The 71,933-nt window shown below is 43.3% G+C and overlaps 1 protein-coding gene and 2 long non-coding RNA genes across 5 annotated transcripts; 1 reads left to right on the forward strand and 2 right to left on the reverse strand.

The window, feature by feature from the left end:
• Positions 1–23,971: 23,971 nt before the first annotated feature.
• LOC128781854 (uncharacterized) lies at positions 23,972–43,427 on the reverse strand. Of its 3 annotated transcripts, none has more exons than XR_008428531.1 (5): positions 43,338–43,427; positions 36,635–36,691; positions 31,812–31,957; positions 29,192–29,310; positions 23,972–24,724 (listed from the first exon to the last, which is right to left on the reverse strand). It is a non-coding gene; the product is annotated as an uncharacterized LOC128781854 (long non-coding RNA). The 3 variants fall into 3 exon arrangements; XR_008428533.1 differs by lacking the exon at positions 43,338–43,427 and adding an exon at positions 39,220–39,339; XR_008428532.1 differs by lacking the exon at positions 23,972–24,724 and adding an exon at positions 25,696–26,840.
• A 43-nt stretch (positions 43,428–43,470) lies between these two features.
• LOC128782360 (uncharacterized) lies at positions 43,471–48,223 on the forward strand. The gene is made up of 3 exons (XR_008428747.1): positions 43,471–43,583; positions 47,425–47,619; positions 48,125–48,223. It is a non-coding gene; the product is annotated as an uncharacterized LOC128782360 (long non-coding RNA).
• Positions 48,224–67,301: 19,078 nt separating this feature from the next.
• Positions 67,302–68,996, reverse strand: GADD45G (growth arrest and DNA damage inducible gamma). Its single transcript, XM_053931713.1, has 4 exons — positions 68,873–68,996; positions 68,657–68,758; positions 68,338–68,551; positions 67,302–67,974 (listed from the first exon to the last, which is right to left on the reverse strand). The coding sequence occupies exons 1-4, from the start codon at positions 68,923–68,925 to the stop codon at positions 67,864–67,866; spliced, it is 480 nt and encodes a 159-aa protein (XP_053787688.1). The 5' UTR covers positions 68,926–68,996; the 3' UTR covers positions 67,302–67,863.
• Between the last annotated feature and the right edge of the window lie 2,937 nt (positions 68,997–71,933).

Raw genomic sequence — 71,933 nt, forward strand, 5'->3', positions numbered from 1 at the left:
AAGCACTGTTTTACCTGTTCGGACATGTAACAGAACCAATAGATAGAGAGAGGAGAATGCAGAGGTTTGTTTTTGTTTCATCCACAATTACTGTTTAACAAAAGCACATCTGAGACAAAGGTTACCCTGTACAGAGGGCATGACAGCCACTTTTCTATCAGGTGTTTGGATAACCTGTGAGGACACTGCAAAGCTTTCATACTGTCAGTTGTGCCCCACTCCCCTAAAAAAAAATACCATTTTCTCTGGATTACAAGCCCAGACTTCTGCAGGCTTTGATTCCATCCTGACAAAAGAAATAAGCTACATATTTCCCACTAGTGCTAACACTGATGTAACACTGATGCAACTTTCTGACATCAACCAAGGCACAAGCCATTGTTCTTGTAGGCATTCAGCTTTTTGCAATGCCACATCAATTAGATCTGCCACTTGCACCCTCCAAGCTCCAGCATCCCAGCTGTTCTCCTTTGTCTCATACAAGCAGCAAGCTCCTTCTGTGATATTTGCCGTAACCCCCTCCTTCTCATCTTGGTAGGGAAAAAGATTTGTTGTGGTGGGTTTTCCACATATATTACCAAAAAGATTCCCTCCAAACAACAGCAGACCTCCCCTCCCCAAATGCAGGCAATCTAATACACAGCAGATCCTGAAACTAACACTTAAAAACTGACCTGCAAGGGGGCAACCTTGGAAAATACTTAGCTTTTTTTGTATGATTCCTGGATCATTTATCTCAATCTTGTCCATTCCTTGACAATTCAGAAAATATCTTCTACTTAGTTGTGTTTTAAAACTATTATTTAAGAAGATAATCAGACCAAGTATTATAACAAATAAGGATAAAGGGAAAATTACAAAGAGGTAAAGAGAAACATTTGCAATAAAGCAAAATAAGCTAAGTAGAAAGAACATAAGGAGGAGGGGATGTTATTTTTTTTCCCTAAAAGATGCTGTAATATGTGAAGTTCCCATACATTTCCGCAAACAAATATGTCATCAATTTTTGTTGCCTTTCAGACAATTTGTCTGGTTGCATTACTAGGCATTTGTGCAACTCCTTTAAAAAGTTAGCTGCAGTAGGGTAGCCAACTAAGTTCTCAGCAGAGCAAAGGAAGGAATTTTAGCTAATTCAGCTGCAAAATACCTGGTGAAGACCCATTCAAGGTGACAAAGTGGCACTGGCTTCTTCTACTGATTAGAGCAATCCCTAGTTTCAATCCAGGGAAGCAAGGTCGTATCCTTATGGGATTTTTTTTTTTGCAAGATCTACAGCTGCTGTCTCTCTCTCATACCTGGGATAAAACCTCTGACAGTCCCTAAAATACAAACCCCAGCACTAGCAGTGTTTCTCCCAGGGAGGATGCTAGGCTTGCAGGGTGAGCAGAGGCTGCCCAGAGGATGCTGCTGCCAGCAGACCCTCCCTTCCCAGGGGCAGACCCTCATCTTCAAAATATTTGCCATCACTCACAGCACCTGCACCTGTGGTCTGGTTATAGTTCTTTCTACCACCAGACACTTCTAAGGAAGCAGAGGGGATGTTGTGGTATATTGACTTCAACAATTTTGGTGATTAGAAAGCTTTTCATAGGCCCTCACTATACCCGTCAAGGCCAGTACACAACTCAGCTCTAAGGACTCTTTTTCTTCATCTTATGCCCAAAATCACTTGTGTGGGTGGATGAGGAGGGCAATGTTCTCTGTCCTGGTTTCTTGCATACATCAGGTCTGTCCTTGTTCTGTCAAGTTTAAGATATAACTGGACTAGAAGGTAATACACTGACCCCAGCCTAACAGCTGAACAAACTTTGCAGCCATAAATTATGAAAACACACAAAGAGAAAGGTCAGGAGGAAGTGTTTCCTCATCATGGCCAAGTGACAAGTTCTCACTCTCAATGTGAGCGCTGCTCATATGAGCAGCATTGGCTGGGTGGTTAAAGAAAAGCAGGTGGGAGAGAGAGAGGATGTGGTTACTGCTTAGGGGACTTAGAAATCAAATAAGGTATTTTTTCTTTTTATTTATTTCCCTCCCCCCCCTTTTTTTTTTCGTGTTTCCTTCAAAGCCTCTTCTAGCCCATAAAACATGTGTCCTGTGTGTTGCTATCTCTTCTGGCAAGAGCTGTTACCACGGAGACTTACCTTTTTGTCTCCAGTTTGTGGTTTGTTGGTTTGGAGGGCTATTTTCCTTATATTTGCCCCATATCCTGTTTGAGGTTTTATTATCACAACACCTGGAGCAGAGTTTTTTAGGGTCTTATCATGCCCTCTTGCTTATCCACTCCTGAAGTAGTTATAAATGGCTCCAAACCTGCACTCTGAGATAAAATGCTCTCTTTCACCATCTTCTGCTCAAGGGTAAGTGCACTAGTCCTTAGAGCACTCACTGCTCTCCTGTTTAGACTGGAAATTGGTGAGACAAAAACTCAACTTCACAGTGCCTCTTCCATCTGCATGGAGCACCCTAAACTGGGACACCAGTCTGCATATCACAATGCTTGGAACACAGCAAGAGGGACTGTACCTTGAGTGGCCACCCCTAGCAGTGCTTCTCCACAAACTATGTGTGATGGTCTCTCAAGTATGGTAAAGGCATAATGTTAAGGGTAGCTCTCAGATAAACTGCTGCACTGTGGAGAGGAAAGAAAGAGAGAGGGAAAAATATTACCAAGAAAAATGTCACATAAGAATTCTGAAAAGTCATTAGTAGCTTAGTACAGTTTCTCCCTAAAAGCTTTTAGCAATTTATTAATAAATACCCTCTTGAAGAGCAGTCTAATATATTTACCTTATTTTTCAAAAGCCTTCAGTTTTGCTTAGGATGTACCAGTCAACAACCAAATAAAAGCATGTTTATTTTAAGAAAAAAAAAATGAACAAAACAAAAACATGCAATTTTTTTGAAACTGAGCACCATCAGTGAGCTTTCTGCTGGTCCCTATCCTTGATTATAGTATTTTGATGGCCAGTGAAGGCATACAGTACTGTATCTGGATTCCCAAAAGAGACAGATAGGTTAACTCTCTAGCTGCACTACATCACCTCAAAAGCTCAATACTCTCAATACTACAAAGACTAAACCATAAGTGGGTACACCCTGAACCAGTGCTTGGATGATTTTTTATCAATGTTTCTGCAGCATGTATACTCTCAATGAAGGGTTTCCCACATTTAGGGAGGCTGCTTGATACTGGGAACTCAGGACAATGAAATGAACCAAGTGGAGAAAAAAAAAAACCCAAACAAAACAAACCACTACAAAACAAACAAACAAACAAACAAAATACTGCCTTCTGTAGCCCCTATACCAGTTATATCTGCAAGACAACCATTGAAAACTAGAGTTCAGTGCTGGGGCTGGAAAAAACACAGATGAAAGAACAAGTTTTTTTCATTCAATATTGCCTGAAGAATGGAAAAGAGAAAAGGGGGAGGAAAAGAGAATAGAAACAATAAGTTACATCCAAGAAATCCTCTTATAAAAAGTCAGACTGTAATAAACCAGTGAGTTGAAACATAGCCTCTTTTAATCCATATAGGACAAGATCCATAATCCTATCCTTCCCATGACAGAATCTGTTCACAGGCTATTTTTTTCTAGCAGATTTGTATTTCTAATGTATTTCTAACTTGCAGGAGACTGACTGTTTCTATAGGTAGAAAAATTCAGGTAAGTGTGACAAAGCAGAAAAAAACAGTCATCCACTAGGGAAAGCCTATTAACATATTTGGTATAGTTTTTTAACAGATAGGGTTTTTAAATCAGGTTCTCTCAAAAGTTATTGATGATTTACCCCATTTCTAAGCACTGTGAAATTCTATTGCAACAGTAAGTAACCAATTAATTATGATGAAAGTGTTGAAAGAACAGTATGTTCCAGGAACAAAACATTACAGAAAACCAAGATTTTACACTTATATTGAAGTGTAATAAGATAAAAATTCATGTGTTAAATATACACTTCTAACTATAGTAAGATTTATGCACTGGGGGAACAAACAGCTGACAACAGCAAGAGCTTTGCAACTTAAACCATTACTCATATTTATAAACATTACAAAAGCAAAATTAACTCATGGTGGGTTTTTTTCCTGTCATTTATTGGCAGTTTCATACATAGCTATGACATTGCCAAAAGTATTTGATTTAAATAGCTCAGCTTCCAAAGAGTTCAACTGGTCTTCTGTGGCATCTCATAGAAAAACCTCTTTATTTTTGCAGGTATTTTTGTTTGTTTGTTTTGGGTAGGAAGTGAGAAGCCTGCTTACTTTCCAAGTTGTACTGGAATACCAAAAGCAGCCTTCTGTTTCTTTTTTTCATGCCTCTCAAACAAAATACAAACACTGCAAATTGAATTCTAACCACAAGGCATACCATTCACTGCCACATTACTCTTGATGTTGCTCTTTTCATTATTACACTAGGAATACTATCCATCATGGACAGGGCACAAATAAAGCCCATCCAAACCAAAGACCATTTGTTTGGATGGGCCTTGTTTATTTGGGCTGTACCACTTAGTTCTTCAGCACTTTTATGTATTCATCCTGTATTTATGTACAATGTACCTGTACAATGAACTTCTCCAAGGCAAAGGGTTTTCACCAGTGGTCATATTTCATTTGGAACTGAGGAAAATTCTCATGCATGCATAGATCTTCCCTCCCTTGCCTAGCAAGAGAAAACCCAAAAGAAAGCCATTTCACCAGGGGAAACAGGTTGATAAACATGTTCTGAAGAGGACAAAGGAAGATGGTCTGCAGCTATATTCGTTAAAGCAGATGGACTGACTGTAACCTCATTGTGTACTACACTCATCAGAGATCACTGTCAACAAAACAGCCCTGGAAAAGAGGAGGAAAGACAGCTGGTTTGCCCAGATACAGGAAGTCAGGTAGCACACTCACAGGAAATGGTGCTGATGGCAGTGACATCATTAAAACTCTCTGATATTCCCATTTCCCCTGCAGGATGTCCAGCGCAGCCAAATTCTGCTCCAAAGCAGTGATCCTGCCTGCCTTACCCCTGCGCCTGTGCACTGCCTGTGCTCTCGAAGGGCTGCCACGGGCACCCCTTGGCCAGGTCCCACCACAGCACCGCCCTGCACAGAGAGTCCACGGGGCTCACCCTCTGCAGGGCCCTGCCCTGTGTCTGCCTGGGGTCTGCTGTGTCCCACCACACCCTGTGGCAATGGCTGTTGTATCTAAAAGGCAACAGACACTTCCCTATCCCTGCCTGATTTTTATTTTTGATTTTAGGAGGAAGTCAAACTGCTTTTCCTTAATCTCCCTAACTAATTAAAAAGCTGTGGTGCGTGCATTCCTGCCAAGGAACATGCTATGGGAGGACATCTCAGATGTCCTGACATTTTGCCACCGGTATTGGGCCTGCCTGTTCATCAGCAAAATGCAAAAGACAGTAGCTGCAGCTACTTGACTAAATCAAGCATGTGAATGGCCATTCTTTGGCAGGGAGTAACCTGGGTCCCTACTATTAAATCTCTCTTCTTTCAGGAGAGGGTGGCTGGATGTAAATGGCATGCTGGATGTGGGCCATGGCCCACACTAAATTTCAAGTAAGTGCCTGGTAATTTTCTAGGAGAGTTCTCTCTGGCAGGGGTTGAAACTCCAAGTGTTTTAGCAGTTTAAGAGATTGCCAGGTTCCAGCACCTGGGAACATTCCTTACACTGTATAGCTTACAAATACAGACACAGCCATCACACATAGCTATGCACTGCCCTCACCCCCACAGGAGCACAGCTTGGCAGCCACAGGAGGGGATAGCTGGGGCATTGGGCTGCACTCTGCAAGGCACAGGGCATCACAGCTGAATCACAGCCTTCGAGGCTGACTCAGTGCTGACCTTAATTATACACATTTGATTTTGAACTGCCTGCTCCAAAAGCTAATAACTATATTTTTCCCTAATACAGAACTGGAGAACAATATGACCATAGGTCACCTGCTGTTCTGCTCAAGTGGGAAGTAGAAACAAATCAGTTTTAACTTCAGGATCATCAGGACATAATCTAGCCTATGTATTGAAGAGTATGCAGGTATTTCTGGAAGAGACTTGAAATAAAACATACAGGAAGAAGAGATATCTTGATGAATCAGTGTAAAAAGAAGAGAATAAAGACTGGAAATGTGATCATGATAAATAGTAGATTGCATACCATAAAGAACACTAGAAACCATACAGTGGCATGTACAAGATTATAAAGACACAAGTATAAAGAGTCACAAGCATACAAGCAAGTTATTTCTTGAAAAAGCAGGAAACAAACAACTACCATAAGATTTTTTTGTTATATTAAAAGAGAAAAATTAAAAGGCTTGTGAATATTTTTATAATTACTATTGTTGTTGTTGCGGTGTTGTTTTTTCTGAAGTTTCCCTTCTCCTTTCCCCTTATCAAGATGTCTCAGCAATAAAACAGCACTAGGAAAACAAGAGCCCCCTACCCACATCAGAGGGCTGCATACAAGAGGGAGAGGAATAATTTCCTGCACAGGAGAAGCTCCAGCAAGGGCCACAGACCCCCTTCACTCTTTCTGCAGGGAAGGGAGAAAATCCCCCAGAGTCAAAACCAGCTTGCAGCTACCCTCCTCCCAAGCAGCGTAGCTCCCAGGAATGAAAGCTATCAAATACTGACAGTCAGGACAGAAATGGTCCACAGGAAAATAACCTATTTGTCTTTGTTCTTGCAGAGAGAGAGAGACTTTTAATCAACCTCTTATTAGAGAATATATCTTATAGTGAACTCCATGTCAGGGTTCAGAAAACAAAGGAGGCAGCAGGAAACTACTTGGAATAGGTATTTTTTTTTTAAATGCTAGGATTACAAATGTCCTGAGACCAGGACATTAATTTCCTACATTTAAGTTCATCACCTCTACCCAGTGAGCAGCAGGATTCAACTGATGGCTAAAAGCAAATGGATTACATTTCAGGAGTTACAAAAAACCTTTACATTCTAATGTTGCCCTGAGCACATTCTCATTTTTAAATAAAGCAGGTGTGAACAGTTACCTTCAAAGCAGAAGCAGACAGAGAATCTCATATGCAGTGTCATCTCCAAGGGGAAGATTTTAATCAATCTGTAAGTGTTCAGCTAGATGCAATACACAAAAGAAAACCTCTCTCCACCATTTTTTACCTTTCAGGAAAGTGCCTGTAAAATGTGTGTGAATTATCTTAGGTTTGCTATCTCTGATGTAGCAGTGGGCTGGGAAATCCAGTATCCCAGATATTTTCTGAGAAAATTGAACTTTTCATATTCAAAGCAGGTTTCAGGTATAGTTTATATTGAAAAATAGTTTATATTGGAAAACATTTTATATTGAAAAATAACAAAACACAGAATCATAGCATCATATAATATTTTCAGTTGGAAGGGATTTCTTAAGGTCATCCACCCCCTTGAAATGAGAAGGGACACCTTCAACTTGCTCAAAGCCCCATGCAATCTGACCTGAAATGTTCCCAGGCATGTGGCATCTGCCACCACTTTAGGCCACCTGTTCCAGTGTTTTACCACTCTCACAGTTAAAATTTCTTCCCTATAACTTATACAAATCTACCCTCTTTTAGTTTAAAACCATTACCCCTTGGCCTACTGCTACAAGTCCTGTTGAAAAGCTTCACCCCATAAGTACCCCTTAAAGTACTGAAAGTCCACAACAAGGTCTCCCCAGAGCCTTCTCTCCTCCAGGCTGAACAATGCCAACTCTCTCAGCCTTTCCTCATAGTGAAGGTGCTTCAGACCTCTGATCATTTCTGTGGCCCTTCCTCTGAACCTGCTGCAACACGTCCACATCCTTCTAATGTTGGGGGCCCCAGAGCTGCACACAGCATTCTAGGTAGGGGCACAGGGGAGCAGAGGTGTGGAATCCCCTCCCTCCCCTGCTGCCCACGCTGCTTTGGATACAGCCCAGGACACGTTTGACTCCCATGGGCTGGGAGTGCCCATGGCTGGGTCATGTCCAGCCTCTCACCCACCAGCACCCCTAAGTCCTTCTCCCAAGGGCTGCTCTCCATCTGCTCACCCCCAGCCTGACCAGGGGTCTTCACAGCCCTGTTGCAATACTTTATACTCGGTCCTGTTAAGCCTTATGAGATTCTCATGGACCCACTTCTCAACCTTATCCAGCTCCCTCTGGATGGCATCCCGTCTTTCAGGTGTGTCATCCTTCAGCTTGGTGTAATCTAAAAATTTGCTGAGGGTGCATTCGATCCCTCTGTCCATGTCACTGATGGAGAGATAAAATAACACTGGTCCCCATACAGACTCCTTAAGACACCACTTGTCACTAATCTCCACTGGGACTCTGACCACTACCCTCTGGATGTGACTGTCCAATTAATTTCTCATCCACTGAACAGTCCCCCCATCAAATCAATCTCTCTCCACTTCTCCAGTTTAGAGAGAAGGATATTAAGGGGGAATGTGTCAAAGTCTTTACAGAAGTCCAGATAAATGACATCTGTGGCCCTTTCCTTGGCCACGGATGGAGCCACTCCATCACAGAAGGCCACTGAGTTGGTCAGGCAGGACTTGCTCTTGGTGAAGCCATGCTGGGAGCCTTGAATCACCTCCCTGTCCTCCATGTGCCTTAGCACAGCCTACAGAGGATTTCTTCCATGGTCTTCCCAGGAACAGAGGTGAGGCATCCCCATTTAACATTTGCTTTCTTCCGTGGCATGACCTCACCAGTAAGGATTCCCTAAGAAAATTGTATTATCTGTACTGTGGGAATCACACAGCACAGCAGTACTTACACCCTAGATTTATCTATGCTGTACAGAACAAATTAATTAAATATTCTTTTCCTCAACATAAAGCTTCATACAGCAGGTGGGACAAGGGACTACAGTTGTCATTTAACCACTTAAGAATAATTAATTGCCTTTATCTGACAGCTGGATCCAGTAAAACCAGTAGGCATCTGACAGCTGCCAGAGCTGGAGTCTGACAGTCTTCAATGAGATATGAGCTGATCTGGTGCTTCACACAGAGAGCAGGCAAGTGTAAAAAATGCTGGATGCAAAAAAGGCTGCACACCAAAACTTTTGCCAGTGCCATTGTGTTAGTAAGGGGAGCGACTTGTGATAATAACCATGTAACAGGAAAACATCTGGTTTATTGTACAGTTAGATATGCCAGAAAAGTGCTTCCACCCTGTAGGTGTTTCCCCATTTAAGCTATAAAAGGAATGCATCTTTAAAGATATACTGAAATAAGACAAGCCTGTAAATACAGCTATCCAAACAAATCTTACCAATATAGATCACAACAAAATAAAACAAGCCACACTTTCAGCTACTCCTTGAATGTTAATCCATATATCTTCAGTAAATGCAAGTCAACACCAGTCCAGTGACTTTCGTGCAACTGCAGTTAATACCACTGAGAAATTGCATTTTCCAGATGGGAAGACAAAAGCTAAAATTGTCAAAGAGGACAATTGTCAAAGAGGACAAATGAAAAAATTCTAGGTTTCATTTGGAATGCCACATCTAAGTAGACATTAATTCCCAGAAAACATTTGCTCTAATATCTTGAAACAGCTGAAAAATTATGTATCTTTAGAGTTTGGGGCACAAGATATTTTCTGACAAGTTCTGAAACTCACATCTTTGTGCCACAAGAGGAATCTCTTCTCTTCTTCTTCCTTCTTTTGATTTAAAAGACATGTCAAGCAGAATAGAAGGGGTCACATTAAGAAGGAAATTCATTCCCTGGAAAATTGGGCCTGAAGCAACGTGTATCATTTGGGATGTACTTAGCCCAGATCCCAGGCTGCTGCTGGGAAAATAATGCTGTTCCTAAGGCACAGATGCCATCTCTGCTTGGCCATCCTCAGTGGGAGGAGGTGGTTTGCAGAGTCCAAATACACACAAGTCTGACACTGGCATTGTAACTCTGGGCAAACACTTCCTTCATCATCACAATTTCTTCTGCTGCAATATCATTGCCTGCCAGGACAAGAGGATTTGCTAATCATGGTTTATAAAACTTTAGGATAGTTAAGGAAATCAATTAAAATTGAGACAGCCCCCTAGAAATGCCCCTAGGAAAGAAATGATCACAGAAAACAACAATCTTCAAATTGTGTCACAGCAGTAGGTCTTGCTTTCCAGTCTCAGGGACTTTGTCCCACAGCTCTGCAGGGCAGGATGCCAGGCTCCTCACCGAGCAGGGCAGTTGGCTGGCACAGCACCAGCACGGGAGGGAGCAGTGCATGCTCCCAGACACACTGCTGGCTGTGCCACCTGGACCCTGATCCTGCCACTGCTAAGGTAAAGAGTCCACAGCACCCACCCACACAGAAAGACAGCACCTGAGCATGGTGTCCCTCCTGTTTAAGGGTGTCACTCCCTGGACTCTGGAGATGGTGTGGCAATATGTGCTCAACAGGTAACGGGGGTCTGGATGTGCTTTGAGCAGTCCCACCACCCCTCAACCCCCAAAACCTCAATGCCCCCCCTCCCCTGGTCTGCAGGAAGCAGTTTGGGGGCCTGCTAGCCCGGAATCAGCTGGTGCAGAAGAAGCTGGCAGACATAGTGATGGAGATCACGCTGGGGCTCCACGCCTGTCTGCACCTCGGCTGCCTCAAGAACAAGGGCAGGTGGGTGGCACTGTCCCCAGGGTTATCTGGAGGGTCCTGGAGGGGGTCAGTGTGTCCCTGTCCATGTCCCCACAGGGCTGCCCCCAAGATAGTGTCAACGCTGAAGCAGAACTCGTGCAGGAAGGTACTGTACATGGCGAAGGATGCACAGAACATGCTAGGGGACAACAGGATCTGCAACAAGTTCCACATGATCCAGCATTTTGTGAATCTTGAGGCTGTCAACACCCATGAGGGTATGGTGGGGAGGGGGACTGGGGGTTCACCAGGGCGTCCTGGGGGAGTCCTGGGGTACAGACTGAGGTGTGGTGATCCCCCCAGGAACCCCTGACATCCACACGCCATCACCAGCATCCAGACCTTTGCCCCGGCAAAGGGGATATAGTGGGGACACATCAGTACAGGCACGGCAGGGACACAGTGGCACCAGTGGCACTGGTGGGGACCAGGTCTGCTCCTCATGGGAAGAGATGTGAGGAGATGGTGGCACTGACCAGACCCAGTGTCACCAACCAGACCCAGGTATCCCCAGAAGGGATCCAGTGTCACTGACAGGACCCAGTGTCGCTGATGGCACTTCGTGTCACCTGTCAAACCTCATGTCACCAATGGGACTCAGTGTCACCCCAACCAAATCTTGTGTCACTCATGGGACCCAGTGTTACCAAGTATGTCTTGTGTCATTGATGGGACCCAGTGTCACCAACCAAACCTCCTGTCACCAATGGGACTCAGTGTCATCGACAGGACACTGTGTCACTCAGGGGACCCCAGTGGTGCTGAGCCATGTGTCTGGTGCCATCCTGGTGCCTTCGCCATCCCCATGGCCAATAAACAGTGGGACAGCCCCTTCCATGCCAGCCCTGCTTGTCAGCATTAATTAACCTGCCAGGACCCAGCTCTTCCCTCGGGGAGGGTCCCAGCACAGCCCCCCCTACATCCAGCTTTTGGGTTGACTTCAGCCCTTTATTTGTTCCAACCACCAACAGCAATAGAAAAGCCCTTTGGGGCCCAGATTCCCCTTTGTCCTGGCACAGCCCTGCAGTCCCATGGGTTTCGAGGGGTCTGTGGCCTAGGGTGAGTTCTGCTCAGGTTTGGATGCACTGGTGGGTGACAAGTTTGGAGTTTTGCTTGAAACTCTTCCCACAGTGGGGGCAGCAGAAGGGCCTCTCCTCTGTGTGAAACCAGTGGTGCAGGAGGAGACTGGAGTGCTCCGAAACCTCTTTCCACATTCAGGACACTCGTAGGGCCTCTCCCCGGTGTGGATCATTGGTGGACAATCAGCTGGGAGCTGCCTCTGCAGCCCTTCACACACTCCCCACACTCTCAGGGCCTCTCTCCAGTGTGGATGCGTTGGTGGCGGATCAGGTTGTTGCTCTGGCTGGAGCTCTTCCCACACTCCAAGCACTTGTAGGGCTTTTCCCTATCATGAAGCTGCTCATGGACCACCAGGTCCAAGCTCTGCCTTGATCTTTGGTCGCCTTCCCTGCATAGGGCGGGTCTTTCCTCCTCAGAGCACTCTGGGCTGGGTGCTTCTGTGGGAGTACCCTTCTGTGGGATCTCTGAGGCTTTTCCTCCCCACTGGATTCCTGAGCTGTGGAGTCACTCAAAATGGCCTCTTCCACAAGGTTCTGCCCAGGGGAATTTGTCCTCCCTGGACACTGTTTATTAACTCAGCAATCCCCCAAAACCTCTCCCCAAGTACACTGTCTACAGTGTGATGTCTATCAAATGTCACTGTGATGAGGGAGAAAGAAAGCCACTTAAGATACAGCACAAGAAAAGGTATTTGAAAATGTTCTCAATACAAAGTTAGTATTTTAACTGATGAGTAAAGCACTATCCAAATACATTTTTTAAAATGTAAATATCAACAATTCAGTCACATGCTAAATATGCATCCACAAAACCTACTCTAAATATACAGAGGTCTACAATCAAACATTTAAACATTTCATCTGCAAGTGCAAGTGCATATTAATGAATGCCAAAGGCACAGTATATCCTGAAAGGAGACAGTCTTCAGAGTAAGCAGGACTCTTGCAGGACTCTTATATTTTGAAGATGTCATTAAAGTAACCACACTACATCCTTGCTGAAGACTAAATCCAAATATTACTTGAACTATATTCTACCAGGGATTGTTAGTAATTTTGCAAAAACTACTTCTTTCCAGAATCAAAGAGTTATGTAAATTTTTGCCTCAAACTAGAAAAGGTTCAGGAGAGAATCTGAGGGAAAAAAGGGTTGCTCTCTTTATCTACACAGTGCAGCAGGTTATATTGAAAGGAAACCTATTTGAGAAAAACAAATGTAGATGCACATTAGTTATGAGTAAAGACAAGCATGATAACTATGCATGTAATGAAGAAGATGAAAAAGAAGACAGTGTACTAAAATGATTTGTGTGTTCTATAATCTTTAATTTTTTCTGAGGAACTTAGTCTTGTTTTGCTCACTTGTACACAAAAAAAAAAAAAAAAAAAAAAAAAAAAAAGAAGGGAAAGACACCTGTTCCTGTTTTTTCTGCCCTTCAGACAAGATCTCAGTGTCTATAACAAATTTTTACTTGAATGTGCAAATGAAAATGTTGCTTCATTTGTTTAACTGATGAACACCACTGCCCAGCTACTCTACTATGATTAGACTATAATTGTTTGGCATGTCCTGAGTGATTTTGTAACCTTCACTCCAGTGCTTGTGTCTGGAATAACAAACAATAAAAGAAAAAAATGGAATGGACAAGATGTTCATTTATCACTGTGTTTGTCTACAATTGTTGGGCTTGTTCTATTTAGTTGAGCTAAGCCTCACGTATGACACAAACAGATACTATCAATCTAAACTGAATCATTTAAGGTCTGCAGAAATTTTGTATAGGAGATCATGTCTGGTTTGGATTTTAAGTCTCTGTGTCCCAAACAACATATTTGAAGTTTTTGCTTTCGTTGGGACTGTGCCATGTCCCTGATTTTTATGGAGCAAGTCTGGGTGAATGGCAGTGTTACTAAGAAAGGAACCAACCAAACAAACATAAAATCTATTCCAAATGAGTTGTATTGAGAGACTGTGCAATGCTCCATGCTAGAGTTTTAAAAACTGCCTGTTAGTAAAGTCCATACTGCAAGACAGCGTGAAACTACAAACCCATTTGGTCCCGTTCTCCAGGGATGATGGGTCTATGCAGGAAAGCCACTTCTGGAAAGCTTGCATCTTTACTTCTCTCTTCTTCCCCCTCCACAGCATTCACTGTCAATAAACCACTGCTTTGAATGCCTGTTTCCTGCCTTGCTGGTTTATTCAAGCAAACCACTAAATCCATGCCAAAGAGGGCCTGCCTAACAACTGTGAACACACAAGCCAACAGAATTAATTTTTACGGATCAGAGAAATCTGAGAAAGTTTACACAACCCTAATATAACCACAACTATTTTTAGCTTGGGGGAAAAAAAAAAGAAAATCCCCTGGCAAAATGCACTTCACAAGTCAGTAACTAACACAAAACACAACTTTCTACCTGATCTGTATAAATTATTCCCAGCATGGAAACAACTCCAGTGCACAGCATGATTCATTGGAGTAGTAGTACTGAGATTGCACCAGCTCCCAGACCCAGCAAGCAGCCCCTGAGAAATTTTACACACCTCTTTCACATTCAGGCAATGCTAATAAACATAGCACAACTCTCCTCTTCACAGAGGAGCTCTCCCAGGCCCACAGAAAGAGTAAATTGAAGCATGCAGACACTACAGAGATGAGAGCAGCATTAGTGCCCTAGTTCCACTCAGAGAACATATGCAGAGAACTCAGCATAACACTGAACGCGCCTCCCCAGGCACTCTACTCTTGCGCTGTTATCACTCATCAAATTTCTAGTAACAGTGCTTCCGGCTCTTCACAGCCATCACATCTGAGGTTTTCTCATTTCATGAATTTCCTTTCTTGTGGGAGACCAGTGCTTACATAAGGGCAAAGTTCAGAAGTGGGGAAACTTAAATCCCTCTTTCCTGGAACAGATACCCAAGGCGGCCTGCAACTTCAGGTACCAGTGTATGCTTCACACACTCATTGTACAATTCAGTCCCAGCACTATTTTTACCCTCAGTCTCGTCAGTGACACTTGCCCATTTTTTGTTATGAAAAATAAACAGAGAGGGAGAGAAAAGCAACTTGTTTGGGAAGAAAATGCTAAGCAACCTCTTCAGCCAACATCAAACAACAGTTCATCTGAGTTGTGTTGAGGGAATTGTGTTGAGAGTTGGAGGGAATTGTGTTGAGAGTTGGAGTCTCCTTTTTGTGCTACAAGAAATCCAAAGTTGCTTATGAGTTTTTTTCAGGCAGATCTCAAAGGCTGATTACAGAGGAATTTGAAAGATTAGAGAAAGAAGTTGAAGTTTGGCAGGTGGCTGGCAAAATGTCTCAGCAGTAAAGCCTAATCAAGGAAGGCATGGAGGAAAAGTCACTTGCTGGGTTAAGCAAGCAGGAACCTTGGCAAAGACAGAAACAGAAGTCACTTGGGCCTGTGTCTCTGCTAAGGGTTATGTACATCAACTGTTGAAGCAAATCTCACCCAGACCTCCTACAGCAAGAGACTGCCAAAATTGCTTGTAGCAATTGCGGCTGGAAGTCCCTTCCAGTGGACAAGTCCTGGAGGGGCACCCTTGTCCTGGTCTATCCAATGCCTCCAGGAAGAGGTAGGTTGTCATCTGCAGCCCTACTCTACTGTTGCCTCTGCTCACTGTGGGTTCAGATGCCTCTGTGCTCCATCCCCCAACAATCTCCCAGACTAACCTTTAAAACTTCTTATAACAGCAAAGCAAAGGACAAGAACATCTGTCCCCACCATCACAGGTCTTAATGCTGAAGTGGGGTACAGTGTGGATTTGTTGATGTTACTTCTTTGGCTCTCTTACACCAAAACTAAATATACCACAATTCAGCATGCCCTAGGGGAGGAGCTGAGCATGTTCACTTCTGCAAGATCACTCACTTCTCCTATTTAAGTTCAATCACCAGCAAGTAAACTATTCACAGATGGACCACTCCATCTGTGGATGAGTGGAGAGGAGAGGAAATAGGCATGACCAAACTGTCTACTCGATGGACCTAGGTGATGAACTTCCTATTTTCTCATTAGAGTTACTTATAATTTCTAATGAACATCAAGAGTTGATTTTTTTTCCTCCCCTACCCTTGTAGACACTATTTTTAAATTCTTCTCTTCTTTCTTCCCTTTAATGATTGGAAGCCTTTGCTCTTCATATAAGATCTTGTAATATTTCCCTTTAGTGAAGTCCAAGTTAAAACTGTTATCCTTTTGACCTTTGACAATATTATACTTAAGGAATGGGAGATGTCATCAGGTTCTCTCATAGTATGACTTGTACACTGAAAGTAACAGGAACCCTCAGCAGTCACCAGCAATCACAGGTACTTCTTTTCTTCATGTCATGAAAAAAAAAAATAATGTGCTAAGCAAGGCTCCATGTTTCAGGCTCTGAAGATCTCATCCCAGGGCAAACATTTCCAGCCATATACACCAGAAGTTGGTTTTCCAAGCAGGCAGGAACTCTTTTGCAACAAGCAAGAATAAAAAAAGTGCTTGGGAAGATACTGCTTTTAAAGGTCTTCTCTTTTGCAGGTACCCTGGCTGCCAGTAGTGCACTGCTGCTTTTCACATCATCTTCTCCTCTGCCTGACCAGGAGACTGAGGGTCATAGCAAAGCATCCTAGCACCTGAGCATTCCAAGGATCATGAGCCCCACCACTGCAACACCTCCTATGCTTAGCCAGGGAGACTGTGTGGGGGACACAAACGTGCTTCTGGCATTCTGGGGGTCCTAAAAATGACCCATCTATTTTGTGCTTAATACACTTAAAAATTAAGCCATGCATATTGCATAAATTTTCTTACATGAAGAAAAAAGTCACAAAGGACTTTTCATTCTGGTGATTATTTAGCATTTTTCCCTATTTCTTGAAATCAATGTAGAAATAGGCTGCAAGTAACTAAGAAAGACCAACCTCTACACTTTAAGCTCCAAGGGAAAAACTTAATGCAAAGGAAGTGGAAACCCATAAAAAGTGAGCAGTGCTGGAACACAGCAGTTTCTCTGCTGATCATTCTGGAGCAACACAGATGAACTAACAGGAAAGAGCAGACAATTCCTCAAAAATAAAATGAGATTTTACAGGGGTGCTGAGTGGCTAACATATTTAGTCCCCATGCCTCTCCTCAGCAGTGTGAAATGTCAAGCCTGGAAAAACATTTATATAACTGTGAGTGAGGGAATCACATATATGTACAACAGAGTATATCAGGATTTTAACTGGGCATTGAGAAGAGCAAAAAAGCGCACTGCTCCAGAAGCAGATCCTGATAACCAGGAGAGTTCACCTGGAGTTCTGCCAGTAAAGTACACTGCCTCTGACACAACTCCACAACAGCGGTGGTGAGAAACTATGACTCTCTTTGTAACTAGATGTGAGATCAAGAGCACTGCTGCTGATACAATAGCAGATTAGATCCTGATGACAAAGTTAGTTAGATCTTCATTTGTACCATTATGTACCAAATCACCTGTCAGGAGGTCTCTGGGCATTTAACCTGTCAATGTTGCAGCCCAAATCTGAATGCAAAGGTGGAGTTTAATCACAAAGGTTGGTATTTTTGCTTTATGAACTAACACCTTGATGACAAACTATTGTAATCTAATGATTGTATTAGAACCATTATGGTGCATTTAGTTGAAAACAATTATGTTTTCAAACAAAACGATTGTTGGGGCATTTGTGACATATTTGTGAATAAGATGGGAAAAGAGTCATGGAATAGCTTCCCAGGCAACTCCAGCAATATTCTTGTACCATATTATTGAGGCATTGAAACAGAGTAGAATAAGGCCAAGTAGCACAGGTACCATTGTTCAAAGCCTATAAAAAAAAAAAAAAAAAAAAAAAAGGCATGACATGGAGAAATATGTGAGTTGAGAAGACAATAAAAAGCTTTCATGCACCACTCTGCTTTGAGCTTGACCTAGATCAGGATTTTCTGCATTTTAGTAATAATAACATACTTACAACCAAGATCCGTACATTACAAGAGATTTTTAAAACCCAACCGAAAACAAACAAACCAAAAAAAACCACAAAAACAAAACAACAACAAACCAAACCAAACCAAAAAACAAAAACAAAAACAAAAACAAAAACAAAAACAAACAAAAAAAACACACACAAAAAAAAAAAAAAAAAAAAAAAAAACCACAAATGTGGTTAGTACCTCTGCCTTTTTTCCACTTTTTTCCTCCAAAGGTATTTTTTCCCAAACCGGCTGGGGGAGAGGCCAATTGAATCTGCTTTCCTGAAAAAATTCACTTTTATGTTAAACCACGACAACTCCTCTGTTACAGATTTTAGAATATTTTTGCTGAAGAGAGGCTGATGCCTTTGTTGGCCAAAACAAATGCACACATGGATTTTAGTTCCATGTATCTGCACATTCCTAAGGCCTGCAGAAAGCACATTCACTGAAAAAACACTGGTTATATCTTCTGATAAACAACATATTCCACTTGAAAGCTAAACTTTAACTTAAATAAAGCTGCTTCTTCAGTCTCTAGACTATATAGACAGAATTAAGGAAAGAAGAGGGAGCAAATCAATACTGCAATTAATGCTAGGTCTGTAAACAACCTTAAAAAGAGCTTGAGAGATGTGTACTCCTATGATTCACCTCAATAAATTCTTACCTCAAACCATTAGCAGGTGATAAAAGAAAGGAAATGGAGGATCTCTTATTGGTATGTTTGAGCTTTCTCTTGAAATGTAGAATTTAATACATCATGCCAGGATATGCTTGGTAGTTTCTGAGATCATTTCAAACAAATATGTATTATATTTTATTTATTACAAATTCAATCTCAGTACTACCACATAGAATCTTCCTCTTTTTTTAATGGATGATGACTGTAGTTTCCACAGAATAATGGTGTCCATGATTCTACATTGATAGGCTGCTGCTCTATCACTGTGTGGGAAAAAAATATGTCATTCTAAAAAAATATTAATCAACTTCTTCAAATTCTTACTCAGCTGGCATCCTAGGAATTTTTATTGGCTTTGCTCTGAGTTTTAGTTAAGCCCCTGAAGTTATTAGGGTATATTTTAAAGTGATTTGAATCTCAAACAAAGCAGCTCAAAATGATGTTTAGTACATCTGCAATATTTTGTATCACTGAACCAAGCACCCTTTAATCCTGAAGACAATACCCCAGTGTTATCTAGTGTGGCTAAAAGCTTAGTCTTCAGCTGGAACCCATAGTTTCCTCTTATTAAAGTAATTATATAAGAAACTGTGTCCTAAAGTCCGTTCTTTGGTGGACATTTCTTAGCCCTGAACATTCATATCACTCTTAAATGTTTCATCAAAACATCTCTTGCATAAGAGTAGAAGCTTATGTGTCATTCTAAGTCTGTAGTGACTTTGTAAAACATTGGCTGCAGTCAGGCATACCAAGCAGCATTTGTCTATTTTTACAGCTTTATTATATGGAAACAAGGAGGATGAAGTCATACTAATTCTGAAAAAGGTAGGTACCTATTGATGGAAAATAATATTTCATCCAAGTATTCTGAAGAAAATTACAGTGCTTTTTAGAATTTGAGCACAAGGACTCTAATTTATTATTAAATTGGTAGTGTTTCCAACTATAACTAATAGTACTTCAGGGTAAACCCTGGTGATGAATGCCTGGCTGATGAAAATATGACTCATACTGGCATTTTGATTTAAAAATGTCCTTGACATTCTGGGGCTCAAAGCAGAGGAGGCTTCCTGCTTTATTAATGTTCTCCTCAGCTCATACCAGTGCTGGTAAATTCATAAGATGAGGATGTGACCAAACTGAGGCCACTCCTTGCCAAACACACTCTCCTTCTTGAGGATAATTTATAATTAATATACCAACTAATGAGGGCTGTACCTGACACTTTAGTCATTCTTCTGCTTTGAAGCACATGACATTTGGCAAAACAATTAATATACAAGAGATTAAAAAAGTTTGTCCTTATCTGCTTTTACAAATAAATGTACCATTGCATTACTTCATGAACAACCATCAACTACAGAAAACTTCAAAAAGTTTCTGCTGCTGGGGAAGCTGGTTTCAGCAACTCTGAAAATAGTCTATTACCTTATCCCATACACAACCTTCCTCTCACTGTTTTATTTCCACAGGAGTTTGCAGAGCTGGAGGCTGGCATGGAGAACACCTGAGGTTATCAAACTGCCATGCTGGTGTAAAGCAGTTCTTTCTCCAAAGGATCAGCTGGAAACTACAACACATGACAATGAGTTGCCTGATAGAATTATAATTAAAAAAAAAACTAAAACCAAAAAAAAAACAAAAAAAAAAAAAAAAAAAAAAAGCAAACAAAAACACACCCCACAAAAAAAAACACAAACCAAAGACCAAAAACCAAAACAAAGAAAAAAAGGAAAAAAAGAAAGAGAAAGAGAAAGAGAAAGAGAAAGAGAAAGAGAAAGAGAAAGAGAAAGAGAAAGAGAAAGAGAAAGAGAAAGAGAAAGAGAAAGAGAAAGAGAAAGAGAAAGAGAAAGAGAAAGAGAAAGAGAAAGAGAAAGAGAAAGAGAAAGAGAAAGAGAAAGAGAAAGAGAAAGAGAAAGAGAAAGAGAAAGAGAAAGAAAAAGGGGAGGGGAGGGCAGGGCAGGGCAGGGGAGGGGAGGGGAGGGGAGGGGAGGGGAGGGGAGGGGAGGGGAGGGGAGGGAAGGGAAGGGAAGGGAAGGGAAGGGAAGGGAAGGGAAGGGAAGGGAAGGGAAGGGAAGGGAAGGGAAGGGAAGGGAAGGGAAGGGAAGGGAAGGGAAGGGAAGGGAAGGGAAGGGAAGGGAAGGGAAGGGAAGGGAAGGGAAGGGAAGGGAAGGGAAGGGAAGGGAAGGGAAGGGAAGGGAAGGGAAGGGAAGGGAAGGGAAGGGAAGGGAAGGGAAGGGAAGGGAAGGGAAGGGAAGGGAAGGGAAGGGAAGGGAAGGGAAGGGAAGGGAAGGGAAGGGAAGGGAAGGGAAGGGAAGGGAAGGGAAGGGAAGGGAAGGGAAGGGAAGGGAAGGGAAGGGAAGGGAAGGGAAGGGAAGGGAAGGGAAGGGAAGGGAAGGGAAGGGAAGGGAAGGGAAGGGAAGGGAAGGGAAGGAAGGGAAGGGAAGGGAAGGGAAGGAAGGAAAGGAAAGGAAAGGAAAGGAAAGGAAAGGAAAGGAAAGGAAAGGAAAGGAAAGGAAAGGAAAGGAAAGGAAAGGAAAGGAAAGGAAAGGAAAGGAAAGGAAAGGAAAGGAAAGGAAAGGAAAGGAAAGGAAAGGAAAGGAAAGGAAAGGAAAGGAAAGGAAAGGAAAGGAAAGGAAAGGAAAGGAAAGGAAAGGAAAGGAAAGGAAAGGAAAGGAAAGGAAAGGAAAGGAAAGGAAAGGAAAGGAAAGGAAAGGAAAGGAAAGGAAAGGAAAGGAAAGGAAAGGAAAGGAAAGGAAAGGAAAGGAAAGGAAAGGAAAGGAAAGGAAAGGAAAGGAAAGGAAAGGAAAGGAAAGGAAAGGAAAGGAAAGGAAAGGAAAGGAAAGGAAAGGAAAGGAAAGGAAAGGAAAGGAAAGGAAAGGAAAGGAAAGGAGGCATTCTGGTGTTTCTACAAGAAAGAAAGAAAGAAAAGAAAAAAAGAAAGAAAGAAATGCCAACATGCCTGTATTCTGATATATGAAGTACAGGGCAGATGCTGGGGGGGTTTTCTTTCTGGGCCCCAGTCCCAGCCCCTCCCTCCCCAGTACATTGCACCTACACTGCATATTCAACTTCTTCACACTCTGAAAGTAAGCACGGGGTGCTGTGGGGACAGACAGATCATCAGGGGGCATTCTCCAGGAGGGAAGTCAAAAGACATCTTGGCACTGACTCCCCAGGCAGTGGTAGCTCCATCCAGGAGGGGAAATGCTACATTCATGGCAAATGCTGTCTGTGTGGGTCTAGGCAAGTTCTGCTGTCATCTACCATTTCATTGTCCTGCCTCACCTTTCCTCTCCAAACCTCTCTCTAATGTCTTCCTGGAGGGGTCTGGCCATTGCTCTAACATTAAGAGGTAAATGCAAGGACTTCTCCAATGCTTTGCTGTGAAGCCTGTCACTCAGACCCCTCTTCTTCCTGTCTACATCATGGACTTCTCTGGCTGCTCTTGATTTCCATATCCCCTACGCTCCACTCTATGGAAGAAGACAGATGCTGTGATCATTTTTCTTACCCACCACATAACATCATGGCACTCTTCTGTTTTGTGCAGCTCCTTTTATCCTTCCATGACCTCCACTTTTCTACTAATAAAGTTCAAATTTTGTGGGTTTTTTTCCCAGAGGCTGAGAATATCTCTGCCCTTCCCCATCTCCTCTGTGAACCGTCTCATGGGGACAGTACTGCTCACCACCCACACACTGGTTTTGAGTTGACTGCAGACAGGGAAGGCTCAGGAGTACTAAACAGGTCAGCAAAAGGAGGGAGATTTCTATGATGCCAAGATGATTTTTTTTGCTGTTTCTTTTATATAACTTTTATGTAGACTCAGTATTCTTAGCATGCATACTTGTAACTCCTTAAGTCTGAAAACTTAGCATAGTCCTAGTATTTGGTTAGGCCAGGAGACCAAACATCCTAAAGGCCTCGTAGTAGGAGGCTAGAAAACCCTACACTATCTTGGGAACCAGGGTCCTCTCTAGAACATAACCTGTAAACCAGAGATTTGGCCCATCCAAGGGAGAATTCCATGGATAGGGGACTATTACACCATTCATCTAGGCCCCCCATTGGGGTACCCCTGTTAGATATGCTAATTTGTAAGGTCTATAAATTGTATATGCAATTTATCGTGTGTGTGCATTGCACTGCATCCCACCTTGACAAAACAGTGCACCAATAAGGATCCTTATTAAAATACTGAAGTAAAAAACCCTTATCCCCTAACGGTGTCTAGCTCTCAATTTTTTAAGACCAGGGAAAAGGCATCATCTACTTTGCTCAAATTAGACATGGAAAGGTCTCCTTGTTTGTGTATGTCCATTGTTGCTCCACTAGTACTGCATGCATTTGCTTTTCAACCAATATACCTGCCTTTGCCACTGTCCTGACACAGGTAAAGCCACCATGTCTCACTAATACTCAAGCTGCCATGCCCCCCACCTGGGGCAGATATTCATTCATCCTAGGGCTCAGCCTTTGGCCAGAAAAAGATCAATGGCATTTCAGTTTCACTGCAATTGGTCCTTCCCTTCAGTGAAGCAGAAGCATGGCTAAAAATTCTTTTCCCTACCTGAGGCAGGATTCAGCTCCATTTGTCAGTAAATCTGAGTGCACGCAAGATCCTGACAGCAAGGATTGCACTGCTTCAAGGATGACTCATACGCTTTGACACAGCCAGAGAGGAGCTCCAGCCACAAGGGTTTGGTCCAAGCATGAACCTTTACCTACTTTCAATCCTGTCTTCTGAAAGTGACTAAGAAAAACAGTGCACTAACAGGTCTTCCCCTACCCACCCCAGAACATGGCACTCCTACGGAAAGCATTAACACTAATCTGGAAACCTCAGCATGGCCTGGTGAGGATTTGTGTTACTCACGTTGAAAGAGGGCTAAAGTAAAAAAAAAAAAAAAAAAAAAAAAAAAAAAAAGCAGCAGATCTAAAAAGTAGCAGAACTTTCAGTTGTAGAAAACAAGTGGGAAGAAAAACATCAATTTGCTGACTACCAACAACAAGCAGGCTTGAACCCACAGTCTAGTAAGAGCAGAGACATAAATTTCTGATGTGCACATGTTAGTGTGACTTTGTTTATGACCCCAGTAACACAGAAAGTGCTGCGGCGTCAGAAGCTGCTGTCCAAGGGCGCCAAGCTTTGCCTGTCCCCACTGGATTAGACAGGGTGCGGCGTGCTACAAACACAGCTAATGCAACCCCTGCTGGAGAGCACCACCCAACAAACCTCTACCACTCAGAGGCCTGAGGCTCTGCAGAGCTGCCCTGCTCAACCAGACAGAGCAATTACCGAGCAGGACTTTCAAGTTCATGGAAAAGTACTTGGGGCAAGTGAAGGAAGGACAAGCTGAGCTGCTGAAGGAAATGTAGGGACAGCTCTGGAGAAAAAAGGGAATTCCCAGATATGTAGAGTCACTCATTCCTAAAACAAGGATTGCTGGCATTAGGTCAAAGTTGGCTAAATGGTCTGTAATGATAATTAAGTCATTGCTCATGTTGTTTTAGGGCATACTGTATTTATGTGGCTGTATTCAGATAATATTGCAATTTCTGTACTTGACATTCCCTGAGTTTTACCAAATATATGCTTGCATATGGGAGCATGCAAACTTCCTTCCCCATCACCAGTTTTTCCACTTTTTTTTCTCCCACTTTTCCAGGGTGTACACAGCCATCATGACACCACCTCAGAGTATGCTTCCCCCCTCTCATCTCAACAGCTTGTGCTACCCTTCCTTCCTCCTGTGCTCCAGCTTTGACTGCCAGCAGAGCCCCAGGGCTGGAGGCTGAAGCATTCCTGCAGAGCAGAGGTGTAAGCTACCACACACTGGAGGCAAAGGGCATTCACGAGAGCTCTGCTGGATCCGAGCCACAGAAGCAGTGCAGCAGCACAGCAGGATTCTTGAGGGTCAGAGGAGTGCCCATAACCACTTTCATCCGTCCTTCCTCTGCTCAGTTGCAGGCACCACCTCACTTAATGCGCACGCACTCCACCTGCACACAGACACACACACACACACACACACACACACTGGGAACACCAAAGCTAGCACTGATAGTCACACTGCACCAGGGTGACACATGAGATGAGGGAAGGGATAAAACCCTTGCTGGCCCACAAACTGAAATGCAGCCAACACACTTGGTCGCCAGGCCTGCTGCAAACATCAGGATGACCAGGGGCAAATCCAAATTGTCCAAAACAGAGTTTGTGTCTTTTCTTCTGCACGTTCCTCATCTTCACTTTTCCCCTCCTTCACTTAACCCACAGTTCATACAGTAGTGAACAGTTTCTCACAGCTGTGCTTAAGCTTCTGCAGGAAAAAAAAAACATGAGAAGAAGCAAAAAACATTGCAGCAGGTTTGGAACAATGGACAGAGAAGTTTTTTCTTCTGACAAAACCAGAAAGGAGAGAAATTTTATTCCAAGCATTGAGTAAGTTGAGAGTGTTCTGTACTTTTTTTTTCTTTTTTTTTTTTCTCTCTGGATTTTGGAGAGATGAGCAAAATTTCAGAAAGAAAACACTCAATTTTATGCTTACAAAGACATTGTCAATATTTCCTTTCAGAAAGTGTTGAAATTAACCTGGGGCAGGGATTGAGGGAAGAGATCAGGATATGCACATTGCATGTACTTATTACGTCATGCACTCATGGAAAATGAAGTCAGAAAATTCTGGGCAAGCCCCTAGCCTGGCAGTACCCAGGCAGGGGATTTTGTTTTCCCACACAAAGTCCTTTGAGCCCATGTCAAGTGTTCAGGCTCACCTAAGGAGTCATATTTAACTCAGGATAGAGTAAGGATTTTTCCAGCAGCTGTGTGTGGAGACAACTGAGCTGTCTGACACAGCACATGCAATTCACGTGAGGCCTCATCTTCTTCAGACTCACAAGAGTAAGGATCTCAATGCCTTTCAGAGGATGCAGGGAATGTCAGCCACACCATCTCCCTTTCCCAGCATGAGGGTGTGATGAAAACCAGTTGTTCGGTGTTTCCCAGTACATTTGGTCCACATTTGAGAGCTGGGAATTACACACTTTTTTCCCTTATCACAACTGTAAACTTCTTTATTCTCACCTGCTCTTCTCTTCCTTCCTTATTCAAAAATTAATTAATACCAGTGCAGCCCACTGGTAGGTCTCACATACAATGTTTTAGATATGTAAAAGTCAACACAAGGTTCTGGTAAATACATCTAGGGGGAAACTTGTTATTTGAGTCACAATTAGAGTTTTGTCACCAAAGAAAGGTTTATTAAATCAGATCATAGAGCCACCACATTACTCTGCTGTAATACAGTAAGCTGAGGACACAACACTGCTGCACTCTAGATACAGGATGACAGGTCTTATTTTCACAGTGCCATAAAACACATAAACTGGTGTTGTGACCCAGAAGTAGAAAATTCACTTCTTTAGACCTTAGTATTGAATATGGGTTGGTTTCCCCCCCGCCCCCCACCATGGTCATATAGCAACTGTGGGGTTTCTTGCGGGGAAACTCACGGAAACCTCAAAGCATGCCTCACCAGAGATGATTTATCACTTCCACGCACAGTAGCTCTGCATATGTTATAACTGGCATCTGTTTTTTACAGGATGAGTACTGGGTTTGCTCTCTGAAGGATCTTTCTTCCTTATCCATGATTGAGTAGAGGTGGGTATTTGTACCCGTAGCAAGTTCAAGCAGGTACTATACTCATAAAGATGCTTATCATAGTTGCAACAGTTAGTTAGTTTCCGCTGAAACTGAGTCATCAGAGCTCCTCCAGACTCACTGAAAAAGTATTACGGACAGTGGGTGTTCAAAGCACAGAATATGGTACTACACAACCAGAAGTGCTTGAGTGAGTGTGCAGTTTACACTGCAGCAGCATGGCAGTGGGTGGGCAGGCACAGAACCGGGTCTGTCCTGGGCTGGCCCACAGTCTGTGCCTTCCGCTGCCCTGGGATACCAAATCCCAGTGGGCAGCACCATGCTCTCCAGGCTAGTTTGTTTTGGTCACAGACAAAATTCTGGCTTTTGGACATTTAAAGAAAGAAACTACCGGTGTGAAAATGGTGTCAGATAACACATGTCAGATAACACATGTTCTCAGCATCCAGTAGACTCAGCATGAATGGAATGTGTTCACCTGGTCCCAGAGTCCCCACTCATCTTTCCACAGAAGAATTGAAGAATGGGAAGTAATCTGCACTCGCTCCTGTTGTCTGTGCTGGAAATGTAGCATCAATCTAGATTTGCTGTAAAGTTGGTATTTTCTGTTTTGAATGTTCACTACTCTCTTGTCCTGAGGACAACCACTGCTGTACAACAAGCTATCCCAAACACATACAAATCCAGCTGGAAAACAGAATAATCTTCACCGCCAAAACCACACATGTTTCAACTTGCTTTCCTCCTTTCTGACTTTTCGTGTTCTTCCCAAGCTGAAAAGAACAAAGTTAGCATGCAAGGAGCTTCACACATGAGGCCATTGTAGCTACCCACATAGCACCAGGCAAAGTCCACATAACAATGCACTCTGTCACATTATGTGACATATATTGAGAGCAAAAAAGCCAGGGAAGACCACACATTAAGCAATTTTCACTGCCTTGGCAGCCACCACTGGAAGGTTATAGTGTCTATGGCCCTAGCCGTAACAAATGCTCAATCCACGGCTGCAAATATTTTCAAGTATGAGTAATGTGAAACACTGAGACATCCCTGAAGTTCTGTACATGGGTGTGCAACTGCTTTTCACAGCTCTCCAGAGCCTGTAGCTAAGATGTAGGTGAATTCCCTTTAGGCAATGCTTGCCCAAATCAGCAAGACAAACAAGTGCATTGCTCCTCAGCTCACTGAACAGTGCCTCCCAGAAGGCCAGCTTGGCGATTGAGCAGATTGAGCCAGCTGATATTCACCCCCAAACGAGACAGCAAGAGACAGAGGGAAAAACAAATGGGACCCCATCGCTGAACTGATGTTATCTGCAGGCAGCTGTGCCTTTTGTGCAAAGAGCACACAGTGCCACAATTTGCAAATGTCCCTGATGAATTGCTGCTGTCTCTGCAGCGCATTGTAAAGAACTGTCTGTTCTCAATTACCAGGACTGCTTTTAGGCAGTAATGCAGTAATGTCATCTACTAAGGAGTTAACCTAGTCCACAGGAAAATTAACATCGCGTTAAACAAAGCCTTCTCTACATTTTTCATGTAGTAGCATATGGAGGAAATATTGCGTGGTGATCACAGTTTTTACCTCAGACTCCTTAAATCTAAGGCTGGTATGTGTGGTGTGTGAGTATCATTAGAAAGGGGAAAGTAAAAGTATGGACATACAGTATGTTTGAACACATCAGAACAGAGGTTCTGTTGCCGATCATCATAGATTAATGGGTAGCCCTGGAAACAAAGCAAAGAAGTGACCTGGGGACTTGAGACTCGTACTTCAAAGGGAGTTAAGTAGCTGAAAACACTTCTGGAGACAAGACACAAAAACCTAGCTGTGTACAATGTGTACATGAGTTCCAGTCTCCAGCTTGAACACTCTCATCTTGACACAGTTCTACTAAAAAGAACACTTAATAGTAATATTAAAGCATTAATTAATTTGTTACAATTTTTCACTTCTCACCTTCTTCTCTGGCTGAACATGGACTGCTGGTACTGAGTGTTTAACTTGATCTATTGTATAGAGACAGCGATCAGCACAGTGAGACCCCCCCTCATTCCTTTTTCAAAAACTAATTGTTCCAAAGGTTTCAGTTTTGGGCTTGCATTTCATTCCCCCTCACATTGTGCAAGGTGAACAGTTTCCAGTTATGCTTTATGAACCATACACTGTCATAAAATCCAGTAAGCAAGCAATTAAAAGATGCTGCCTTGTGAGGTGGCATTACCACTTACTTTTGTTTAGAAACAGTTGTATTACCACTTTTTTTCTCTCTAAATGGCAAAAGATAGTCCTCATAAATACCAGCAATGTTTTTTTGTTCTCCATATTTTTCTCAGTGAATTCTTCATTTAGGTTGGTTTTAGATTGGGTTTTTTGGGGGTTTTCTTTGTGGGTTGTGTGGTGTGGGTGATTATTGTTGTAGCCAAGTAAGAGTGATGTGACTGCTACACAAGATCCCAGACAGAAGTCCCTTGCTAGATAAGAGCGTGGCATTAGGCCAACTGCATTTTTTACACTTACCACTAAATCAGATAATTTTCACAAGGCACCATATTCTAAATCCCCTGTCCTTTCTGCAGCTTTTGTTATGAAGCAGGTCTTTTTCTCTTTCTAATGTTTTGCAGAAGACTGGCCCCTGCTTTAACTTTTGAGAAGTTGCCTGTGCATACTTGGAGCGGGACAGAACACGAACACTGTGCAGGCACCAGGGATGGCAGAGTACAGCCCTTGCTAGCTAGGCAGGACATTAGGACAACTAGTATTTCCCCAGGCTAACTTCAAGAAGATTAACCTCTTAATTCTTGAACTATTTTCTTTGCTTGTTTGAAATGATAGATTATATCCCCTATGACAAAAATCTGACACAGCTGTGCTTCTGGCAAGCTGCCAAGGATTAGCTTGACACCTGTGTTGTATGCACAAGAGTGATTCAGGTTTTACTGCACAGTGACTATGGCCCAGACTATCATCTTACACCTGTTTTACATTGGGTTGTTTCCACTGCCATCACTGCTGTCTCACCAGCTGTAATTTTTTGGCTAAAGAAAAGCCTGTGCTATATAATTATCAAAGGATATTCTTCCATTTCTAGTTCAAACAAGAACAAAATGTATATCCTTACATTACAGAGTTTCCCTGTGCATTATTTTTCCATCCTTTGCACGTTTTTTCTGTACTTTATATTCCATTTTTTTCAGACATGGTCCCATGTTTTTCTATCATCTAAACTTCTGTCCTGTTCTGGGGAAAAGAGTATAATAATTAGGTAGAATATGGTTTCTCTGATGTTTTAGCACCAATCCCACTTTTTAAACTTTGAACAAGTGGAAATTTTCTCAGGGAAAAAAAAAAAAAAAGGCATAATCCAAGTAAAAAAATGTACATGTTTTTACTGGGTTAACCTATATTGAATCTTTTTACAGAAAACTGGGAAAAGTCTAAAGTGCAACTGGAGGGCTTGAATATATGCTGTAAATAAAATAATTGCTTCTATTTGATAACAAAAAGGTAATCCCATGAAACAATTTTTTTTTTTCCTGATATGTTGGATTTGTCAACAAGATATATGGAATTCTTACACTTACGCCAGGACTTTCTATACATTCCAAGCAGGACTGTAATCCTGTTCTACACAGTGACTACAAAAATGTCTGCCCTGAAGGTGTCACACTATATCACACCAATGACAATCCAACATCTGCTGTTAAAAGGAGCCTTTTATATCAGTGTGATCTAACCAGTTCAAACCAGCTATATTTTTCCCAGTGTTCTCCTCCCTCCCCCCAAAAAAAAGACAGAAAATTAGTTTTGGGGAAGAGTCGGCTGTTCAATGAGACACACCTTTCTTTGTGCATGGAGTAAAACAGAGCCAAGGAGCTGTCTCTGTCAGCAACCAAACCATGAACAGTGCAACCACAAACTGGCATCCCACTCTGTTTCAGCCACTCTTCTGTATTCAAAGCGCCACAGATTTCAAGTAAATTACCTTAGCTATCTGGAGGTGTGTTAATGACTAAAGGGCCATCATCAGCCAGCTGTCTTTTTATCTTTTGCTTTTGTCAATTGCAAAGTCATCTTTAAAGTATAAAGCGGTCACAAATTCCCTACCATTTTTGTTCTTTTGCTGCCTGGTCCATATTCTTCAAATTACCATTTCGAATGTACAGCATTATCTCCTTCAGTTACTTCCTTCTTTGACCATAACATGATCCATCACAAAGTCAACCACATAACAACTTGCCACTGAATTGTGCAAAGGCTGCTGACTCTATTGCAGAAAGCTTTAGTGCCACTGAAGAGGCTGACCTTAAAAACCTGCACCACTGTCCCCATAAATTCAGTAAACACATACTCACAGATTTCATAGTGATATTCAAGCACCACACTGCCAAAAAGCCACATGGGGAAGGAGGGCAATGGTAAACCTCACTGCACCTGCCAACTTTACTGACTAGCTGGAAGTGTCTGGAAAAGGACTACACTAATATTTATTTGTCATTTATCGAAGTTAATATCTAGCACAGAGAGTCCACACCCTGACCTTGGGAAGCAATAAGGATGATCCTCTGAGAGGCCTTTCTTGTGTGAACTTATTTCTACTCCCCGTGCGAGGGCTTGTTTTGTTTTCGTCCAACACAGAAGTATTAATAAAGTTATGAGAAGCCACTCCTGGCAGGAATTTTCACAGTAGTATCTGAGGCAGTGATTGGACAGGGAGGAAAATCAGTACCATGCTCAGTGCGGCTCTGCTGTCTTCTGATGTGAGTGGTCCTGTCATTTCTCAAGCAGGTGCAGGTCATAGTAATTTCAAACAAACTGCTCCAACCGCACCAACAAACTAGATTCCAGCTCAAGGCCAGCAATGTGGCAAAATGCCACAGTTGATATATACACAGTCGTGTACATACGTGAATGCTTTCCTCCATAATGCTTATTGTGGAGCATAGCTGTTGCATAAACTTTTAATAGCAGGGCAGGGATTTACTTCCCATTCTGGTCTGTGGCACACTTTTCTGCTGTTCTGTGGTGTACTTTGACTAATCATTTCTTAGTCGTCTAGATGCAGACCTTTAAAAACACTAGGAGCTCTCAGTCCCCCTTTTCAATTGCAAACGATTCACTTTTGGTGAAGTGTGGCCTCCCTATTCTTCTGCCAGCCGTTGTGTTTGTGAAAGGACCGTCTCAAATTTCTTGTGTGGGAGCAGCTGTTGCTGGACCAAGGCAGCCTTTTCAGAGCCCTGCCGCAGCCGCTTTTCACTTCTCCTCCTCCTCTCCTTCCTCCCTCCTTTTGTCTCCTGCAAAGCAAGAGCCCCTCTGACCCTTCGCCTCCCTCCAGCCTCTCTCCTTTGTCGGCCGTTGCAGACAAGTTCCACCCTAAATCAAGCATTGTCTCCATCTCCAGAAGCCAGCACGTGCCCACATCCCCCTAATCTTTTAATTTCCCCCCAGGAAAAGGCAGCTGTTAGCGATACACGCAATGCACAGCTGTCAGCTGGGGCCTGCCGCCTGCCTGCACTGAACAATGAGGAAGACAGCGCCGGGGCCGAGGAGAAGTAATATCTACATATATGTGCCTTTGGCAACAGTTGGCAGCACGTGCTCTGAAATGCGGCTTTGTCAGAAAACCCACCCCTGCCTTCCCCCACCGCTGCTCCGCACACGTATGAGCTTGAACTTTGGCTGATATCAGAACAAAACACCCGACTTCAAAGGGCAGGACTCCCCGGATAGCTGCATTATACCTTCGCTGCTGAAACAATCCCCTGCAAAATTACAGGGTATGAAAAGGACAGGCCTCCAGTAGCCTGGCACGTGGTTCGCCCATTCTCCTCTTTTACACACCAGTCGTTTGAGAGTTTTGTCCTGGAGAGAGAGCAGCGTAAACAATCTGGAGGGGCAGAAAAGACCGATACATCACGATTTTACCTTTTTCCCTGTGTGGTGAGGAAGGCCTACGTTTCTAAGGAAAGCAGGGACATACGCATATAAAGTGCATTAAAGTATATGTGTCTGGGCCGGTGATCTTGCTACCTTAATGTGCAAGGGACACTTCAGATCAAGATGAAAAGGGTGGTGCTTTAGTACCATAGAAAGGCAAGGCATAGTTGCGTCTGCACAAACGTAAGTGCAGTTGCATGCCGAATTTCTGCCTGCAATGACAGCAAATATGCACACAAATGATAAATTGCACACTGCAGTGCAGTTGCCACAAGTAAGCTCGCAAACATAGTAGTTACAAATCCCAATTGGTCCTGTAAAATATGCTTACCTCTTCCCATGTACCATGGTGTATGTAACTTTACAAAAATCATATCTCTGTGCTTCACTTTAGCTCCTGACAAAACACAGAGATTCTTAAGGAAATTCATTTTGCAAATGTATGTGTTGTGGAGAGGATATATGAAAACCTCAAACCCTTAAAACTGTTTCATTTCTTTTTCCCATGTAGATTGCTTTAAAGTATACATGTATTCCTCTCGCCAGCCTTCTGGCTAATCATTAAATGGGAATTTGATTGATTTCTACACGCAGTGGTTCCCAAAGTCTGAATGCTTAAAAAGAAACTGTCTCACCTGTTGCTTTTGCAGAGATCTCTTGCATAGTTTCCTCTCTAAGCAAAGGAGCAAACAAGCCTCACTCCCAAACCTTTCACCTCCATAAGCTTTTTGAGGTCAAGTGGACAATCCTGGGTTGACTTCACCACTCTCAAATGATAAGGAATAACTTCTGTGTTACTGGTGCATATTCCCCAGCCTGCTCTGTACACGCGTTTTTACTTAATTTATCTCACCTGGCCTCTAATTTAAAGAACTTAAAAGATACACTGTTGTAAGCAGACCATATGGCATATGGTACACCTGACCCACGCTTAGCACCTGCTGAGCACACTGTGAGCGTCACAGGCTGTTTGATGCAGCACTCCTGGCCAGAGGGCAAAAACATATCCATGCATTTGCATGCTGGACAGAGGCCACGGTGATCTGACACAGTATCCTGACAGTTCTTCCAAGATTAGCAAATCTGTAGAAAGCAATAGGCTTAACCAACAAAGGAGGCACTGCATCGCAGAGACCTACACACATACAGACACCTCGGGGATCCTAATAGCCTTGCTCTGGTGAACAGGGATCTTCAACAAATGCAAACGTGCTTTGTGTGGGGAATGTCAGCATTAATCATTGGGATGCAGTCAGGGTATTCCTAAAGTACTCAGAGAAAGCGCAAAGAGATGTGTTTTGATATCACTTGGGCAAATATAAGTGCCATCCTGACTACCCCCATGAAGAACCAATAAGTGCAGGAAGCAACATGCAGTCAAAAACAGATGTCTCAAAATAGTAGGCATCAAGTAGAAAGATGCCTTGAAATTTTAATGCTTATAAGGGTTTAGCAAGCATGAGCCTGAAGAATGGCCTGCAAGATCCATTCTTTCGTTGCTGATTCTGTTGGCCCATGACTCACTTTTTCTATATACAAACCAGTCCATTAAGCCTCTGTATTTTTAGTGCAAAGTTCTGAGAGATTTATAGAGCAGGAATAGCATGCAGAAGTATCAGGAGATGTAATTTGCACTAGGTAATTTGCATAGCAAAATCTCACAGCAGCAACAGCAGCCTTTGTCAAAGCAGACCAGGTATCCAGCAAAGGCAGAAGACATTTGATTTGTCCATGTGGGAGTTGTAGCCTCTAACACTGGGCAGCTGGACAAACACAAAGAATGGAGCAGCCAAAAGGATTTGTCTCTCTAACGCTGCTCAGGGAGAAAAATTTATCATGCATGTGATCAGCAAGGGGACATTTGTTGCAGACACGGTGGCAGAACCCTGGCTGTGTCCTCAGCAGTGGCTGGCAGGCTATAGAGGAGCTCAGTCTTGCACCAATGGCAAAACTAGACTTTGTGCAGAGTTAGTGCTAGCTGCAATGCTGTGGACATCAGTGGGGACATTGAAGGGTTTCTCTTTTCCAGTAATTCTCTAACATAGACTTTGGAATTGCCCAGTTTAGAAGATTTCCATTTTACACTGTGCTGCCTCTCAACAATATGCCTTGATCAATCTATTTGAAATAAATTTGGCAGTAATCTTTCTGTCTTCACACTGGAATGTTTTCAAACAAAAAATAGAGCTATTCTCTTCTTTCATTTGTAGCTCTCTCGCCTGTTACTGGAATAAAAATTCTCTGGCTTGAAGAGGTTGTCAGGCTAGAACTGCCTTTATGTTCAAGGCTAGAAGAATTTTATGATTGCATAGGCATGGGGATTCTGACGACCCTCTAATGGGCATATGTTTTTCCTTACTTATCTGCAAACCTACCCTTCACAGCAGAGGAAAACCTCACTCTCACAGGACAGGCTCTTTCTTCCTTCACAGCACCCCTGAGGCTCACTTGTCAGGGGTTTCTAATCAGGCCACAGAACAGATTCTGTCGGGATCTGCCCGTGCGTGGGGCTGGGATACAGGTGGGCTGCCCTGCCCGGTGCAGGGAGCCCAGCTGGGAGGTCCTTCTCCTGCCTTGCTGCTCCGTATGGTAAATCTGTGGCGAATTGAGCCATAAGTGAGTGCTCCAGGCTCCAGTCTAGCCTCGAACTACCCCGGCTCCATCTGTCACCTTATCTGGGGCATCTTTGCTGCATGATTGGCACAGGGCTTGAAAAGGCAGCACAAGACAGGCCATGTGGCAACCCTGCTGATGGGGAGGGGGCAGCGGGGGAGCAGGATGAAATATTGTGACAGGACACTTCAAGCCCCAGCTAATCACAGCTGCTGAGGGCTGAAGAGTGCTATACATCCCCTCGTATCAGGCAGTGCATTCCTGGCAACATTATTAATTCAGAGGAGTCCCTTTAATTTGAAGCAGAGATTAAGACTTTCCCCGGTTGGCCTCACTGCGGCTGTAAAGGCAACAGGCAGGGCTATTGTAAGGCCATTAGGGAAGAACAATAGGACGCTGAAAGGGGGATGCGGTTGAATAGGGGAGCGAGGGCTGGCTTGTGCCAGAGGCCGGCTCGCCTCATTACGGGAGCGGCAGATGGAGCGTGGCCGGGTTGCTGGGCAGAGTCGGGGCTGGCAGCTGGCGGCGGCTCCCCCGCACTGCAGCGCATCCCCAGCGCACCCCGCCGCGGCCTGCGCTCGGCCACGGCACAACAGGTGGATGGAGGCTGACGCCCTTACCAGCAAATCCCAACATTTAAAAAAAAAAAAAAAAAAAAAAAAGCTTCCTTTTTTTCGTTTCTGCCTCTCCCTCCTGCGTTTGTCCCGACATTTCCGAACCCTACCAAACAGACTTCAGGATGGTACGGAAAGCGCACTCTCTTGTCCTATTCGTGGTCCTGCCAGGCATTGCTTCTTTCTCAAGATAATGACGGCAGAAACCTGGTGGCTGTGCACGAGATGGTGTTATGCATCCAGGTCATTAGACACGGTCAGGCACCAACTGATTCATCTAACCTGTCACTGGATTTTTAAAAGCGCCCATTGGCTTTACTGGCTTCAGAGGAAATTCCCTACCTTATGCTAACTAAGGTTTTTATTTGCCTTGATGTGCTTGAGCTCATAGGCATGTCACACCTGAGAGGAGCGGGTAGGACGCTGATGGAAGTCCAGCCTTGCAATCTACCAGGTGCTGTGGCATGTGCCAACCCCCAGCAAACCAACCTCTGCAGCTCCCTGACAGCCCCTGCCACCAAGCCCCTGCAGCTGTCTCTCCAGCTGGGGAGCAAGGACAAAAGTCCTGCTAGAAGGACACCCTAGAAAGCATCACAGAGGCAGTGGGTTCTTTACTAAGTTTGTGGAAAAAAACCTTTTTTTTTCCCCAGTTTTGCCCTACTACAACCCTCAGAGCTTGTGAAGTATGATTCTGGCAATCAGAGCTCCTGGCTGGGGGCCTGACAACTACCAGGAGAGGCAACACTCTCCCCTCTCCCCAGATGTGGCCCAGGGACAAGTGTATGAAGAAACCTGTTTGAATTTGACAGTCCCCTGACACTCTGGGGAAGGTCATCCAAAAGATGCTGCTGAACATGACAACAGAAGTTATTTTGTAAGCATCTGTTGTTTTATGTTTGGATCTCTCAAAGTTGTTTACAATGCTTTTGTGCAGTTCTGAGTTCTTCCCTCCCACAACCTGAGCTAAGCTTGTGGCTGAGCAACCTGGCATGGTCCCAGGTGAATGCAGGACACACAGACCAGGCACTCTGCCTTTAGCAAACTGATGTCCCCTGATCCTTATGGTCTATGTTCCCTTCCAGTTCATGGCCATGCATGTAATTGTTGATTAAAGAGCAACTGCAATTTCTTCCATGGAAAAATAATTTTAGGGAACTGTGGAGAGTATTTTTAGTTACAGAGGTAAAAACAAGGAGAAGGAGCCAGCATCCTCTTAGCAAATCACTTTGTGCAGACCATCATCTGGCCCTCTTTGGACCACTCACACTACACAAAATGCTCTTTGACAGCAGCATGCAGAAAGAGGCCACAATATTCAAAGCAGTACTGTTTAGGCCTTCTACAATAATCTTTTCCTTCTCTGTGCCATGGAACACTCACCTTAGTTTCTTATATCTTACCTGAGTCTTTTTATTCATTTCACACTATATGGCCTTCAGTTTATCCACGGTGCAACTCTGTTTTCATAAAAAGAGAATGCATCAGAACTGATTATGAAAACTAATTTGATTCCTTTTATTTTTACCACTGCTGAGCTATGGTCTTTATCTTGATTTCTTATGGATCCAATGAAGATTAATCCAATCCTACAGCACAGTGTTCACTCCCATGTAGCTACAGCTGCTGGTAGGGAGCTGCTAAGTGTGGCACAAGGTGTTTTAGTGGCAAAAACAGAGGGCAGGGACTGGCGTCTGCTTACACTGGTTTTGCCATTGAAGAGACCACAGCTGAATGAGGCTCACTGAACACTGTCCTGAGTCTGAACTCAGACCCAGCCATGAAGCACATTTCTGAGTCAGATTCATTTGTACAGATACAGAGATGGTTAGCTCTAGCTTTTCAATTGCAAACACAACTACTCTACACCCACTGAAATAGACAGTGGAAGGGTCTAATGCTCAAATATAACCTGAGAGCTGAGTCACCTGATCTGCATGAATTTGTTACAGCCATGGTACCTTCTCGAAGGAAAGACAAAAAATCTTTTCTAGATATTGAGGCGGAAACAGATGATTATACAACCCATCCTCAGGTATCACATTAATTATAAAAACAGTAAACAATTAAACAAACAGGCAGAGGTAGTTCCAGAAACAGATGCAAAGTGGGAAAGCAAAGCTTTCATATGTGTGTCTGCAGATGTTTTGTCCTGTGCCAAGATCAGTGTTACTTGCCCATCTCAGTTTTCAAATGTGCTGCTTATCATTTGCAAAGCTTGTCAGAAAATTGAGAGAAAAATAGAAGTAGCTGTAAGCAGTCTTGCTCTGCAACCAGCTGATGCTCTAGACACGTGGACTACCATTTTCTGCATAAAGACAAAGTTTGTGCAAGGAAGGATCTAGCTGTCAAAGGGAGTTAAAGCTGCTGCAGAAAGTTGGATAGTTTAACAAGTGGAGAATCAGAAATTATTGCAGTCTTTTCATGGAAGAATTTTTAACTGCCTGTGTGCAGCAATCCGCTTGCTTGGTATCAAGCACATTTGAGACAGGTCTCTGAAGGTCTTTCTATCTTTCTGTTGTGAAACCGGGATATTTATTGCTGTTCATAATAACTCAGGGGTTCAAACCATCAGTGCCACAAGCTGTAGGCTGCTTAAACTGGCCATTTAGTAACAGCCTTGTATCTACATTCCCCTATCTTATAATTTCATGTCAACATTAATTCCCTGAATAGTGACATTGGAGGGTCTGAAGAGCAAACACTTTGATTGCCACTGGAAACTCATGGGATATGGGGAATAGTGAAAAATAACCATCTGTCTCTGACACTTTGTTCCCAGCACAGGGCTATCTGTCCGTCACTCTGGGTGAGTTCATGCCTCCAACGACAGCAGCTTTGCTCTCTGACCCAGCAGCAGATTCCCAAATGCCAGCAAACACAAGAGGCAAGGCAAAGTCAACACACACACTAGCAGTGTCAATAGAGAGCTTCTTTCTGAGGAGGAAGCACAGGCCATAGTGTTTTGCTGCTCTTTTGCTGATGTATTTTAGCCTGTGAACTCTGACAGAAGTGCTAGCTGCTGGGGGGCAATGCTGTGACTGTGTGTACACACTGTGCAGCACCTCTCTGGAGAGCAAAGGGCAAAAATGCTGAAGACAGAGGAGATGAGCCACATCTCACAACCCTGCAGTCTCTTTAAAAACATGGAGGAAGGTCAAGAACTGCTTGTGGATGTGTTTTTTCAAAGATGAATACAACCCACTTTAAAAATTTGGAATTCTGTTTAAGTTATTCTGTTGTTCTCACAATCTGAAAAGCTTAAATCAAGCATTTACAAGGTTTGATTCACAGAAACTAAGATATACAGAGGACTTCTAATCAAAGTAGCCACAGTCCTATGGGCCACTTAAGTGTTTGTCTACAGACAAATCCCTGTTTGCAGCCTTCATTTGTGCACAAGAATGGTTTACACTTTTAGCTCTAGAAGCAGTGACTGCAAACTAAAGTATGCCTTTCACATGTGCTCTTGTTTATGGGACATGGTGTTCACTTTTTTAAAATACAGTCCTAGGTCAGTGGACTGAAGGAGATCGGTCACTGCCAAGGGCTTTAAAATGTGTTTTGTCAATAAAGGTTACCTTGACCCAATGTGTCCTCTAACAAGGCAATAAGATCAACATAACTGTCCGCCCTGTAATGCTTTTTCATGTGGCTACTCAGGGTGAAATAAGATGCAATTAATTTCCACCTGTGGTAAATAGACTGTAAAGCCAGAAAAACAATCTTATTATGTAAAACCCCATTTGAGAGAGTGTTTGCCATCTTCTTGTGTTTCAGCCTAATTACATGAGACCAAAGGAGATACATTTATTCTGGCCCTAGTTTCCAAATGTCAAACTGTGCTCCTATCATTTTTTTGGAGCAAAAGTCTTAAGTCCCTTCAATCAATTTCCAGAATGAGTAGACTACTCATCTTCAAGAAAAGAATTTCCTGAGAATCACAGTTTGCTGAAATAAAGCCATTTTCTAGAGGATATCTATTTACCTGGACAAAAATGAGAAATGGGTCCACAAGAACCTCACAAAATTCAACTAGTCCAAGTACAAGGTGCTGCACCTGGGTGAGGACAATCTTAGACATGAACACAGACTGGGAGAACAACCCATGGATAGCAGCCCTGCAGAGCAGGACTTGGGGTTTATCGAGAATGAAAAGCTGGACATGAGCCAACACTGTGAGGTCACAGCCCAGAAAGCCAAACATGTCCAGGGCTGCATCCAAAGCAGAGCCAGGGAGGCAGGGAGGGCAGCAGAGCCAGGGAGGCAGGGAGGGCAGCAGAGCCACAGAGGGGATTCTGCCCCTCTGCTCTGTCCTTGTGGGAGCCCACCTGGAACACAGCATCCATCTCAACACAAGAATGACTTGGACTTTTTAGAGTGAATCCAAGGGACGACACAAAGATGATGAGAGGGGTGCAAGCTCTCTACTAAGCTCTCCTACTAAGACAAGCTGAAGGAAATGGGGCTGTTCAGTCTGAAGAAAGAGAAGGCTTCAAGGAGACCTAACTAAGGCCTTCCAGTACCTAAAGGGCACTTATAAAAAGGAAAGAGGGACTTTTTATACGGCCAGATAGTGACAAGGCAAGAGCCAATGGTTTTAAACTAAAGCAGAGCAAGTTTAGATTAGCTGTTAGATTTTTACTCAGATGGTAGTGAAGAACAAGAACAGGTTGCCCAGAAGGATTGTGGGTGCCCCACCCCTGAGAGTGTTTAAGTCCAGGTTGAATCAGGCTCTGAGGAACCTGGTCTAGTGATGAGTGTACCTGCCCATAGCAGGGGGATTGGAACTAGATGATTTTTAAGGTGCCTTCCAACCCAATCCATTCACTTTTGGTTCTATAGTTCCAGATAATAGTTCTGTAATTCCACTTGCACTTGGTCTGCAGGACAATCGGTGGATCTCAACAAGAAGTACCATGCATTTTTTCTTCTATTCCATTCTGAGAACAGATTTACCCATAATGCTAGTGCAATTTGCATGTGACAGTACGTTTGCAAATGTAAATCACTTCATGCATACTTGTGCCTTTTTACAAAATGGGCACATACCTGCAGGTGATCTTTCAATATTCTACATCTGTAAATATGTGCATCTGTATTTCCATAAAATCAGCACATGTACCTCCACTCTAGTGAAGGTCAGGACAGAGCTAGTGAAGATTTCTTGCAGAACCCATCTCATGAAGGTGAAAAATTCATACTGGTAAGGCTCTGAGAAGTGATTTATCTTTAATCACTATTGTGATTTTTTAGACAACATTGTCTAAACTGAGTGTCAGGTTACAATTCACATCTCTGTTTTTTCTGAGTATATTTGGTTAATTCAAGTTCTGTAAGAGTATACTCAAGTGGATGAGATTTTTGCCTGACCAAAGCACCTTGAAAACTATTTTGCTCTCCTCCCTGGCTGCTGTCCCCAAGCGGGCATGAGCCATGGGTGCCTCCTCTCTCCATTTGATAAGACTTGAGTGGGCATGAGGACTGTGTCCAGACTCATGCAGTACAAAAGGAAGCTAGACAGACCTTCACAGTGGGCAGAGTGGCAGCTTTCAGAGTTAATGCTGTAGAACTTCAAAGGGTGTTAGTGCAGCCACTGAGAGATTAACCTCCAAATTCACATTTGCAAACAGCTTCCAAACACATGGTAATCAGGCAGCTTATACAGTAAGTTCAGCACCTACTGCCCAATGCCAGTGTGCTACACTGAGAAGTGTGCTACACTTCAATGAGGAAAACAAGGAGAGGGTCCTTTGTATTTTGGATTCCAACTCTTGTAGTATATTTTGTGCCTGAAAAGTCAACACTGGAAACAATTATTGGGATGTAAATGATGATGGTCCTGCTGCCCCAATACCCTGAGCAGCACACTGTCTGTGGCCAGTACCTTCTGTAATTGCAGAGGGTTATTTTGCAGCATGTTACTAATCAAGTGCCAGCTTCCTTGTATGCTTGCAAAAAAGGAAACCAAGATTTGTTTTCTTCCTCTCATGATCATAAGCAGGCGTTGTTTTCACAGGGCTCTCGAGGAAAGGGACAAACAACTATGTAAATTGTGCAATTTTCACAGTATTACTTCTGTCATTTCCCTCAGCTGCCTGAAACCTCTTTTGCTCTAAAGAGAAAGCAACAAAGCAGGACAGTTTGTACATAAACAGGACTGTGCAGTGTTAGATGAGCAAAAGCCAAGCTGAATATCATAACTAGATGCTGTCCTAATCACCAGTTACTGTGGGAGGCAGAAAGCTGTTTTCTCTCTGCAAGCATTGCTGCTATTGGGGGGTTATTTATCAGCACTTTGTATCCAGGAATAAGAAGCTGCTCATTGAAAGAACTGTTATTATTTTCTAGCTATCAGGATACTACCGTAACTTATTCCTACCCTCCATCCCCCTTCCCGCCCTTTTCCCACACCATGCCCCTCCTACCAGCATGCTACCCTCATCTCGGACACAGCATTTTGCCTGGATAAAGTTTTGTCATTGACCCAGGGAGAGACTAAGATTTCACCGGAGTACAAGAGTAGAAGGAAATGGTATCATTCTCTCACGCCAACAAGTAAAGTCAGCTTCAAGTATTTTCCCAGTTAGTGGAAACTAATAAATATAAATATGATTTCTCAGGGCTCTTCACAAATGCTGAATGTACTCAATATAATTAAATGATAAACAACAATGCTGGCGAGTTTGCATTTGGTCTGCTGTAGCAATAACATGGTGTGCTGCCAGCAACAGCACAGAATGCAATGCTGGGAGAACAGGAAGCTAGTGGGAAAGAAAAAAAATATGCAAGACTTGCCCTTTATGCTTTGCTGATGAGGAAAAATAAATAAAGAGCACAACCTTTCACAAAGGGCTGACCCTGGGATTACTCTGAAGGGCTGGACCATGCATGAATCAGTAGAGCAAGAGGTGAAGGCTCAACTGCTGCACAGAAATAGCCCCTCAGCAAAATGGGCACTGGTGCTTTATCTCTTCATTACTAATCCTGCCACATAGATCTGATATCATAATCCCTTTCCTTCTTTTATGTCTTAATTTCTTCCCCAGCTTCTGATCTCTAGTAAAAGTACATTGGTCAAAAGGATGGGGAACTGGATTTGGCCTAAAGAGACCAGTAGCTAAATGAGTGGTCTTTGATTTCCTAGAAGGTGTAGCATCCTACTCCTCTGTAAAGTTGTTTCTGCTTTAAACCAGTAAAAGCGAGAGTAGAAGCATGACACTCAGTGCTGAGTATGGGCTTTCTATTTTTAAAGAAGTGGTCTCAAGAGACTGGCCAGTTTGTGTCTAACTCTTTGCTCTCAGAGGTCAAGAACAAGTGAAAACATCTTGCATGAGTCTATGGCCTGTAGGACAAGGAGGGTAGAGAAGTAGGAAAGGTGGACAGTGCATGGCAACCAGCAGACAACAAGCACCACTGGGCTGCCAGTGTGCAAATTACGTCTCAGTTGTACTCCTGCAGGCCCGTGACGCCTCAGGCAGCCTCACAAGGAACACGAGGATCTTGGGATTCTTGCCAGCATTAGATTCACACTTCCCTGCAGGCCAGCAGTGCAATGCTTGAATCAGTACTTTTTAAAGCTGTGGCAGGAGGAAGGGTTCTCTCTGGGGTCACACCAAAGCAGTGGTGCTTTTTTTCAGCACTGCTCTCAAGACATTGGGAAATGTATCCTGGGAACTTGCATAGTCATGGACTCACTACATTTGAATAAACATTGTTCTTTTCTTACTTGGATTAGCTCTACTCACTGAAACCACATCCACTTTTTATGCTGGCTGCCTGTCCTGTAAACTAACACAGAGATGTCTCAAAAAAACCTCAGGGCCCCTTTAGTGAGTAGCCTACTAGTTACTTTCTTCTTCCCCATTCCTATAAGAACAGATGACAATATCCTGTGAGGAACTACTACTGAAGTCTCATTTTCATTTTTGCCTTCCTTCCCTCACACTCTTCAGTTCACAGCATCTCTCTGTTTATAATTCCGACCATGTTACTGTAGCATTCAGCTGTCTCCCCCACTCAAAATAGCCATGACAGCTTTTCCTCCCTTTTCTATTAACAACTGCCTTCATGCTTCACTCTAGCATCACTGGTATAAGCGTGTACCTCTCAGTGTGTGGTGGGCCACTCGAACATACACATGCTATCACCGCTTCTCCTACTTGTGGAGCTGTGATTGTTGAAGCTTGCCATGGCAACAGAATGTACAGGAACAGTAATGCTTCCTTGCAAGCTGACAGCCGTTGGAAGTGAGTTAGACATCACAGCCACAGTCACCTTCTCATAAAGTCCCAGATTTGCACCCCATAAGCAACATAGGGGAGAAATCCAGGACACAGAGATTGTAGACAGGTGGGAACAGTCAGTGAGACTTTTCTTTCTAGAAATGCCATAATATTTGTGGTCTTCCTTGCAAGGAAATATTAATCTAACTTTGCTACCCACCAAGGTTTTCACAATCTATAAGAAGACTTCTGTGTTAGTGGAAAATATTCTTGCACCTCTTCAGATGGGCTGGGCTAAGTGAGTCTTTATTGGCCCAGTGAGCAGGTGAACTAGTTTACTATTCTGTCCCTTAAAAACACACCTTAAGTGTACAAAATGTAAGTCATAATAATGATCTATTCATCAGTAACAATCAAAAAGGCCTTAAAAGAAAAATACTGTCAGCAAAAGTCGGCGTATTGCTATTTACCAGAGTTACCAAATAACAAGTTGTACACATAACAAATGCAGGATTGCCTCCATAAATAGTCAGCTAACAGCCATGGAGACCACAGGAATGGTTTCATGAGGGAGAAATGAGCCTTTGTCCCAAGAAGAACTTAATATTATGTTTTTTTGCATGTCCCCATGGAATTCATATGCAGACAAGAGGGGTCAGGCATATGTGTAGCTGGATATGTGGCAAAGACTTTCTTAACAATCTCTGCCCTAGGTCATTTGTAAAGGCAGATATTTGAGGTACTAGTTAGAAACTGAGAGTAGGTGTCAGGGTGTACGTTGGTATTTTTTTCTCAGACTAACTAATGGGCTTATACATACAGGTTAAAAAAAGAGTTGCTCTTGGAAACAACTCAATATGAGATAGAGGCTAGCTTGAATGAGACAGCAGTGTGTCTTGTTGCCTATCCTGCAAATATTACCACTGAGTCTACACCAGAAAATCATGCACTAGGCTCCAGTGCCTTGACATTCTCCTTGCTCCAGCAGTTTATTGTTTCCTGTTCAGTAATGGAATTTAAGAAAAATCACTATCTCCCATGGCAGTTGTTAGATCCCTTTTCAAAGGCCCTTCACTTTCTCTTCCAAATGGTTTTACAGGCTTTCACATTGCTCAAAGCTTGCATAACACTGTCAAAGTGTCACAGGTGGAGTGGGAGCTTCAGATAAAGTTTATTAGAGAAGCTGTGCTGCTGAGCACAAGGACCCCCTTGCATTCTAAACTCCTGCTCAGAGAGGAGCCTGGGTCCAGTTAGACCCAGTCTTATCCATAGACTTTATCATAGTTTAAAAAACTTTAAGGGATTTAAAGATAGCAAATCAGATATAGTTATATAATACAAATTATTTATGATTAGACAAAAGATCTTAATCAGAATTATTTACTATGCAGTGTAAAAGCTAAAACTGCTAGAAAGATTAAGAGGATAGGATAGGATAGGATAGGATAGGATAGGATAGGATAGGATAGGATAGGATAGGATAGGATAGGATAGTGCCCTATATTAATGCAGTTGTATTAAAATAATTATATTAAAGCTGGAAAAAAAGAACTAATTATTAAATAGAGATGGACGTAACTAAGCTATATCAACACCTGTGGGCAGGTCTCTTTCTCCTAGCCTTCAGGAGTATCTTTGGTGGGCATCCCCTTATCCAAGGGAGGAAACTTCATAAACACATTCCAAGAAGGAATACATTAGGAGAATCTAACTGTACAAAAGTGGACTGAACTTTTATAGTGTAAATTGTGATGATATGACTCCCAGTCATATGTCTTTAAGTCATCTTAGCAGATTATCTGCCAAATCTTTGTCTCGCTAATTTGGAGTCAGTTAGCCAGGCTGATTTTAGCATAATTCACCCAAAATAACACATGGCAAAGGCATCACATCAATGAAGTTCAATGCTCCACCTGCAGTACTGTGTAAGATAACCAGAAATCCTGAAGATGCAACCTGGGAAACAGACATTGTTTCTACATAAAACATAGCTTCCATCACATATTTTTCAGCTTATACATCTTCTACAAGATTTTTGGCTAGCCATGATATTTAGGGAACATCAACAGTTGTCCCAAAACAAAGTCAAATGAACTTAAGGTCAGCATGGTCATTGCAGCACCATGGCCTCTTTGGGACTGACAGACTCCTGCTGAAATATGCCGTGAATTTCCAGTGATACTAGATATTAAGATAGTTGTGAGATATTTTCTTTAGAACTCTTAACTGTTTTAGTTAGCCTTTAACACCCTTTACTTTAGAATATAAACTTGCAAAAGCACGATTACAGTGCTAAGAAGAAGGAAGCAAAATAAAGCTAATAAATTATACCCAGTCTGAATAATCAGACAATTGTCAGACATGTAAAAATGAAACCACTCCATGTTAGACTTGTACAAGCATTGTCACTACAGAACAAAATTAGAGCTACCACATTACTGAATTTACACTTGTTCATAAAAGAGTTCTTATAGTGGGCCACTAGTTCCATCTATTTGGGTATTCTTCTCAATGAAGTATATTTGCAGAAATGCCCTTATGTAGTAGTGAACTTTATCAAATGGGATGTGTGCTGCTCTGTGAGTGTCTCAGAATAACCAGACTAACTTCCATATATATGTGACAAAGTCTGTATACTCACTGAAAGCATTGCCTGATTCTGGTGGCTAAGATGTGAGAGGAAAGATGGCTCTGATAGTTTTAATCAAAGCCATTTATGAGAAAATGAATTAATGTTAACATGCATAATCTGGCTGACCTGCAGGGGTCCTTTTGTGCTGGAACTAGGTAAAATTTAAAATATTTTAGTTAACAGCTAAAATGAAGGGATGGTCAGTCTTAGGAAACAGATGATTGCCCCAACATACTCATCTATCTCTAAAGTGAACAGAAAATGTTAGGCAGCTTGTGACAGGTATTGAACTAAGACCTGAGATGCACTGAGAAAATGTGTTTCACTTCAGTTGGTGGCTAAAGAAGGAGTCCAGAGTGGCTGAGATAAAACACCCTCTCTAGGTATATCAGGTGAGTTGGAGGGTGTCAAGCTGTGGTGGCATATAGTGAGCCAAACAAACCTTGCAGCAAGGCCAGAGTGCAAAGTATTTAATGATCCAGCCCTTGTTTTGGCACTAAAGAGACCAGAAAATATGAACTGGGGATGCTGATATTAGTTTGTGGCAGAAGCTGGGCAGCAACTCCCAACAGTGCCCACACTACCCACTCAAGAAAGGGAATGAATTCCCTCTTCTTTGCACCTTGTTTCTCAAGACCCTACCAGTAAACTACTTGTCTGAGAAGGACATTTTGGACATTTTCAGAATCTGTGCATTTTTGAAGTGCACGTTAGCAAAACACACATTCAGAGATTGTAAAGATAACCATTTAGACTGACAACCAAATTGTAAGTTACAGGAGCTCTCTTGATAGAAAGAGGTGACAGCATTATCCCAATCAAAACAAGACAACACTGTTAGCTAACACTGTTCCAAAAGAGATCAACTCTTTATGAAATACAGAATACGACACACCTCTCACCTCAAACAGTTTACAAAGAAAGGCTTTGACCTGTCACATAAATGAGTGGTTACTTAACCTCTCTCACTTTGAGTAATGACAGCCACTGGGGTTTGTGATGCTGCCTGATATAGACATGTACTGTATTAAAACTGGTGTTTAAAGTCCTAATCTGACATGTGAAAACATGGTGAAACCAGTGACACTCCTCATGCTCACTGACCTGAAGAGCTACATAAAAAATATGCTTTTGCTGCATTCCAGGGAAAGATAATGCTCTCCCAATTGATCATATGTAGCTGCTGACAGACTTTTTGCTGTGCTGATTGAGCTCACTTACTGAAAATCTGAGTACCTGCACCTCACATGTTTCTCAGCTTTGTAGACTGACCTGTATATTTGCAAGTGGTTGCAATAATGTCTTTCATTATCCTGTCTTCATAAAACTTTTTTAGAATCACTGGATTAAATGGATTCACCGGATGAAATGGTAACCAAATGGTAACCACTGGATTCATTGGATGAAATGGTAACCAAAAGTACACAGCATGTGGAGACTGCTGATTTTTAACCAGCCCGATGTTGTGATCATGAAACACACTGTACCTTAGCAACTAAGGCTTTAAGTGTCTAGCAAGCAGAGCACACAGGTAAGAGCTGCATGCAAGAGAAATTGAGTTTGACAGAAAAGACTGAGACAGCCTGATGAAGAATAGTGAATAATAATAACACTGAATAGAATATTCACTGGGGACATGAGAAATATAAGTCCATGCTCTTTTGTGAATAATTTCTAGACATTCATTTGTGTGGTCTCATTAGAAATTCCCCAAGTGAGGATGATACATATATCTTGTGTCAGAAATTGCTTTTTGCATGACCTAGGAGAGACATTTCTTGGGTTATAATTTCTGCAAGGAAAAGGAAAATAAAATGTCACTTTGGGTCAATCTTGAATTTATCTGACAGTTTTATAACCAAATCAAAAAATCAAATGTTCAGACACAACCGTCTACTAGAATACTACTGGTCTTCAGCAAACAGAAGTGATAAATATAACTACTTACTGAAAAAAGAAAGCTTACTGAATGTCTACTTAAATGCCATTATGTTCTCATAGAATATGTGATTCATCTCCCTTTTATGTTCCCACAGAATATGTAAATTTGGGATGTTTGCTGTTCCCACCAAAGTCTCAAGTCCAGGGTACAAACAGTTAAGCTTCTGTAAAGTAAAATCATATTGACTTATGAACTGTCTCACTCATTGTGCTTCTTCTTCATACTTCATAATGAAAATAAGGCCCATTGTATCCACCCTTTCCTTTCCCCCGCCCCATGCCCTTGTTGCATTTACTTCTACCAAAATCTGGTTTTCAAAGATCACCCTTCCCTCCTCATGGCTGAGCTGACTTTCTGTAAATGGGCCATCTGTATGGACTGATTTGTACCCGACTGGAGTTGTACCCACTCCCTGCTCTGCCCACAGATAAAATACAGAAAGGAACCCTGGACTACTAACACCCTCCTAACTCCATTGGTTAGCCAGGGTTTTGTCCCTGGTACTTGGTTTTGCAGGCCACTCAAACAGATTATGAAGGTTTCCTTCAACAGGCTTTCAGCGTGGTCAGGATGTCTGGAAAAGGAGATGACTTATAGGCATGACTCAATGCCTGCTACGAGTCATCAAGAGCTTTTCCAAGTTGGCTTCTTAAGGGGATTATGCTTTAAGACAATTGTCCAGACAGTTTATCCTCAGTAAGCCACCACAAGTGAATCTAGATGGGTCCACAGCATCCAAAACTAGCTGGTGGGCAAGTTTCCATTGACTCAGAAGGTGAAAACCCAGAGACAAGTAGCATGCACCTCACCAGACCTCCGCAAGGCAGGAGTATTTCTGGAGTTTTTGTCTGTGTCCCCTGGGCCTGGTGGTGCCAGCAGTGCAGAGGTGTTGGTTCTGTCTTCTCTACAAGAGCAGCAAGGCAAGCAGTAGTCCTGCTGCCCCTGGCAGAGCATGCAGCAGCAGGGCTGGCTAATGGAAAGGACAGCTTTGCCCCCTCCTCCAGCAGTGTGCCCCAGACACTGTGCTGGGGTTATGAAGACCTGGAAAGAGGTCAGGTATGTCATGCTCTGTGGTTGCAAATAAAGGTACTAATTAATGTTTGGGATATGTACAAGATCTTGAATTTAGCAGAAGGCACACTTACAGTAAAACAGGAGAATCTGTGCCCTCAAAAGAAATAGAGTGGCTGTGGGTAAAGTCCTTAGTGGCCATCTCATTGGCCTCATCCTCGAGAAACTTTTGTAGCACCATGACACCCCTTTGTACAGTGGAGAAGCCCTGCCCTTGCACCTGCTGGAAAGGATAGTACTGAGCACTCATGGAGGATGCTGAGAGGCTTTCTAAGTTACCTGGAGATAGTGACGGTGTGAGAGGCTGACAATAGAAAAGCAAAATACATGGAAGATTCTGAAGTTTGCCTGGCACCGCTTCCCACACAGCTGCGGTGTCCTGACAACCTCATGTTAGTGCAGCCATGGCTCAGGAACAGAGCAGAGGACACTTGGGGTGCCATGACACCGGCAGCTGCACAGAGACCTGGGACCTTGTGCAATTAGGGCAGTACTCCAATCACACTGAGCCTTTGCTTGCCTTGTTTTGTGCCCTCACCTTTTCCAGTCCTTTTCCAAAATCTGCTGAATACACATTCTTAGAAATAAGCAAACCTGGAGCTCTTCAAGGAGTGTGCAGTGCCAAGCCTGAGAGCCTTGAGGTGGCTGGCAACAGCCAGGGACCCTGGGCAAGCCTTGGTGGGAGGGCCAGTGGTGTGGGGCAGCCAGCTCTCCTTACTGGGACTAGCTTTGGCCCCACACAGCTGACCATGGCTCGGTTCCATGTCACCCACAGCCTTTGGTCCCACTGGTACACCAGCGTGCCTGGGTCCCTGGGCCAGCCCATTCCCAGAAATGCCATCTGCCTCCATGATGCTTCCAAAATCTGTTTGTTCCACTGTCCCACTGAGCAATGTTTCACAGCCACGAGCCTGACTGCAGTGCACACAGAGTGATGCAGTGCTCTGGATAAATTACAAAGGGGAGAGGAAGGGATTTGGGACATTTTAAAAAATACTTTCTTTTTGCAAACTAAGATGATCTCAGGGAAATCTAGGCAACAAGTGTTTCTGTTCTGGAAATACCAGGTTACACTCTGGTTTCTGGTGGATGCTTTTGGAATTGTAAATTTTTGAAATTCAAGCTATGGGAGGTGTTGCTTACAAGCAAGGCCAAGGAAATCACAAAGTAAGATAAAACAGATAGGACATATAGTTACCTTCATGAAAGCAAATTTATCGTTGAGATGAGAAAAGTTACATCCTGACAATTCTAATACAAACCCAAAATTATTGTAAAACAATTACTACACATCTCTGACTCAAATACCACACATGTATATGTGCTTTACTGTTGATACATTTAGCCATCACATCTCAGACACTCATTTGAAGGGAAAGTTCCTCAGAAAAAGTAACCAGAGCTGAAATAACCTCAGCAAGGAAGAGAAACTGGCAACTCTTCATAAAGCTTGCTTCAGCTTACCACTTGTTTCAAGATGCTGTCCTGATGACTGATCACAGGAATGCTGAGGACGCATGATCCAAATGGAGTTGCCACAGACTCTTTGGCCAAAGGATGGAAAAAACAACCGAGCTACCAGTCCAGCTTTGCTCTAATCTGTATTTATGCTCAGCTTTGGGGAAGGGAGTCAGCTAAGTAATTGCAGACCTTGTTTATGCATTGTTCTGTTCATGTGACTGCCTGGATCCAGCCTTTTTACTCCTGAACCACTGTGCTCTCACTGTGCTGGCTGCTGCTGAGATGTGTGCCTGCCTGTGCAAGGGGCTGAGGCTGCTGCTGTGTGGAGAGAGGGCCTTGGCTGGGCTGCCTTTGGGGCAGCTCCCCTTGGGCAATGGAGCTGTTCTGCACTCCCCAGCAGCCTGCATGCACAGAGAAGCCAGCCTGAATGTGGAAACATGAACCTACTTGTCCCACAGAAAATCCCTGCAGGAAAATGGAGGGAGCCTGCTTCAGAGTATCACTTTCCATATCCCACAGTTTTTCAAAGATGGGCCAGCAATGACATAACAGCAAGACAGAAAAGCCAGTTCAACATTACACCAGAAGTCTTTCCTTTGCCCCTCCCCTTCTTCATACTTAAAACTTTCAGAGGATCAGCTTTATGTTTGTGCACCACTCTAATGGCAATTAGAAAACTTTTTAAGGGTTTGAGCAGAATGACTATCACAAATAGGTTTCTACTGGCAACCTGAACAGAGTGAATCTCACTTTTAAGATGCAGCCCTTCGTTAAGTTATAAGCCTCCCATCTTCAGCAGCACAACATTACTGATGTTCCTACATAGGTTCAAGCTGTGTAAGAAGGATGCAGAGAGCATAGGCCAGAACTGCAAAGAGATCTTCTGTTTTCTTGATCCTCCTTCCAGCAGAGGATTTTTCGCATGCCTGGTAGCATGTAAGCGCTGTCACATCGTACTTCTCTGTGTGTCTCTCATAGGTCTATGAGCAGGGACAGATAAAAAGACCCCAAACAGTACTGTAGAACTGAAGATCAAAGATGCAGAGTTTCCAGAATGAAACTCCAGAAACCTGAAAGATTTTTGGTAACAAGGAAATGGGGTCATATTTGGAAATGTGGGAAAGATGGATTGCAGGAGGGTATACCCTGAACTTCTATCACTTACTGTAAGAGAAAAGGCAAATGAATCCATAGACACACAGTAGCAGTGAGCAAAATTCAGTGACCTGCAACATAGGAAAAACATTAAATCCATGATTTTGCTGTGGTTTTTTTTTTTCTCCCCTACAGATATCTTTTTCACTGAGCTTGCATTTCACCCTCAGTAAAACATATTGCAAGCTTAGCAGTGTGCCCTGCTTATGAATTGAACTTATCTTCTGGCTACACCTTAGTAATTCACAAGTACATGGTAAATGGTTCACATGACAAAACCATAGACTTTAACTGATTCACAGATTATTTACAACAATTTTCTGTAGCAAACACTCACCTTAAACATGTGCACTTTGTTCTGTTATTGGATGATTGCCAATTTTTAAAGAAGAGGAACACAGCCATAGAGTGATCCAGCAACTGACCAAGGAATCACTGGCTCTGGGAGACCACTGCAAAAAACTTCCTCACCTGGCTGACATTTGAGAGCTACAGAGATTTTTTTAACTATATCAAAATACTGAGTTTGTGAGTTTATTCACAAAAAAAAAAAAAAAAAAAAAAAAACAAAATCCACAACAACAACAAATCACTTTTTGTGACTTGTCCTGGGCATGCTTTGCTGCTGAAAAAGTCAACAACTTGAGCTAATTTGCTACCTATAAATATGTGCAGATCAGTGCAATTGTGTCTAGCGTTGTAATGAGCCAAATAACAACTGGCGTAATGGACCACTGTGGCTCAAGAGAGAAAACTGTCTTTTCCTACAGAAGACGGTACACAAAGCAGCTTTTTGAGCACATTTTGGGAACCCCAGACTATGGCATGTAATATCATTGCACTGTCTGGGACTGACAGCATCCATGGAAATGTGAAATGATTTAAGAGTAAGGCATGCAAGAGGAGAAAGAGAAAGAAGAATGTGGTATGGGCTTTGCAAAAGCTCCATATCTGCATTTGCAGGGGCTCTGCCAAGTGAAGTACAACTCTGTCCTGGAGCCAGACAAGCACTGGCAGGAGCCAGCATCAGGGGACAATGTCAAGGAAGGGAGGAGCATGCACCAATCAAAACAGAGTGCATATGGGTTTCACATGAAGCCAAGACAGCCTTAACCAGGTGGGAATGCTTAGGGCACAAAAGACTTATAATGGTTTTTGCAAAAGCAGACCCACGCACTGACTGCAGCAGGAGACAAACCCAGTGTGGAATGTTCTCTGAACATCTGCAGACCAGTCACTGCTCTTCACCAGAAACACTCTCCAGTCACCCAGTGGGTGGGAGCAGCATAAGCCAAAAGAAGTGTATCCTTCATGGGTACACACCTGAAATAAATTTTCAAATGCTTGGCCAGCTCCTTCTATTAGTAGGCTCTGTTACCTGATCCTCAATGACACTGAGAGCTGATCTGTGTTTCTCTGGCCTTAAGTCTGTCTTTACAAGCCATTTGGGAGCTAAGATGAAAGGGTGAATTAACTCATGGCAACTCCAGGAGGTTAGCAGAGGAGGATGTGATCTAACAAGGCTTTCTTGCTCTGTCCATTCTGAGTCGTGACCAAGCAGCTGAATTTCCCTTGAGTATCAAGGTCCAGAAATAAATATGTCCTGAGAACACTTGCAGAATGAAAAAGCTAATGGGTAATTTATGGGTAAAAAGGTGGGGTAAAATTTAGATTTGAAAAGTCTACTGGAAGGCATCCAGTCTACCATCCTTCTCAAAGCAGGGCTAATAAATTCTGAAGCGAGACCAGGACCATTTTTTGTCAAGCTCTGAATATCTCCTGGGATGGGGACACTCAGCCTGCCCAGTGTTAAACACCCACTGGGAAAAAACTGGTTTTCTTTATAGGTTGCTCCAATTTCCCATTGCTGAAATTTGTGGCAGTTTGCCTTTGCCTCTCATCCTCCTGCGGTGCAGGGCCCAGCAGAGTTTGGTTCCCAACTTCTCTACAGCCACCCATTAGGGAGTTGACAGTGGCAATTGATCAAGCACTCCAGTCCCCTCATTGCCTGGACTTGCTCCAAGTTATTGGTATCTTTTATGTGCAGGATGCAGGACTCCAGCTGCAGCCTCACCAGTGCTGAGAAGAGAGGAAAAAAACACATCCCCCGAAGCAGGCCAGGGTGCAATTTTCTTGCTGGATGGCCCACTCAATGTGCCAGCCAGCAGCTGGCAGCACCCTCACTACCCTTTCTGCACAGAAACTACTCTGGATTACCAGCCCCCAACTCACAATGTTGCATGGAGCCATACCATCCTACATTTATTGCCATCAGGGATTGCTGTGAGCTCCAGCTTGTTGGTGTGACCCTGCATGGCAGAACTGACCTCCTCGCCTCCATGCTGTACCCTCAGACTCAGGCTGTTCTCATCCCAGCATGCTGAACATTGCCAACACTGGGACAAATGTCCAAAGCTATGGATGGTGGAAATGAGATCCACCACACTTTTCCCATTGGTTTCATATGTCCCTTCAACACATAGTAACTGCGGATCACCCCCTCCTCCAAAGGAAAAGGACAGGGGAGTTTTTTGCACAATAATGCTACTTTTCTTACAATAAATGCCCAATGGGGCCTTTTCCTAAGCAGGATGGGAGGGGGGAGGGAAGTAGGAAAGCACGGGCATGTCCCAGTAAGTTCACAATTCTTTCAACTCTCATTGTAAGTATTTCCTTTTAATTTATGCAATCTTACAAGTAAAAAAATTGACAACATATTTGTTGTCAATTTTATAAATTTGCTTCATACTCCTTGAGAATTTTTGCTATACACAGAATTAAAGTCATCCTTTTATAAAACTCCTCCTAAGTAAAATGTGTGTTAGTTGTCCATCACTTTTCCTTCCTTTGAGGCACAGCATCCCTAGAGCGTAAGTTGTTTTTTGCTGGCTAATTTCCTTCAGTATTGCACAGTTAGTTTTATCATTTTTTTTTTAGCAATTAGTTTCACTTCAGCAGTGCCCTCATAGTTTCAATATATTTCTATAATGAAATTTAAAAAAAAAAAAATTATAGAAACTGTAGGCCTGTGATATTTGAGAAAAGTGTTCTGGATCTCAATTTGTCTTTCTTTCTCAGATCAAATAATACATAGGCAAAACTAATTTCTAAACATAACCAGTAGATATATTTCCTCCTCACAAACTAGTTTAAAAACTTAAGATGACATGCATCTCACTGTGTCAAAAGACAGAACACAAAGAAGTTACTTTCCTCATTTCTCCTTTCTTAAGATGAGTTAAGGAACCTGGCCCATAGTAAAAATAGCTGTGGGCCACGATTCTCTTCTTTAGGTCAAGAGTTTAATTCCTTTTCACAGAGTATAGTTACAGAAGGATATCAGAATCTGCAAGTATGCTTTTGCCTGAAATGCTGTGTCCAATTTTGCTGATGGCAGGCTTCAAAAACTTTTCAGAGATGAAAAAAATTATCATGAGCTCCAGACCTTGACCTGCAGGCATCATCCACTGAGCAGTTGATTTTTTAAGAAAGGTCATTTTGTCTTTGCCTTCAGCTTACCCTGAAGACAATATGGCTGGTGGGTTTGGCTCACAGAACTCTTTCTCTGCAGAAAGACTGCAGTGACCCAGGATTTTGTTTAAGAGTCTCAAAAAGTCAAAGTCAGCCAGGACACATTTCTCTTCAAAGCATCCATGTTCTTAGAGCAAGCTATATACAAGTGTCATCCAATACAGTTCTCTTCCAAGACACTGGAGAAAGTAATATTCAATACTTCACAGGGAAAAAAAAAAAAAAAAAGGACAGCAATATCCTTAGGAAAGCACAATGGTGGAAATAAAATTGTTTATGGTTTACCAAGACTTGCCTGGACATTGTACCCTTGCTAAGTCCTCCAAAACCTTTGGGGGAAAATCCCTTTCATTGTGGGTAAAATATCCCTCTATACACAGCTAGTAAGTAACATAAAGGTCAGATTCTGGGCAGGGATATAATAATAATAAAAATAATAACAATGACAACAACAACCACCAGCAGCTCTGCTGAACTTTTGACCATGCTCCAGTTTAAAGAGCTCTAAACAAAGGAGCATCACCTTACAGCCAAGTGGTTTACCCTGGCTGCTGGTCTCCACTGATCACCCTTAGCACCCATTGCAATTCTAGACTAGACTAGTTCTACATGAGTGTTCTTGCACATGTAAAATGATAAAATTACCAAAATAACATTGCCTCTTTCATATGATTTAAGTGGGAGGAAAAAAAATCCACCATGTTTGTTCAGCTTTATTTGACATTATTTTGTCAGCTCTTGGCTCCTCAAGGTGGCATTCCTGAATATTTGGGGTTCCATTTGGGGTTGCCTGCTTACTTACCAACTAACAGCATCTGCTCATCTTCAGCCCTCAGATGTCTCACTGCATGCAGCAAATGGAGCAGGTCTGCCCTACACTTTTCTTTTGTGAAGGGTTAACAGTCCCTAAATTTATAAATAAATAGTTTCCCAAACTTCATGGCTGTTTTTTTTCTTGAAGAGGGTCACATCTGTCAAAGGCCTTGCAGGTTCTTTGAAGAAAACTGTGAATTGCAATCAGATGCACAATGGCTACATTTCAGTTTTATGTTTCTTCCCTGCTTCGTTTTTAATTTTGACTGCATTACTGCCATGCCAGGAAAACATGCCTTTGTCTTTTTCAGCCTGCGTGACTGTGAGTGTGGGTGAGTGTGCATAGCTGGAGCAGCAGCCCACATGCTTACAAGATAGATAGACTTGTTGGCTAATCATCCTGGCTGCGGACAGAGAGAGAGAGAGCAAGCAAGAGAACAGCAACTGAGGTAACTGTGCAGGAATGCAGAGTACCCAGCGCTGATGCCATGCTTGAGTTTCAGTCCCTCATGTACATTCAAAAAACTAAAACTGCATATTACAATCATCATTAAGGTAGAAAAGGTAGACCATAAGTCTTGGAAGAGCAGCATTCCCTTTCCTACAAAAAGATGTGTTCAAGTTCGGCTGTAGAATCTGAAACCCATTTCCATACTTCCTCTTTCCCACGCTGTAGAAAAATCAGTAGGTGCCTTTGTAGGTTGGTTTTCTTGTGTTGCTGTGATTTTTTGAAGCAAGCTGCACACAATGCCTCCGTAAAGGAATCCAATATTTCAATATGAAGACCTAGGTGCTGCCTCTAATTAAAAGTACATACCAAAAGTAAACACAGAAACATTTTCCTGGAGGAGCAGAAGTTAAGCAAATCTGACGACAGTTAAATACTGCTATCAAAAGCATACATTGAACAGCAATAATTTTTTCCTTAGTAGGCACTGTAGCCTTGATTGAGTTCTAAAGTATAACTTAATCAGAATAAAAGGCCTTTCTTCTGGGCTAAATTCATAGTGAAGACTGCAATCTGCTTTTGGAAAAGTCACACTCATTGACATGATTATTGGACTCTTCCAATGATACCTCTGCCCTTAAAGCAAACAGAATATGCATCTTCCCCTTTCACTCTAATGAGGATGAAAGGATCTACAGAAGCAGATCGCAGGGAGCAGAGCCATCTCCTTGTCAAATATCTTTATATACTCCACCTGGGAATTCTACTTTTCTGTATTTCCAGAACATTTTACTATGATTTTGACAACACACTTGCTCTGTATCTATCTCCAGCGCCTGAATTTTAAGAATTCAGCCTCTAGATAAGTTATGTTGAAAACATATATATATATATATATATATATATATATATATATATATATGTGAAAACATATGTTACTACAGTGCTAGACAGAGAAGTTCCCAGGGCTGCAAGTTTCTTAGGAGCTTCACATTTGGGAAGGATCCCTATAGGCTTGCCCTTTTCTGATGCCCTTCTTTAGACATCTGCTCTTTGTCAGGAGCAGGGAAAAAAAATATTAGGCAGGGTAAACCTTTATTTTGAACCTGTATGGTTATGTACTTTGCTGAACTTTGTCCAAAAGTCAAGCTATATTACTCATTGTTCAAAATGAATGTAAATGCTGGAAAATGTATTTATGAATGATCAAGTATTGCTACAACATTATCTGTAAGAAAGAAGACACTGGTAACAGCTAAAAGAAACCAGCAAAGTCAGTAGTGACAGAGATATATTACCTAATCCATCCTGCCAATGTCCAGTATACCCTATGACTTTTTGTCTGGATTTTTCTGGTTTGCTTTTAAAACTTGTTGTAATGCAGCATAACAGAGTCCATCATTGGTACATCTCATCTAATTGGTATCTACAAAAATAATAAATACATAGAAGTGTTAAAAAAAAAAATACACCCCAAACAACTGTAAGCAACTGGAAGGACAATTTATCTTTCAGGAATAGATCAGATCTCAAAATTAACATTATAATTTTTCTCTTTAGTGATTTTTTTAGTAACGGTTTAGGAACGAATAACTGCATCAAAGAGGGACATTAGATGAGAAAAAAAACCATATATTATTAAATATTGCCTGTTCTTTCGAACTGTGTAAAGTCAATCTCTGCTACTTGGAAGCAGAAAGTCAGTAAGAAGTGCAAAAAAAGAAAAGGACTGGTATTAAGGCACTTCTAGCAGGGATGATTATTACAGGCAATTAGGCTACATAATTGCCCCAGGAGAGGAAATCATCTGCTGCTAAGAAACAAAGAAACCTTAGTTCCTAGAACCAGCCCCTAACAGCCGATATGCTGCTGCTGTGGAAGGCTTTATGTAAGTATGTTTGGTAACCTCAATTGTGGCTTATATTCAGTTTTCATTTCAGTAAACCATATGCCTGTGGAAGATTAGAATGTTACTGCAGAAGTTGAATCAGATGGCTGCTTTCTTCTGCACTTATCAGTAATGGAAATTTTATCTCCAGCTTGTGGAAGGAACTGGTGTTTCTGAAGTTTCCCACTAGTCTGATATTCTTCATAGCTTCAGGGAGTAATGGGGAACTTGTCCATGTTACACTTTTAGCAGACAAGCAATTGGCTCAGTGTAGATAAATCATCTGGGCAATGGGGAGCTCTGTGAAGCTGGGGCAGAGAGGAAGCCCATTCCCTTCCTGTGGGGCAGGAGAGTGGGTGGACTGGGTGCTTTGGGCATGTCCAGATCCATGAATCTGAAACACCCCTGAGGCCATTACACCTTTGGCTTCTCAGAGAGTGACAACAGTGACATATTTCCTACCCTGTCCTGCTTTAACTTCAGCCCCTGCCGAAGAGGTACTGCAGAAACCTCAAGAGAACAACCAAATCTTACAGGAAGGCCCCTAGAAAGCCTAGAGTGACCAGCTTTTGGACAGGGAAGCTGCACGGATGTGTCTGAAGCTGTGGGCTCTGCAGAATCAGCAGTACAGGATGTGGGCCTAAAGGGGAGAAATTCAGGTTTGGGAGGTGGGGAACCAGTTCTTGCAAAATGTCCTCAGCCAGCCAAGGCTTGTGCAGTAGCGTCAGCACTTCTGGGAGCAGAGCACACTCCAACATCTTCTCCACGGGGTCCTCCTGCATCTGGCCTGCATGGCTTTATTATCATAATTATGCTGCAATTTGCTTCAATGACACACTGCAGTAAGTTATTAGTAATTCAGGTGAAGGTACAGAAAGGCCAGTCAAATATTTACCACGTAAACAAAGCATCATGTTATTCTTCAGACCCATGTGGATGCTCACACGTAACTTGCATGATGCAGCAGGGCTGTTATAATGTCCACAAGCTCTGTGCCTGTTTTCTCCTGGATGCCTACCTTAAAACTTGATTGTGCGTGCTGCCAGATTTTGTTTCTGAAGCTGAATCATTCAGAAATCCTTCCTTCAAATATGATTTTCTGGAATATGTAATAAGTTATGAGCACATGCAGCAGGCTTGGCACCAGACAGGATACTGAGCTGTTGTCACATATCTGGACAACTGCTTTTATAGATCTTGTAGGACTTGGTTATTTTCAAGAGTTCTGGTCCAGCTGGTTCAAATATTCATTGTAGAACCTCATATAAAGTATTCAGTCCTGCTGTCATAGGCACAGGATGTGTCTTTTTGCCACCAAACTCCAGTGACCATTTCCATACCTCATGCCTCCCATTCAGCCATTTATCTAAGCTGTTCTTCCCTAAAAGGGAATTTTACTGCTTCTGCATTCAGACTACGTAGAACACCACTAAGCTCCTCTGGCAAGCCAGATACAGAGCAACATGTATTTCTTAGTGGTTAGATATAAAATAGTTAGGAACACCAAAACTTTATTATGCCATTGCTTTGAAAAACTCCATGTTACTTTTACCTGCTTGGTAAGCTACTCTTGCACAGCTCCTTCCTTTCTTGCTGGAATAAATTCAGTGCTATCTCATTGGCTCCTGCATGTCAGATGCCAAACCATGAGCCCTAGACACCAAGTGAACTGACAACTGTTGAAAACACAACACAAGACAAATAGTTATTTGAAAATGCAGTCTAGATGTATGTGTAGAGGAGGTACAAGAGTCAAGAAACCCTTTGCATAGTTTTCTGAGAGTTGCTATTGTTTTTCCACTAAGTGACCTGCCCCATGGGAACTGTGCAACACAGGCAGACATTCATAGCACCATATCAAATTCGTTGGTTTGTTTCTTCCATTGAAACAGGCTGGCTTGCTGAGAGAGGAAAACCAGGGAATTCCATTCTGCAGCAGTGTTCTAGTGGTAAATTTTCTTCTGACAAAAGTTGGAGCAGAGCACACAGAGACAAAATACCAACCGATTTATATAGTATCAGTTTTGAATCATTCTACATATTCTTCCTACATGTATATGAAGCAATGCTTATGTATGAAAAGCCATTTGCATATACCCTACAAGGATATGTGTACTATGTTTAGTTAAACGCAGTGTTTCTCCTCTGGAAATATGTCCAAATTATTTTACAAGTACAACTACCATAACTCGGTGATAGTGTTAGTTATCTATTTTTTTTTTTTTTAATTTAGCCACCAGCTCCTCCAGTGCTTCTCACGGCTTGGCTTTAAATTAGGAATTATTTTACATATTATATACATCTTGGAGAGAAGAAAAATATTATAAAATTAAAGATGTACCTTAGCATAGGGATAAAAACACAACATATTTCCCAATTAAACAATATTTTCACATGTGTTACAGGCCATGGAGAATGGCTATGTGCCTGAAAGCTGATTTAGATGCTATAAAAGCAAACAAGTGGCACTTTAAAAAAGTTATTTAAATCAAAAAAACAGATTCAGAAATGGAAAACGTCTCTTTCCAGAGCACCATGCAATCTATCTTTGCTGTAAATTAGACTTGATAGCCAGATGGTTGGAGAGACCTGGAACAATTTCTGTCATCACATTTAATAGGCAGAAAGCATGCTTCTATTACCTGTGGCCCCATAACACAATCAAAAGCACCTGGTTTTGCACTTGTACAATACGGTCTGACTTTGTGAGGCAGTGACCTATGCAAGGCTAAGCCTGGTATCAGTGGGAGTGAGTGATTCCAATCCCAGACAAGATAGGCTGTGTACAGCCTTTCTATCATTCCCCTGCAGGAGGTATAGCTTCCAGATAAGATGGTAATTCAGTACAAACCATGTTATAAAGCTTGTTATTGCTTTCTTCGTCCTCAAATTGTTTGAAGAACTACAAAACATCTGCAAACAGAAACAGAAACAGAGCAGAATGTGAGACAGAGAGCATCTTTGCATTAGCAAAAGATGCAACTGATACTTCAGAAAAAGGGAAGTGTTTTACCATACTTCCATTTTTAACCATATACAACTTCACTCCTCACACACCATAAACATGCCTTCAACAGCACAGAAGCACCTACTGACATAATGCAATTTTTTGTTGCATTAACTCCTATATCTGGAAAAATTGCTTAGAGTAAGCAGGTTGCTTTAAATATAGGCAAACATAAAGCAGAGAAATGTTGTACAAGACCAAAGACAAGACCAATTGTGACACTGGTGTAAGATCCCATAGTCTCTCACTTGGGAGCGACAATCTCGTACTATGCAATGAGATGCATCACCTTGTACTTACTATATTTTAAAAATTGTTTGTGACATCGCTACAACTTAATTCAGGGATTCAGATCTTAATGCAAGGTTTTCTCTTGGGGTATTCATCCTTATGCCATCTGGAAATCATCTGCAACTCTTTTGTTCCATTGCACCTGTGTAGAAAGTCCAGCTTCATGTGTGGCAGCTGGAGTGGATAGGTTCCACGCGGGGTAGTCCCTGCTTTGGCCAGCACAGGATTCATGCAGTGCCTGCCCGTCCTGTGGGGTGGCACAGCAGCAGGGCGGGAGCATCACGCACGGCTCATGAGGCCACCTGCTCCTCAGGCACAAAGGCATCAGGCCAGGCAAAGCTGTCCTGACACAGCCAGTTGGGCAGTGCTGGCCTATTACGAAAACTACCTTTGGCAACCACTTCTAGAAATAGTCCCATTCATCGTTCTTGCCTCAGAAACAATTAAATTCAGCAAGCTGCTGCCAAAGCAGATTTTTAACCCTGTTAATTCAGAGTATGCAATTGTTTAAAACAAATTGGTATGTGTATTACACTAAAATCACTTCTTTTGTGAAAAGTAGGCCAACGTACTTCTCTTCTTTGACTGCCAAGACTTGCCTATTTACTCTTAATCAGCAAATAATTGTGCTGTATGTACCTCAAGTATGGTCCCGTGAACTGAATGCGCAATGGCAGCTGGAAAGCATTAGGAGGTCCCTTAGAGTATGTCTTCTGGCTTGGTTTCTTCCACGAGAAACCCTGATTGCATGGTCCAGCTCTGTTCAGCTGTGTGAACCAAAGCAGGCCACAGGACAAGATCCACAGGTTCATTCCAGCCACTTGACTGATCCAAGCTAGAACATTTAATACAGATGTGCCCTTACAGTACACATTCTTAAGGAGAGGAGCAAAGCCTCAATCAAGGCAAGTTTATGGCTATACAGCTGAATAAGTTTAGCTGTAAGCTGGAGAGTTTTGGTTCTAGGCTCACAGTTGAGCATATTGGTATCTAAATGCACTTAGTACATGTCTTGTTTCTGAAATACAAATTTGAAACTTTGGGCCTTAGCTATGTATGCATTTCAAGAGAAGTTACTACGCACCATTGCTTCATGCTGGCTTCAATAGGATGTGAAAGCTATGTTGCTACAGCTTAGATACCCCCAAAATGAGAATAGGAAACAAAACTCAAATTTCCCACTCTGAAATTTTTTTAATTCAAGGTCTAGTGGGACAGAAACTTCTTGTGATACTAAAATTCATATTACATGTTCTTTGTTAAATTTTGTCACTATTCTGCAATGGATTATAATACATGAGACTTCCTACCAGGGTTATAACAGTTTTTGTCAAAATAATATTCAAAAAAGGTAGCCTTTTTCTTGCCAGTAGTAGCTCAGAGGCAATATAAAAACAGAAACTAAACTTCATGATATTTTCTATAGCTATTTCTCCAATCCTAGGAAGAAAAGCAAATAACCAACCAATCAAACCCAAAACAAAACCAAAAAAATAGTTGAACAAACTAATTTTGAATTAGCGGTGTGGGTTGATACTAATATTGCAAAGTCATGATTTCAAAGTAAAGTCAGCTCTACAGAGAGCTGACACACAGGATGAAATAACTTTGTATTAGTTTCAAGCATAAAAAGAAAATAAGCATGGCAAAATGATCATATGCCAGTGCAATGGAAGACTGGAGGAGACACTATAACCACTATAACTATGATGTATGGGATCTGATCATACTTTTAAAGATACTGATACATTCAAATCAATATTTCACATACATTCCAATAGTCAGAAGGTTGTGTATAACGCTATCTTATTGCAGAACAATGTAGAATATTACAAGTATTCACTCTTTCAGTATTAAATAATTTTACAAGAAATAGTAATACCATTTTTTCAATATCCTCTTGCATTTTCAGACTTTACTAAGTACTCACTGTGTGAGTAAATGGATGATGAAATGGATAAGGAATAAGCAGGAATGAAAAGCAGTTTTCATAAAAACCTGTAGAAAGAGTGGCTCTGTTGGGGTGGTATGTACTGTCTCTACAGCTCCATCCCTCTGCCAGTCTTGGATTCTGCCACTGCTGCTGTGCAGTGAATGAAGTCTTGTGGATGCATAGTCATGAGCCCAGCTGTCCACAACATGTGCCCCTACAAGGAATACAATGGTCACACATCCTTCTCCACACATCTCTCTTCCACACACGTGATGGCATTTGCTTCCACTTGTAAGATACTGCCTGCATACTTGCCTTGTTTTAACACAGGCACACACTGCTCTTTCCTCCTCATGTCAGGGGATCTGAGAGCTGGCATAAATAGATTTGTTGAGATGAGCCAGGTCTCCCTTATGTGTCAGACAGCAGTGCTGTGGCATGTTCCTGACACTAGCAATTTTGCAAAGATCTTCTCCTTACAGAACACACATTAATTCAAACAGCCTCCACCTATAACTAAAACTCCACCAGTGTGCAGAAATCTAAGCTCCTTCCCTGAGGATCCAGAGCTATAAACACTGTTTATATTATCCAGCATATGCACAGATTTTATGCAAACTTTATTTTGTGCAGTAGTTTGCCTTCCTCTTCATAATATTCCTTTTATTATCTTCATTTTTGTATTTTCTACTCCACAGGAAAGGAGGAAGCATTACTTACAACTGCATGCCTGTATTCATACATATATCCTGATAAGATGGTAATGCAGTTAATACAGCACAAAGTGAAACTGTCAGATATCTGAAGAGATGACTGTCTATAACCACAAAGGTAAAATGATGCACAGAAGTGTTGCAGGAAGAAAATACCATTAAGAGAAGGAAACTACATATGAAGGGAAATTCCTGTCAGACGTTACCATTAGGTGGTGAAATAGATACACAGAAAAAATGCAAAGTTATTGCTGAAAAAAATTTAAATTAAACTTTATGCATCACTTCATTAAAAAAATATACCTAGAAATATAGTCAGCAAAACACCGAAGCTATGATGACAATATTGAAATACACAGTTTTTATCACCTAGTAGCACACAAGTGAAGAGCCTGAAGGAAAGCAAAGCCAGAAGCACTATCAACCTGTTAACTCCACTCCATGTCCTGCACCTTTTGCCATGTCCCTCAGCTGATCATATCCTGAAGAACCACCTTTATTGTTAGCATCTATTAACTTCAGTCTCCTCTTCAGAGCCCCCTGACATGGCCACCATGGCACAGCACAAACCAGCCTGTGCAGACTATGCAACACAGCTGGGAGGGGGGCACCTTGGCAGAGCTCCCAGTGGTTCTGGAAACCCACAGTGCCTCTCTCCCGGGAACGTCTGTCTTCTGGGAAGGCAAAGTACATGCATATTGCTCACAGACACAAGAGACTAGTGTTGCAACCTCCAGATCTCCCAGGTACTTGACAAAACATCCTGGACATCTGATGAGCCAACCATCTCCCAACCAGCTGTTCCCACAACAGTCAATAATACCCAAGCCTACTCTCTATCTTTAACAAATGTATAGTTGCTCTTTGTGCAGTTATATATCTGAGCATGTAAAGATGTAGATACTGGCTGCTGAATTTTTGCTACATTAAGTAGTGTTGATCATTACAGAGACTTGCAGCAGCACATAACTTGCACGTCAGAGCTGCCTTTGGTTGCAGCACTGCAATAATAATATTTGCAGGCTAACTCAGTTTTGTACAATTTGCATTACAGTGTATTTGCAGTGATCAATAAGGGATTTCAGGAGAATCGTAGAGGTCACTAAAATAAGAAATTGTGTACCTCTCATGGGGCACAGCTTAGTTTCACAAGGCTGAAGGAGAAGGTCGCCCTCCTATCGTTCATAAGACTAGAGGAAACATCCTCACAAGAGTATTTTGGTGTTGCCCCACTAATTTCCTTGTTTGCTGCATAGTATACTCCTTCCATAAAAGCTGGGAAGTTCTACTTCCCACCAGGTACCACTATCGATGCCTACTGTCTCAGTCAACAGACCAGTTACACTTACTCTCTGCTATCCTTTAATGATTTATGTAATTGTATACATGCGTGAGAACTTCTTTTAGTCTTCTCAGGCTCGTTTAAACCACTCAAGGCTGTAAAGTACTGCTTACACTTCACATGAAAGTTGAATTCAGGACAGTCCACTTTAATCTGTTCTTGGCTCTGAGTACTGATTAGGCCCCAAGCAAAGAGCAGAAATATGTTTCTTGGCTGTAAAATGAAGAAACCTGCACTTCCTAAGAGAAAAAAATATAAAAATGTCTAATAAAGCACCCACACTTGATACATTCTGTGTAGCAGGGCAACTGCCTTAAAGGCAGTTTCTGTTATCACAGCTGCCAGAGTTGTTTATTCTCTTGCTTCTCCATATGACTTTTCTCAGAGTCCTAGACAGACACCAGTTGCTGAGTGTGGGTTAAGTAGAAAAACAGGCTGTGCAGAAACTCCTGTATCTTAAGTGCAAAAATGAATACTTACAGAGGTCTGAGGCCCCCATAGTGTTTACTTCAGTCTAAGTTCTCGTTATGCTGCCAGCCCACAGCCTCTCATGACACAGTAACAAAGGCCAAACACTGCTAGATACCGCCTGTACAAGGAAGCATATTCCAGGAATGCTGGAGCTGAATTTGAACTTCCCTTATCAGGAACAATGAAACTGAGAGCAAGCAGCTTCCTTGCTCAAGTGGAAATTACCACTTTTCAGCAAGTGCTACTGTCAATCACTGCAAGCCAGCCCATTGGAAATGCAGTTGTGATAACTGAGTGGTTTTAGTGCCTATAAAGGAAGTGAGTAGTTTAGCTTTCTTGCTCTGTGGAGAGGGGATTATTACTGTGCCATTTTAATGTCAAGTCCCAGAGTACATGCACAGTTTGTGCACAAAAATGGGGTGATGTTTTCCCTCTTAACATAGGGCCAAATCAACCCACCCATATTAACTTTTCATGACAGAATCTCTAAAAAGGGCCACACCATCCTTAAATTGTTTTGGACTTAATTTGGTGTTGTCATGCAATTAGGTTTCACAAAATTGGCTTCTGGACTGACAGCTTCTATTGTTACAGCATATGGCAATCAGAGAGCAGCTTGTGGCAGATGTGATGTTTATTCACCATTTGCTAGTTTTAGATTTAATTATGTCATTCTAATCAAAGCAAATGTTAGATGTGTTTGACATCTAAGGAGTTTTGCAGCCCCCCCATCATGTTTAAGCCACTTCTGTCAAGTGGAAACACGTCAGCTCTGAATGCATCTAAGTCATATTTAAGAATCAATGATGCAATTTACTGGAGGTCTGTATTCCAAAAATCCATGTTTCTAACATGCCTTGTGCTCCTCCAGCAGACTACAAAGACCTCCTATTACAATAAGTGAGCTCATTAGGCATGCGACTCCTTCGTCTTGCAAGCTGTTGCGATAAGCAGCTGTTACAAGAGGGTAAAAGGTTGAATTATCAACTTGGACAGCACAGCACTTCATTCAGCCAGCCCAGCAAAGTATTTGAGCAATAACTCCATTACTGTGAAGTAGATCTTTGACTACAGCACACAAGCAAAACATCAGCGGTATTTCAGTGACATGCTTCCCCACACCCAGCAAGCAAGACACTCCCAGAAATTAATTGTCAAAAATTTATTATGAAAGCTTCAATAGCAGCAAATATTTCAATAAAAGTTATTGCGGTATTAAAACAGATCTGCAGAGTGACCCAAGAGGCCTGTTGAAGTCTGTCTGCTTTGGAATATCTGCATTTGTCTTAGTAACCAATCCCCAATACTCCATAAATATTGATATATTTTCTCCTGTGCTTTGCAGACAGCACCAACAGTTCCTAGTTACAGTACTCTATCCAGTCCTTCTGGAAAGTTTTGGCCCACTTCCCTCAACTTTCCCTCTCCCTTCTGAAACAGCTCCAATAGCCAAACTTGCAATACTTCTTTCAGTTCCATGGTATGTCAGCCTCTCCACGGTTGCAGCCTACTGAGGCTCACTGGTGAGATGAGCTGTTTTCCTCTTTCTCCTCTGTAAGAGCCCACTGCATGCCAGCCTGAGGCACTTTAATCCAGTCTCTTGACCAGGCTAATCCATGGAATCAGCAGCTTGTTGCACATTTTGGTGAACGCACAGCACGTTGAGAATGCAACAAAGGTTTCAGCCTCCCCGGTGCACCAGGTGACCATCACTCAGGCAGGGTGATAGTTGGCACCCAGTTATTGACATTTCTGCTCTCTTCACAAAACAAGTTCAGCTTCTCCAGAGCTGGGTCCTTCCAACCTTCTTCATTTGGGTTCTGCAAAAAAAGAAAAAAGTTGCACACCGTGAGTGCTGCCCGCCAGCTGAGGTCATCATAATATTTACAGAAGCATTAGCTTAGGACTGACTTCCAGACAGTTTCTGTCCTAACACAGACAAGACAGGAAGCAGAGATGCTGCCCTTGTGGACAGCGGAGGAAATCCAGTTACGAGAAGTTCTGCCTCCTCCTCCTCCTACTACTACTCAGCTGACTCGCTGCGTGCCAAGCGCTCTATCTGTGCCCAGCAGTGGACTCGACCACCCGCAGCGGGAGAAGGGGCCGTCCCTGGCGGGCTCTGGCAGTGCGGGGCAGAGCCGGCAGCGCCGGGGGAACACGCTCGCCACCCGCAGGACACCCACCGTGATGAGGATGCAGTGGAGATCGCGCGGCTCCCCGGAGTCCTCGCTGGGCCCCACGATGGCCGCCAGCTTGGCCACGTCGTTCACCCGCACGATGTCGATGTCGTTCTCGCAGCAGAAGGCTTGGATCAGAGTGAAGTGGATCTGCAGGGCGATGTCCCCCTCGTCCTCCTGGTCCGCAGCCAGCACACAGAACGCGACGTTGTCGGGGTCGCTGCAAGAGGGGAGCAGCCTGATGAGTCCCGCGGTCGGCACCAGCCGCCCCGTAGCCCCGCCGGGCTGACTTACACACTCCCCCTGCCCCCGCCGCCGTACTTACACATTCATCAGCTTGGCCGACTCGTAGACGCCGGCGGTGAGGCAGCCTCGGCGCTGCGCCGACACCAGCAGCTCGCGGAGGGCCGTGCCGGCGCCCTGCATCCTGCGGGCCGAGAGAGGACACAGGGTCAGCGCGGTGCTGCCGCCACAACCACCGCCGCCCCGAAACCGCCCGCTACCCGCTTTCCTCGGCTCCCCAGCGCCCATCCGCACGTACCAGTCGTGGCCCTCAGGCATGGGCTGCTGTCCGTGGATCTCCTCCAGAGTCATAGCAGTTAGTCCGCAGAGCCCCGCAACCCCCTCGAGCTCTCGCTCCGCGCAGCCCGTGAGCGCTCTAAGGCGGCAGCCGCCAGGCGCGCGCTACTTATAGGCCTCGCGGGCGCCTCCCGGCCTCCCATTGGCCGGCGGGGGGAGAAAGGGGCGGCTTTATTATGTTAATCGGCGCGCGCCGGAGAGGAAGCTCCGGGCGGGGCAAGGGGGGGGGGGGGGGGCGGTGAAGAGTGGCTCGTGCCGGGAGGCCACGTGGGGCGCGCGGGGGGCGCGCAGGCACGCGCCGGCCCGAGCCAGCGGTGCCAGCGGTGCCAGCGGTGCCAGCGGTGCGCCTGCCGGGCCAGCGGTGCCAGCGGTGCCAGCGGTGCGCCTGCCGGGCCAGCGGTGCCAGCGGTGCCAGCGGTGCGCCTGCCGGGCCAGCGGTGCCAGCGGTGCCAGCGGTACGCCTGCCGGGCCAGCGGTGCCAGCGGTGCCAGCGGTGCCAGCGGTGCCAGCGGTGCGCCTGCCGGGCCAGCGGTGCCAGCGGTGCCAGCGGTGCGCCTGCCGGGCCAGCGGTGCCAGCGGTGCCAGCGGTGCGCCTGCCGGGCCAGCGGTGCCAGCGGTGCCAGCGGTGCGCCTGCCGGGCCAGCGGTGCCAGCGGTGCCAGCGGTGCCAGCGGTGCGCCTGCCGGGCCAGCGGTGCCAGCGGTGCCAGCGGTGCGCCTGCCGGGCCAGCGGTGCCTGCCGTGCCAGCGGTGCCAGCGGTGCGCCTGCCGTGCCAGCGGTGCCAGCGGTGCGCCTGCCGGGCCGGCGGTGCGCCTGCGCTCGTGGCCGCTGCCTGCACACCGCTCGCCGGTAGGCACTGGCAAGTAGTAAGGCGATTTGTGTCCAAAGACTTGGAACGGAAAATCTGTACAGTGCAGGGGAAATAAAAACAAAACAAAACAAAAACAAAAACAAAATGTTTTATTAATATGGTTTCTGCAAACGTGTACGCCGAGAAGGGACAGCCCCTGTAACCAAGGCTAAGGGCATCTCTCTAGAGGTCCTCGGCTGTACTGGGCAGTCGCCTGGTGATGTTCAGCAGTGGCCCCGGCTGCTGGAAGTCCCCCCCGTGCCCTGGTCTGTATGAACAGGAGCATGGCCAGCCGGCCGAGGCAGGTGATAATCCCCCTCTGCTCAGCACTCACGGGACAACAGCAAGGTGGTCTGTCCGGTTTGGGCACCCCCGGCCGGGGAAACACGCCGATAAACTGGAGCAAGTGCAGATGAGGGCACCGAGGTGTCCAAAGCTGCGGCGCTGTCCTGCTCTGCAGGCTGAGGGACCAGGGCCAGTTCAGCCTGTGGAAGGCAAAGTTTGGGCAGCAAACTGCAGTCCCCAAAACCTGTCGAGTGATCATTTGGAAGATAATACCAGGATCTTCACAGCAATGCCTAGTGGAGCAGGAGACAATGAGCCGAGTGCAAATCAAGACGCTCAGAAGGGATGTAAGAAAAATCCTTTCTCCCTAAGAACAGTCAAGCAGCGGAGCAGGCTCCCTGTCCAGGGAGGCTGTGTAGATTTCATCCTTGCAAGACTGCCCCGATGCAGACCTGTTCTGAGGTCACTGGTAATCCTTTTGCAGGGTGTTCTGGCCTATGATCCTGGGAGAGAGGGGTGGAGTGAGCAAACAGATTTTTTTTTTCAGTCAGGCTTTATTAAAAATGGCTGTAATTTGGACAGTGTTCATAATTAATTCAGAGTGAAACGAGAGTGATTGCTGAACTCAGATTTGAACCTGTTTGTCAGCAAACCAAGCAAGAAAAAAAGCACATTTTCCCGCTGTGAATGTACGCAGACAGTGTTAAAAAGCAAATCACTTTTCACTTTTCACGTCCCTTCAGCGTCTGACACGCTTAGGCTTAAGCTCATAGTTAGCATTTGTCACCACCGAGTCACCGCTTCAGAGCAGCCCCGAGCGGTTTCACAGAGGTTGTGGAGAGCCACCTTGGGGTAACCGGTGCTACTGCGACCTGTCCGGACCGACTCCAGCGGGCTGCACAGGCAGACCTCTCTAACTTGTCACCCTTGCTGTTCACTAGCCTGCAGCCGCGTCGTCCCCATCCGAATGTGTTGAAACACGGGGATGTCCTTTCCAGTACTTCACTGGGAGTCCTGGATGAAGCACGTCTTATCTGTGACTGTATATGCTATACTCTGCTCAGTTTCAGTCTCTTTGAACGTCATAGTTTCCAGAATGCCACTCAAACAGAGCCACTTTAATGAGCTGCCGTGTTTCTACTTCCAGTTGTTTCTAGTGACCCTGGTGACGCTGCAGGTGACAGCATTCCACCTGGCAGTAATCACTTAGTGAGTTGCCATTTTAAACTAGTGACAACATAGGCATGATGTCTGCCAGATACATCCAGCCTCTCTGAGAACATCTCTCTGATGTCTACAGAGCTGTCAGTACTGGGGAGAAAACTCTTCATTGTAAACACCAGTTCTCAAGCCTCACAATCTTTTTTACCCTACTAACGTGCAAAGGCTTGGAAACCAAACCAGTGATCTGTCAGTCTGAATTAGATTGAGAAGGGCATGAATTCTTAATTTGGTTTCTCTAAAAAAGATGTGAGAAGTTTCCAGAAAATTCTTTCCTGGCCTGTATTCAGGCAAGTGCAATTATCTCCACTTGCTGGAATTAGCATAGTGTACATAGCATGTACCGTTCATTCTCAAGATGTATTTTCATACATCTGCTTCTTTCTTTTTCCTGTTTCTTTTCTCTAAGTATATAAATGGGGATGAATGCAGAAGAATAGCTTGAATGGTAAGACACATTAAGTGGTATGTCTCTTAGAAATATGCAAGGGCCTGTTTCTGATGAAATAGGTGGAAAATCCAGAACTGACTCACAGCTTTGAAAGATAATGATATCAGCTATGACTTTGATGACTTTCTCATTACAGTAGAAGGGAAAGTTACTTAAGATGGATCCGAATTAGCAAGCCGAAGTAACTCACAGTGGAGAACAAGAGTATATGTATAGG

This window comes from Vidua chalybeata, chromosome Z, assembly GCF_026979565.1.
Source record: "Vidua chalybeata isolate OUT-0048 chromosome Z, bVidCha1 merged haplotype, whole genome shotgun sequence".
Lineage (NCBI taxonomy): Eukaryota > Metazoa > Chordata > Aves > Passeriformes > Viduidae > Vidua > Vidua chalybeata.

What these genes read in the sequence shown, in the direction of transcription:
- GADD45G (XM_053931713.1), bottom strand. Translation starts at nt 68,925, where the DNA reads ATGACTCTGGAGGAGATCCACGGACAGCAGCCCATGCCTGAGGGCCAC. An exon ending in ATGCCTGAGGGCCACGACTG is followed by an intron (nt 68,759 to 68,872) that starts GTACGTGCGGAT and finishes CTCGGCCCGCAG; the next exon opens with GATGCAGGGCGCCGGCACGG. An exon ending in TCGGCCAAGCTGATGAATGT is followed by an intron (nt 68,552 to 68,656) that starts GTAAGTACGGCG and finishes CCCCTCTTGCAG; the next exon opens with CGACCCCGACAACGTCGCGT.